This window comes from Sitodiplosis mosellana, unplaced genomic scaffold (assembly GCF_009176505.1).
Source record: "Sitodiplosis mosellana isolate CC-2019 unplaced genomic scaffold, AAFC_SMos_1.0 Smas_scaffold_6226, whole genome shotgun sequence".
Taxonomy (NCBI): Eukaryota; Metazoa; Arthropoda; class Insecta; order Diptera; family Cecidomyiidae; genus Sitodiplosis; species Sitodiplosis mosellana.
The window spans coordinates 13,532,234-13,604,322 of NW_022601467.1; the positions used below are offsets into that span (position 1 = coordinate 13,532,234).

The following is a 72,089-nucleotide window of genomic DNA, read 5'->3' on the forward strand; positions in this document are numbered from 1 at the left end:
CTCTCTCTCTCTCTCTCTCTCTCTTCATCTCTCTATGTACTTGCTAGAAAATATGTGCGCTTTGTTTTCCATATCCAAAACCACACTAACGTTGTATTGCAGCACTTTGCAAACACATTTTGTTAGTCGTTACATATTACAACCATCGACAATCCAGTTGGCTTCTACTGCTCGCTTATTCTCTGACGTTTTGTGTACGCTCTTCTTTTACTATGTGCACGTCCACACATATGATGTCATGTACCCGTGAATCAAATGAAAAGCAGACTGTGCTTTTTTTATTTGTTTACTTTTCTGCTTCTCTTTCTGCCCTCGCTTCAACTGTATTATTTTCACGTTGGTTGGGATTTTTTTTTGTGTTTGTGTGTGTGTTGTGTTCGTCGTTGTAGTCGTCAAGTTTCGCCTGATGACTGAAGAAACAGAGGGCAAAAAAGTGGCACAACGACGATAAAAAATCTTACTTTTTCGCTTTGTACAGGGTGAGTAGATGGTTTCTGGATTAAGATTCGCGGAGAAGCTTTCGTATGCCAATCCATATGACATATGACTAGAAAATGTTCAGAGCCAATTCATCAGTTGAAAGTTTTGAAATTTGTCATAGGGTCAGGTGGGGCGAATCGGTCCACCAGCCTTTTCTTGTTACGGGCAATACTTACACTATTAAACCTATATGTCATTTGAAAGAGCATCGAAATTGTGACATTTGGTAATATGGTTTTGACATGTTTCAGTCAAGTACAGAGAGCCCACAGGCATACACGTGTTTTGTGCTAGTGCAGAAATAATTTTTTGTGTCTACAGAATTTAAGTTTTGACCATTATAATTTAATATTTTTTGAAAATTGGTGAGTGTATTTTGTAGCTTAAGACGAGCTCTTTCAAATGGAAATAAGTTATTTTGAATATTTTTAATATTTGTGGTTGAATCGAGCTCCGAACACAAAAGTAGGTGGTGGGGCGATTCGGTCCACAAACACAATGGGCAATTAGCGTGTTTTTGGGGACCTCAATGGGGTCGGAAGGGGTGGTTGACTGAGTATTTTTGTAGCACCATCAATTACCTTTCCAACGGTACCACGGGTTTGACAATACGTGGACTACTTCTTAGATAAATAAAAATCGGCGCAAAGTCATTTTTTCGAATTTTGGGCCAAAATTCGCCTGTAGACCGATGAAAATAAGTAGTGTCACTTTAGGCGAAATAACTTCGTTTCTAGCGGTCCAAATTCCATGAAATTTTGACACAACATCAGCGAAGGATCGACAAATCTAACATCAATACTTTTCTGATGAAAAACTTATGAAAAAGCACTATAAATGGGGGTGGACCGATTCGCCCCACCATTTTTTGCAGAGCCCGAAATGGAAGCATCCGCCCGAAAAGAGGTCAAATCAAAAAATGTTCTTCTATAAAAGTTAGGTATTGAATCTAGCTACAAGATAAAACCAAACTTTCATGATTTTTTTTAAATTTTTTACGGAAATATTAATTTAGGAGAAAAAGTGGCCCGATTCGCCCCACCTGATCCTATACAATCGATATCATATGGTATCGATAATACCTCATTTTGAAAATATTACATTGTGAATCTATGTTGAAAGTGCCCCGAAACGGTACCATTTACCCAGTCCAATGGACTGAATGAAAAAAGCGCCATACACAACTCCGCCGCTGCTGTTTGTAGACATTCCATCGCATACATATGCCATATTCCACTGTTTGGCTCGACTGCATAGTATATGCGACCTTTTATATAAACATTCTCACCCTCCCTCTGCCTCTCCATCTTTCCGTCTCTATCTCTTTCGCTAAATTTTCCGTTACATAATAATGCCCATTTTATTGTAAACAAAGTGGCAGCGCTGAATTTTGAAGCATTATACATAGCGCAAAATTGAATAGACACTGAGGCAATTAGGTCTTTACGTTTCCATACCGAAAAACATCGTCGAAATTTGTGAAACGGCAAAAAGAGACTCTCTCTCTCTTCTGTGAACGAGAGAGAATCGAACAACCATTTATAGTGCTTTTACAAAATGGTATAAGAAATTGTTCGAGCAGATGCGGAGAAGGGGATTCTGAGGGAGGTATGGTCGCCCCCATTTCAACTGGACATTTGCACACTATCTCGGCATCAGAAGAGCCAGGCGAAAGAGAGAATGAGACAGAGAGAAACATATAGACTGAAAATCAATCCTGTGCCACAATCGTCATGTGCGATTGTGTGTTGAGAATGGCTCTTGGAAAATTGTTCAGAAAAATACGATTGAAGCATTTTGTTGTTAATGTGGGACGACGGAGGAACGAATGTGTGTCGTTTTCGCCGTCGTCGTCGTCGTCCTCGTCCTCGTCATCATCATCGTCGCTTTGCGGCCCAACACATGAACATTTTTGTGGTCCTATAAATATGATGCTTGGCGCGCTCACTCTATCTCATTCTCGCTTCCCGATTCTCGCCGTTTGATAATATGCGCAATATCGGCATGTGCGACGTAATATTTGTATATATGTGAATGTTTTGGTGGATAGATGGATAGATAGATGTGTGCGTGTTTATATATACGGTATATAAACATTTTAAGAGGAAAATGTGGACATATAGCTTTATAGTAGCTTTGGCGTTGTGCTCTCTATTCTGATTTCATTTGAAATGTCAAACTTATGAAACGGTAGGTAGCAAATTTCAAACACACGATAACGACCGTATGTATTACAATGCATAAGCACATTCACCAGCACGAGCGAGACGTTCACGTACAACGAACGAAGACTGGAACGAAAGAAGATGGAAAAAACCCAACAGTTGTGGAGTAAAAAGAAAATTTTATCAACGCGCAAAAATTTGCAGCTTTCCGATTTCACTGTGTGTCTTTTTCGTTAGTCATGTTTGTTTTGTTTGCAAGAAAACAAAACAAAAAACCCGAATATCCAGACAAACTCTATATAATTTGTGGATAATTTCGTCAGTGGTTGTTAGTGGTCTTGTCAACCGTCCGCATTTGTGCCAAAGATGCTCCAAAACGAACGAACATATCCAACTCGTACGGAATACAAACATGGGCTGCTCTATCAAGCTATCACGATAACGGAATAAAACGTCAATGCTTTACGAATAATGTTCAATTTGTATATCGGTTTTCATTTATTGCCAGGGAAAAAAACAGTTGTTCAATGAGACAAATGCGTTAGTTGTTAATAAGCTATAAGTGTAAAACGGCATCTAAATTCTTAGGCATAGCATTTCTTCACACAAATATAACCTTCTTCATAGAAAAATATAACCTTATCACATAAATAAATGGTTGAATTCACACGATGACAAAACCTGAATTTTGTAGAAAAAAAAAGGCACTTTGATTGCCATTAATCAACCGCGACGATATACATAATTTCAACGAAGTAAAAGAACAATTGCATCAGTTTTGATTACATCAGCATTGCTTTGGGAAATGAATGCTGCTGCTCTCGTTTAGCAAATAATAATGCCATCATCATCTTTGGCGATGGTATTCATAACTTATTTGTCATGCGAAATCCACACATTTTCAAAATGAAACTAACTAACTAACATGCTAAGTGCTTAAATTGAAAGAGAATAGAAACATAGAATAATAGTCGATATTAAATATTGGCAAATAAATGCATCATAAAAACTAACGACTTTTAATTCGCAATTGATAATATAATGCACAGTGAGCATGAACACTCGATTCGTTTTGATTGCGTTCGTTTTTGTTCTTTCATTCACAAAAATAATACACGAGTTTTGATTCTATTCTGGCTACCTCTCCGCTATTTGTCGTTGAATTGCGGGAGCATATACTCTGCGAACTATTTGTCCAGAAATCACATTGTTCTCATACGTTGTTTTTTTTTATAAAAAGAGAAAAAGAAAACATTTACATTAATTTAACATTGGCATAAAAATTACACTTAGGTCGAGAAAAAAAATACTTATCGTTTACACAATTCAATACATAATATTAGAAATCTAAATATTGTTTCGTTTCTTAAATCACAATAGGTAAAATTTGCTTATCAAAAACACCATTACTGCGTGTGTACTATTTTGCCTGCTTGCAGCACTTACAACCATGTTTGTTCCTAGGATTTATTTGTTTGTTCTTTTTTTTTTTAAATAATTTTAATTTTTTTTGTTGCAATTGAGCATTAGAACATTGTTTTTGTTTGCTTAAATTCATATACAAAATCGAAAAAAAATAAGCTCATAGATTTGTTTTGTTGTTTGTTTGTTTTCTCTATAAAATGACGTTCACTCGAAGACAAAATGTTTTTTGTTTGTTTCATAATTCAGTAGATTGTTGGGATTTTGGGTTGAGTTAACTATTTGAATCTCCACTCGAATAGGATGCTTTTGAGTAATCCATCAGAGATCGTCCCGGTGTATCTAAATTATTGCTATTTTCGATGTTTGATTCTTTCACCTCTTTCTCGTCTTTTGTGATGTTCAACACATCGTTCATTCGATGATAATGTGGTTTAAATGAGCTGCCTGGCCTACTGGAATAGTCTAGATGATCGTATTCATCTGAAAGCAAGCAAAAAAAGAGAAGATTATTTCCAATTGAAGTGAACAAGATTTATTCAATTATTATTTTACCTGGATTATAGCCATCTTTCTGTTTGATTTCATCGTAAACATGATCTTCGAAGTTTTCATCAATGCTATGGTATACATTTGGATTGGTCATGTCTGCATTTAAATTTTTCTGAAGCATATCGGTGTTGTATTCAACTGAATAAGCACCAGCTGGAAAAAAAAATAACAAGACAAGGTGGTGAATCATCACATTTACAAAGAAACATTGATCTATTTCAAGAAACTCCTTGAAATCCCAATATCCAAGGGAATCAACTTAATTTGAGAGAAAAATAAATATGTGTACCTCGGCCATTTAGATTTGATGGTTTATGGCTAGCTCGAAGATTATTCAAAAGTGTTGAGCTGTCCGTGTTGCTAGATGTCGATGGTTGGAATGCATAAACCGGATTGTCGAAATGGTGTCGATCTGGTTGTGATGGTGGATCGGCGATATATTGAACGTGTGCAATTTCTGTTTTCAAATTTCGCACCCGTCGACGGAAATACAGTGATATGAAAATGATGACGCCTACCAATGACAATGCAACAATAATACCCCATGCGATACCAGCACTACTTTGACCTGTAAAAATGGGCAGAGTTCAATCAGTTTGGGTTCTAGAGATGGTCAATGGGACCATCGATATGATATCAATTACCATTATGAAGTTCTTGATATTGTCCTTTGGGCGTTAAGCAATCCGTTCCACTGAATCCAACACGACACACGCATCCATGAGCCGCGTGGCAAACAAACTGTGGCGATGCACACGAACAAAAATCCATACAGTGTTTTCCAAAGAAACCTTGAATAGAAAGAAAAAAGAAATCCGTCAAAAAAAAATCATCAAATGACCGGAGGCATTGTCATTGTCATACCTTCTGGACAAACATCTTCACAATGAGCACCCATCCAGCCATCGTTGCAAATGCAGTATCCATCGTTTTTGCGACATCTTGCAAAGTTTTTACATTTGCAAATTTGATTACAATTTTGACCGAAGTAACTGTGGGAAGAAAAAAAAAACAATTTGAAAATAATTGTACATTTTGTTCGTGACAAATGTAGTTGTTTGAATACTAACCCGTCGGGACAAGGCACATTGCATGACGTTCCCGTCCATCCTGGAGCACATTGACATTGACCAGTGATATGATGACATTCAGCGCCATTCTCGCACATGCACTTCAATGAACAACGGGGACCATATGTGGTATCGGCACAAGGATGCTCACACGTCAGTCCTATATAGCCCGGTTGACACACATATTCTCCGGTTATATGATCGCATGTTTTATTACCATAAACAACATCTGGACATCTTTCTTTGCAACCTGAATTGCGAGGAAAATAAACAGAATGCATTCGTTTAAAAAATCAGTCGAAAGGCTTTGAATGAAGTAGGATGCATGAATAATCAATAAAGTGGGAAAAAAAATCTCACCCAATCCATATGTGCCTGGACTGCAAGGCTCTGAACAATCTTCGCCTCGCCATCCTTTGTTGCAAATACATTTTCCCGTTTGAGCATCGCACGATGAATTATTATAACATCGACACACATTTTCACAATCATCTCCATAGAGCCCTGGTGGACATTTTGTTTCACACGTAACACCTGCAATCAGTTCAATTAAGTTTTCTTTTGTTCCCTTTTTCGAATGATCTTTTCCACTCAAAATCAACCAAAACCCCGTTCGCTAAAGGATTTATTTTCTACTATTAATCATATCAATACATTTTAGTTGAATGAAATTCAATACGGATGTGTTTATTGGTGTTTGTGTTTGTGTTTGTGATCGTGTGTGTGTGTTTATGTGCACGAGATAAGTAATACGAGTGAATTGTGTTTGTAAAACGCTAAAGGACACTGTGCACTGAGTGTTGAATTTCGAAGGCTTACCTTCCACATCAGTGTCGTTTCCTTCTTTAATTTGTCAGTATGTATTAAAGAGAGATTTTTTTTTGATTAGGCGTCAAAGGAAATTATGTTAGATATTGCATATTTATTTTGGTTAACACAATTTGTTTCTAAATCGATTGCTTGATTTGTACCAACCTGACCATGCATTTTTGCATACACATCGTCCATCAACGGCATCGCATGTTATCGAATTATTGAAATTGCAATCACATTTTTGGGAACAATTGAAGCCAAATGTACCAAAGCTGCACTTCTTTTCGCAAAATTCACCGGTCCATCCAGCACTGCATGTGCATTGGCCGGTTTGAGGATTGCAAGCGCCCGAATTCTGGCAATTACAATGCTCTTTACAGTCTTTTCCAAATGTTCCTTCATCACATGGCCGATCGCAATGATGACCTAATGTAGAAAAACAATATGACGAATTTTTGATTAGTGAAAAAAAAATTCAACAAAAATGAAATCAACGACGTGAAATCCCACCTTTCCATCCAACAGCACAGAAGCATTGACCGGTTTCTGGACTGCATTTGCCATTGGTACAGTTACATTTTTGTAAACAATCTCCATAGAAACCTTCATCACACTGTTTTTCACATGTTTTGCCTGATAAGAAGAGACATTTTTTTTTAATCAATACTAAATCTCAGACGTGTGCCAACAACCCACACGTTAGAAAACAAACCTTGGTAGCCAGCAGCACAAACACATTCGCCAGTTATCGTATTGCATTGAGCGCCGTTACAATCGCATTGTTGTGCACAATTTTCGCCCCAAGTTAGGAATGGACAAGGTCGATTACACAAATTGCTGCTCCAGCCGGCATTGCAATCGCACTTGCCCGTGTATGGATGGCAGCTTTTGGTTGTATTTCTGTCACATTCACAGGTGGATTCACAATTCTCGCCAAACATATGATCGGGACAAACACGATCCTCGCAATATGTGCCCTTCCAACCCTTTGTACACGAACAACTTCCATCTGATGGATTACATTTGGCACCGTTTTTACCTATTTGAAATATGAATAAACATTTTAATCATCACTTTCTGCTCATGCATCACACTAATGTAATCGAACGTACATTTGCATTCTTCGGTACAATTCAATCCGTATGTATGACTAGGGCAACTTTCAAAGCATTTTGGTCCGATGTATCCAGGCGCACACTCACATTCACCGCCGATATGGTGGCATCGGGCATTGTTGTAGCATTCGCATTGCTGTTCACAATTTTTGCCTGTTAAATATGAGAAAATTGGGCGGACGTTCAATGTCTATGGTGAAAATGACGAAGTCTTCTTAAAATAACTTACCAAAGAATCCAGCTGGGCAACGATTTGCACACACATCGCCGGTCCAACCGGGTGGACATTCACATTGACCGGTTTGTGGATTACATGAGCCTCCATTTTGACATTTGCACTTTGATTTACAATCTTCACCATGTGTTCCCTCTGGGCAACGATCGGCGCACAGTGGACCAGTAAACCCAGGAGCACAAGTGCATTCACCAGAAATGTGATGACACCTTGCACCATTACTACATCGACATGGTTCCGAGCAATTTAAGCCGTATCGATCGCTTGAACATTCCGATTCGCATCGATCGCCTCTGTAGCCTTTTGTACATTTGCACAACCCGTTAAATTGATCACAAACGCTGTCGTGTTCACAATTGCATTGGTGTGAGCAATTTCGTCCCCAATAACCTTCCGGGCATTCTGAAATTGGACAAAAATGAAGAAGGTTCGATTCGTTTCTTTTTTGTTTGAGATGAATTGAACACCGATCAAAAACTTACGTATATCACATGCCGGTCCGAAGAAACCCGAATTGCACTTGCATCGATCGGGTCCAATACAAACACCATGTTTGCATTCAGTACAAATCGGCTTACACGCATTTCCATCTTTATTTTCAGTATAGCCATCTATATTTGAGAGAATTAAACGTTTTTATAAGTAATTTCTCCCGGATTAATATGTGGGCTGGGTGATAAAAATGAGCGATAGAATAACAAAGCATAATCATCATAAGGTATCAATTACCGCAACATTCAAAGACGACCCGTTCCTTCTTCAGAGTTACTGTCTTGTTGACCGTTTTAAATTTGATTTTGTAGGCTGTACATCGTGGTGGAACGGCGAGACACCAATTGTTCACTTGCTCTTGATATGGTTGCTTTTCCGTTACTACAACCTCAACAGGAAACCTATCATACACACAACAACGATAAAATTACTTGGACTGGTGGATTCAATTTCATGGCACAGTCATAACTACATTACGCAATGTTTGTCATCACTTACTCTTCGATGCGTTTGCAAACATTCGGTCCACTTAATTCGACTTCTTTATGCTCTGTGATTAGTTGAGTGGAAACTTGTTGAAATAAAGTCAACAAAAATCCCAACAACACATACAAAATACTGGCTTTCACAATTATTCGCATTTTGATTGAAATACTTTGAAATTTGAATCGAAGAAAAAATATTAATCAAAAAAAAAAATCGAAACGCACGCACAATACACGGCAGTCAATAAATAATGGATAACTTGCAATTTGTTAACATTTAAAATGCACTTGACGCAGAATGTATGCACAGCAAACAAAAATTACCAATCTAGTGTTTGCTAATTTATGGTATCATTAAAAGCACTAAGTTTTTCCGATAATGTTGTTAATGCGATGCATTGATGTGCCACTTTACGAGCGAATAAAATGTTTTAAAAACAAAACGATTTAAAACAAATACAAAACAACAAAAAACTATAATAGTAACAACCGCGATAAAAAAAAAGAAATTGTTTGTTACGACTGCAAAAGCAAATTGGTCACTAAACTATAAACTTCTTTCGCCTTCTGTTTATTCGCGGTCGATTGTTCATGTTTTCATCAGTTCGGTGTAACAAGCTATCGAGTGAAATAAATTATTTTCCACTGACATTATTGATATATAAATATTCAATTTGGACGAATAATCCGTTCATTGCATTGCATCGCGCACAATTCTTGGTGGCCACACGATTGCATTTATGCCATAGTCCGTGCACGGTGCGCTTTTATCTGCAATAATAAAATTGAAACAATAATAAATTAATCTGTATCCAAACAATTTTAGCGTTGTAGATAAAAATCGGCTGTTCAATATAATTATTTTGTATTATTCATTGGAATGCTATGTCAATTGGTTCTATTCATTAATACTGTATCATCTGCAATGATTTTAATTTGAACGGATGGCTTTTGATTCTTTTTCTTCTTCTTTTTCGATTTAGATGAATCCAATTTTATTTTCAATTCTATTGACAGACCTTCTCCAGATGATTTTTGTTGTCGAAGCAACATCAAATGCTAAATGATTTGAACTTAAGTGCAGTGAGGATGCTGACGCACAAAAACTAGCTACACTTTGAACAAGAGGCACGGTTTTGAGTTTCTCTGCGGAAAGCTTATCAGCTTACTACAGAACTACAAAGATTCACTTATTATTAGAAGGAGATGCAAGCGGACAACAATAACAATGAGCATAGAGGAAAATCAGTGCACGATTGCCTCAAAATGAAATAAAAAGTGATTGCAAACTCCGTTTATGTTTGGATAAACATAACAATAATATGATGAGATAAAAAAAAGAGTATATAGAGTGAGCCCGACAAGCATAACAGTGATGAAAGAATGACTATCACAACAGAAATATGTTATAGTGTGATCCACGGTGCGACAACGCTTATGTGATGGCTGGTCTCTCTCTCTCTCTCTCTCTCTCATTTTGTGTGTATGTGTCTGTGCTCTTTAGCTCAAATCCATTCCGAAATGCGGGCAATTACACTTAATGACTCAAACGAATATATATATATTCCTTTTGAGTTCAGTAGCATCAACGCGACAAAATATCGTGCATTAAATTGCTCTTTGTTACGTACTAGCCACGAATGCGTTCAACATATTTAAAATAAACGATTTTGTTCCGTTTCGCATCTCCAAAATAAAAAAAAACACACATACACACACTAAATAAAAATGTCGTTGCCGTCCCCTCGCTTTTTATTGCTCTATAAAATCTGTTGACAAATTCCAAATCAAACTTCACACTCATTTGACTCGTTTATTACTATTAATTTCGACCGAGAGTGAGAGCGAGAGATGGGAGAAGACGAAGAGAATGCATTACACACGAAATTGGTTTATTTTTATAACCAAATTAATTTTGAATACACTTACTAATCTTTAATAGAAACCGTTGGCACCGAAAATGTGAGGTTAAGATCTGAAGCATACAGATTTATCATTGAATTCACCAGAGAATTATCAATGAAAGAAAAGAGATGCGGAATAGAAGAGATTTTTTTCAATATTGAGAAGCAATGGGAAGTCTTTGTTCAAGAGGATAAAAAAAATAAGATTTTTTAAACGCATCAAGCTGAAATCAGCTTATTCCAACCGTAATGAATTTGAGACTGAGTTCGAAATTCAGAGTTCAACATATCTTTCAACATGATCAGTAGTAGAACTGAATAGAAAGAATACCAGCCGAATGTTCTAAATTGATATTTTTCCGCTGTGAGAAGCATGTATTCATTGAAGAAAATGGGGAATTTTAACTCATTGAAAACTTAGCATTCATTAGGTATTCATATCGACTTTTTAACAATTCAACAAAGACTGTTCAATATTGAACGACGAATAGTAGACACAATTCAAAGTCGACATTTTTTCAACATATGTTCCGGTCATTGAGCAATACGTCAGAATAATATGTTATTACGACATTTTTTTTACAAAAACAAAATTCGTCGAGAAAAAGAAAAGGAAACTCTAATTGTTCATTTTTACGATAAAGAAGTCAGAATTTTTTTTTTTTTGTCAATTGAGGATGTAAATTAAACCGAAAGAAACATTTTTTGTTGATAGTAAAAAATTTGTGAATGGGTAAAATAGGAGAAATACGGCAGATTACGTATTTATCACCATATGGTTGTTGAATGAAAACAAGTAAATGTTTGTATTAGTAAGTGTGAGTCATGGCTGTGGCCAATGTGTTGGAGAGGAAGCCGATAACAAATGTGGCGTGTGCTCTTGATTTTCTGATAGTTTCTACGAATTGAAATAATTTGCAATTATTCATCATTGTTGAGACTCGCAAAAACAAATGTTCAAATCTACGGCACAAATGATACACATGCTAACGACGACGACAACACCAACGAAGAAAAGATAAGTAAGACGAAAGATGTTGGGTACATCACACAAAGAGAGAAAAAAGTGATTGGCTGGCGTCGGCGACGATAGAATATAATAAGAATTGTGGTGAAAATAAAACCAACACCATTTTTTGTTCACGCCAAAAATGCCAATTAGTAAGGATTAATACAATGCGTCTATGCGTGTGTGTGTGTGTGTGTGTGTGGGAGGAGGGCATCGGTAATCGAAAACCGCATCGGCATAAAAATAAACATTCGATGGCTCCAAAAAGAATGTTGTAAATTATAAATCTTCTTGTCTCGACATAGAAATGAAAAAAAAGCCTGATTAACACACATCTGCCAAAGGAAAGTCGATGTCACGTTCGTTTCTATGCAAATCATTGTTCAGACAACGAAATGTTTCCGTTTGAATGTGTCACTATTGTTATTTCTTATTTTTGTGTTGTGATTTGAAACAAATTTGTTACAGAGTAAAACACCGCTACACGGAAATTATACAAAAAGAATATCAACCCAATTGCGCTTTAAAGCGATACACTTGTTCGCCCATTTAAGCTTTGACGAGCAACACACTTGCTTTTATTGCATGTGTATGCAACGGTGACTCGGTCTCTTTATTTAAAATTAATGTCATTTGCAAAACAACACAAAACATAAATTTGTACTGCAATTTTCGTATTTTACATATACCAACGTGATCAAATCTAAGGGGAAAAAATAACTAGCGTATAAAATAAACGTAAAAGCTGAAAATTTACCAATTCAAATGGAAAATGTTGTAAGAAGCTGAAGAAATAAATGGCAAAAAAAACTAACCGAAACACACGTATTTACTTCGTGGTTGCCTAAAACTGTGGCAAAGATTTTTATCTACTCTCACTACGATGCGCATGGTTCGTAATGAGTGTGAAACTATTTTACAATTGTTAAGCCATTTTGCATGTGCACATCGTTCAAATGAATGGATTAGTATATGAAAATATCATATATGCTTGAAATTATCAACGTATATTGCTTGGAATGCATAAATTCGCTTGACTATCCACCGTCAAAAGCAACAACGAAATTGGAATTACTCGATATTTACCTATAAACAACCATTTATCAACAAGACAACAATTCTCTGGAATCACATAAACGACACAAATACCAATGAACGCGTACGTTGACCAAAGCACATAAAGAAAAAACGGTATAAATATAATCACAGTGCTAAGTATGTCCTAGTTTAGATAAACGACCTAAATGCATCGATATCGGTGACAACATGCCGATCGATACATTATGCGACTCATCTGACTCGGCACATATAAGGGGTGTTTCGAATGATTGGAATTGAAAGTGTTATCCTGAAGTAAATCAAATTCATTTATTTCTGTGCTTTTTTTCGCTTTCATTTTTATTAAAGAAAAAGACGTATACCTTATCTTAACAGAAACTTGCTATTGAAAACAATTTTAGTGATATATACATAAATAAATGATGAAATGCATTGCGATACCCATCATTTCAGCAGAAATTCATTATTTCTTTGTTCTTTGTTGTCTATAGCAAATACTGTTATCAGATTATGTGCGATAAGTTTTTCATTAGATTGTACAAATAATTTTAGTGTTTGAGTCAAAATTTTAGGGTATTTCCTGAAAATCAGTGGAATTTTTTGTTTGTTTAAATTTCATATATTTTTCACCAATTTGTCTATTTCAGCAACAATTGTTGTGTGTCTGAATTGGATATGCATTCTTATTTTAATAAAAATTTGCAGCACGTGCACTTGTCGTGCAAAGAGTCGATGAATAGACTGAAATGAATCAGCTGATGATACTAATTGAATGGGTTGCGTTATCACAATGAATATTCATTGCATATTGTTAAATATGTTTTCATTGAAGCAAGTATTTTCCAAAGCCAATACACGGAGAATCGGCAGTTAGTTAGACACAGAGAGCATCACGAACAAAGGCAAAGTAAAGTAAAGTTAAAAAAAACCATTTATTAAATTGGTGAGGTGGTAATTTCAATTCATGTAAACACACAATCATCGTGGCACACAGCACAGTCGACTGCTTTGCTATCATTCTTGGAAATGAGTTGAAACATTTGATTTCAGTGTCATTTTCTTTGTTTGCCGATGCAATCGGAATGGTTCGTATTCAAGTCAGGTGAATGAAATAGACACAGGATATTTAACAAAAAACAAAAACATAAAAAAAGAGAGAAAAATAATGATAATAATTTGAGTATGTCGATGGAAGGGGTGGAGAATTTACTGGCTCAAGGTCGTTTTAGTGTGACTGGTCAGAATCTATTTGTTTTTTCAAACATAGTTGTCCACATCGGTTACGCACATACACATTGTACCTTTTCCCTTTAGCTATGTATATTATGTTTTTTGGTTTCATTTTCTGTGAACTTGGTTTATCGGATGCTTTATCATTTGAATGGGTGGAGAGTGCAGAAAAACGAAGAGCAAAAGGTGGGGAGAAAGAGAGCGAGCGAACAGAATTGATGACAGAGCAACATTGATTTTGATGCGTATAAAGAGACGTTGGAACAACGGCCGCTGGATTAAATTGTTGATCTCTTTTAATGCTATCATTTTTTTTCCGCGCTGTATTTTCAACAAACTCTTTCGAATGATTCACTCGTCATTATACGTCGTATAAAGCGATATAATGATTTGAACGGCTGAACGGCTGAACGGCTGAACGGCGGTCATACTTCCTACAGTGCTTATTCACATTATTTGCGCTGCATTCATCTGTGAATTTTTCTTCCTGTTTGTTCAACTGAAGAGAGAGAGAGAGAAAAAGAAGAAAAAAAAGTGCGCTACAATAAGAACGATGACAACACATCAGTATCACACACGCAAACACCCCATATAAAGCAGTGAAAATTTTGCGCTATTGTGTGTGACATGGCATGTTAAGCCGTTCGCCATAGCATTAAACTTTGTTCTAGCTAAGCCTTGGCTAAATAACAACACCAACACCACTGAAACGAAATCATTTAACGCGATATTGTGTGTACTCATTTCACCGCTCTCGTTCGCTGCGGCGTGCGCGCGATCGTGCGATCGCGCACATCAACACTTAAATCAGATTCTTTGTTCTAATTGAGGCGAATTTATCTAAAGAGCGGAATATTTCAATGAATTTGCTTGAACTTTATGTATGCATATATTATAGTTTAGATAAAAACGCAACAAAGCATAAACAAATTGAAATGTTTCGCTTATTCGTTAGTTTCATTCAATGTGAAATTTTACATTATATTTACTACTCTCTGTGTTGGTAATTACTTTGCTGTCGAAATATGATTGCTCCAAATGGTATGATCGTATGAATGTGCCGCAATTTATTTTTGAACAAAACAAAGAAGAAGAAGAAAGAAACAGTTACAAACAGCAAAATCGAAACGGTTCATATCTCTGTTTATTTTCAGTTTGTCATCGTTTTCGGGCTTGTTTTGAACGCTTCGATTGGCGAAATATCACACGTAGCGATTTGATTACATTCAGCAAATACATACGACGCATAAAGCGTGATAAACATTTGTGTATTTCATTATGCATCCTGTTCCAATCATTTGGATCGTCAAATGCTGATAACAGCGAAAAAGTATCAATTTATGGAATGGATTGTCCACACACGCAGTGTGCCCAGTATACGGTTTGGTTTTTCTGCTGGAAAACATATTTCATGTAAATAAAAAAATTATCGCAAAATAAACAGAAAACTTCATAAATATTCACTGATATTGGTCGCTGCATGGTTGTCGTCGCTGCGGGCTTTTTTTTGGGGGGGGAAACGCAAACTAATTATATTCAATCGCATTCTATCGACGAAGGAATGAAAATGCAAACACAATTATTACGTATGTGAGTGTGTGTATTTATATGAGCGAGAGAGAAGCCCAAGTAAAAGTCATTATTGAAAATGGTTTCTTTGTCGTCGCTCCGGCTTTTCGAACCTCGTTTATTTATCACCCATGCAGCTATTATTGGTTAAATCAATGTTCATCCGTTGGGTGCAACGATCAAGGAGTCGGCCATTTAATAACAAATGTTGATCAGCAGCAGACGACGACGATGAAGATGACGATGACGATGACGGCCAATAACATTTCCATACACCGAGAATGACCGAGCGAGCAAACGACTTTCAGTGTTTGCTGCTGCTGATGGCGTGAAATTCGAATTAACAACAATACAACAACAACGAAAATGGAAGAATGTGGAAGAGGCCCATATATATATATATATATACGAGCAACAAAGTCGATTGAAGAATAAACAATTGAGCAAACAAAATTGATATAAGCAGCAATAGCATATGGGTAAATATATAAAAAAAAATTATTTTGTGGTAAACAGAAGCAAAACAAGTAGATTTTTGCGATTTTTTTTTACTCTGAAAATTACACGCAAACCATTCGCACTGTATCACACTGTGTGTGAGTTTCAACGCAACCAGTATATTTGTCCATCTTTCAATCTTTTTATCGATAATTCTGCGCGCTGAAGTTGTTGTTGTTTTTGCTTATTTTTTTCCCTTCTTTTGATTATTTCCATACATAATTTTTTTTTCGAAATCGTGCTTTCACTGTACAATCTTGTGCTGCTGTTACTGCTGCTGCTGCACACCTCATTCAAATTCTTTCATAATTTTTAGCACACACGGTTTCGCTATAGCGAATGAATTAACCTCTTTTTGATTTGACAAAAGAAGAGAAAAAAAACATCAACTTTCATTCAACAGCTTCTATCTTATCTTGAAACTGACTCATATCGGAAATCACCGGATTTGATTTGTAGCATGCAATATATTTAACAGCGTTGTAATCCGAAAATCGTTATCAATTTCTTTTTTGGCAATTTATAATCATCGCAGCCAATAGCAAAAAGAAAATGTTAGCCATTTGCGCACACTCGCTCGAGTAAACAATCAATTATTGAACCAATTGTTGTTTCAATTTGCGTCAAAGAAGAATTAAACGAACAAAAGAACACACTCCGATCTTAATGTTTTATTTCTGGAGTCTATCGTTGTCTCTGAAACACAAGAAATAATTATGATAATGCTGGCAGCAACAGCACCAATCAACCATATGAAGAAAATATTTCCAAATGTTCGTTTTTATGCGCATTAAAACCGTAATCGGCCAAAATATTCTCTATACAGTTTAAGTCACCGCAATAGGTTTGTTTGTATCATCACTGTGTGGCAACACACCATTGAAGTGACCACTTGAGATTTCTCTTTCCGAATGAATCGTGAGCTATTATTAACAAAAATAAAACCAATATGTTTGACTTTTCGGCTTACCAATCGAACTGAAAATTCCAAAATTTCAAATGACACAGTGAACTAGCATTGATCTCATTCAATAAAATGATCTCATTTAAATTATTGTCGATATTTCACAAAATTGCTGGCAATTTGCATCAATCAATTTAATAATTTTTTTGATTCTTTGCTACCGCGATCACTTTTGTAAAACAAACACACACGCACACCAATCACACACTCTTTGTTATTCGGTAGAAATTGATTTGGATAGTTTGAACACCGTAACAGCAAACAACACCAGAAAGAAAGAAAAAAGTCACAAGAATATATTGGCTATAAGTTTTCTTCACTTTGCACAATCATAACTTTGCAGCGATTTCAAAATTGTATTGATTCAATTTTTTTTTTGTCTTTTGGTATTTTCTCTCTGAGATCGAGTGGTTTGTGCGTTGCAATTTTTGTTATGAATTCGTCAACGTTGTTATTTTTGGATTATTTTTTGCCTGAAAACAGCCGAAGAGCAAGGGGAAAAAAACACAACAAAACGTATTGAATATGGTTACATTTTCATTCTACCTTTACCGAATGTAATCTTGTTTATAGAGAGAATACTCTCCGTTGAAATTCGTGAATGTGTATAAGTTGGTTATGTTTTAAGCTGTGAAGGCGTAACACACGTATTTCAACAGATAACTTAAAAACAACTGGTTGGATGTGGAATAAAAATTATAAATAAATGAAATGAAACATACATCGGCAGTCGTTCGTTCGTTCGCTCTCTCGCTCCCGCTCACTCACTCACTCACTCACATGTTTCGATCGCATGGATGCGACGAACAGCATTACGTGTGTATATGCAGTGTATGTGTGCCATACTAAGTAGTGGCTACGCTCAACAACATTCAATAACAACAAAGACAGACTCGGTGTGTTGTGGCATGAATAGACAGGCACGCACACTAATTCTCTACAGAAAAATCGTCGTCGTTCAATAATTACTTAAAAACAACAACAACAACAACAACAGCAGCAACAGCGTTCATGTTCAGCTACATAGCCAACGTCATATATGTTAGCGCTGGTTCTCTTTTTGTCTGTTTTGTTGCGCTCTTCTTCTGTACGAGTGTCTAAGAATATTTGTACCGTGATTATGTGAAACAGAAGAGACAAAGCTCGAGAGAAAGAAAAGGAGAAAGAGAAAGAGATGGTACCAATACGACTGTATATAATACGTCATTTGGATATATTCGATGCTTTGTGTCGGCCCGTATTCATGCTCATTCTAGTTGCTTCTGGTGGTGGTTTTGGAATCACACACCACTACTATCATCGCCCCGTATGAATGTCAACCGAAATGTGAGATTCCGACCTGAAAATCACTTACACTCGCAATGTGTGTGCAACACGATTATTGCACTCAGTCCATTATGTGTACATACGAATGCATTTCATTTAGTCTAATGCTGGTTAACTACCTTCGACTTTGATGCCGATTAGAATTTGTACGTACTTCTCTGTGTTTGTACGTGCTCAAGTATGTTCTACGTTCGCCTGAACTCTGAATATTGCACTATGAATGCCAATTAAAACCAGAGCCACCATTGTGTGCCATTGTCTATCGTTTTCGAAGGTAAATCACTCATCATTTCAAAGAGACACTGAAAAGATTTGCTAAATAATAGTTTTAAAACAATAGTTTCTCTTACTTTGAATAGATGTCACTGATTTTTTCTGAGTTTCCTATAAATACTGTTTTTTAATTGCGAAAAATGAACAGTGACTTTTCACTTACCTTGAATTCGTCAAAATTTACTTACCTCAAATGTTCGTTGATCTTTCTACGCTTCATTAAAAAAATAATATCATTATTCAGGAGGAGTGTCAAAAAGATGGTAAAAATCTCACCGTGAAATTGATTTGAAAATTTCAATTTCAACTCGAAAGCAAAAAAAAAATCGACTTTGAAAATCGAAAACAATTTTTTATTTGCATATATGTCTGGTATGAAAACGATTTAGAATATATAAATTATTATCATTAGATTCGTATTTTATGTGTGTCGCCAACACACAAGAGACGCCTTATCGATTCAATGACACGGTAAATAATTGATGAACGTTTGATGTGAGAAAACCCATTGATGCGAATAAACGTTGAAAGTTGTTGTCTTCCCGACAATTTACGCTATACGTTTCTTATTAAAAATGAAATCGGTTGCAACTAAATGTTGTTGGAAAAGTCGCCACTTGTAGCGGTGTATGATGTCATTTTGTGTGTTGGAACAGAAAATTGTCACAAAAATAGTTGAAATTGAACGTGAACTTGAACCAAGCCATATAGATCATTGTTTATAAACAATATCCTTTTAAAGTCGATTTCTTTAGCAGACATTCGCTATATCTGATTTGATGAAAATGGTATGAAACTTTAAATGGGAAATTGTCGCATGTGTTTTAGCCGATCGGTTCGAACACAACCGAAACGTGTTGAATCGAAAACATGTCAATTGAAAATACCATATCTATGATGGTAGACCAATTAATACTACAGTTCATTGCAATGGTAATGTTCTCATACAAATTTTATTGTTTTATTCATCTTCACTTGATTATAGTCCTGGTAATTACAATAAAACAATGGAACATAAACAAAAACTAATTTATCATATGAATCGAAGGCATGGAACATATTGCATATCATTCGCTTAAAATACTAGAAAATCAACGCCTCTTTCAAGCAGCAACAATTATTCTGATCTAAATTTTCACTTTATGTCTAAATTTTTGCTAAAACTTTATTGTTTCATGAATCCATTTGAGCAACAAAAAAGAAACGCTTCAATGAAATTCAATGAAGTGGAGAGAGAAAAAAGCGCACGCGAAACATCGTCATAAGCGACAATATTACGTGTTCGAATTGCTATGGAAAGAAAATTATATGAAAATGTTCATGAAAAATGCAAGGTATATATTGATTGGGTGTTGTACGGACTAATTTGAAAAAGAAATTTTTTTTGTTTCGTTGTGTCCATTAGTTTAAACATGTCGATAGCATGCATCCAGGTTTTACATTGAAATGAATTACATATTAACCAGTTGCCATTTAATTGTTGGGTGGAGGAAGAACGGTATTCATACCACTGAATCGCCGCTTATCGATTCGTAGAATTTTTTTCGAGCTCCGACTTCATGTGTTCAAAATGAATTCAAAAAAAGCGTCTAACGATTCTTTGCGGCGATTTCGTTATTGCAGAGAGATACAGCGCAGCAGGTAAATGAAAAATCTTTTTTTTATTTAATAAATTTTCAACATGCAATGAATAAAGAGCATCACTTAAGTTTATCCTATTAAATTTGGAATGTTGTATTAAAATAATCTCTTTTCGATCCACCACGCACACTGTTTGAAAAAAAAAACAGGACGTGAGCAGAGAAAATCGATAGAAGGTGACACTCTACAGCTGTATCGTCATCATTCCAATGTCTAAATACAAGTTTTGAATTAGAATATACGTGTTTTTCTTTCTTTTCTTTTCATTTCCATTTATGATGTGAGATTTTTGGAAATTCTTCTTCCATCGATTTCGAAACACACTCGAAAGATATTAAAAATGTTTTCAACTGATTAAAACTCTTGATACTTTTGATCTAACTATTTTTTCTTAAAGAATTATTGTTCACTTATCTCTGAAAAAAACTTTTCACTTGATTATTATTGATTTATTTGGTTAATTTTTCTTTCGTCATTGCTGCAAATTGAACGTATTTTGTTTCATCACAATTTTGCACCGTCGATTTTGTCGTATTTCCAAATGTTTTATCGTAACGGTTTTATATCACCAAATACACTCGATCGATTCTCGATGCTATTTTTCAATTAGAATGGAGAACGAGTTTGCAGATAGAGAGAAAAACACATCGTTGGACACTGAAACCGTACCAAAAATGGTAGCGGTAGTTTTGATTAGCGTGCATTATTTGGAAGATCGTATATACACTGAATTTTCCACAACTGATGATACGTGTGGTATTTTGCTTGCTTCTTCTTCTCGGTTGTCACGCGTTACATCACCAAAGCGATATAGGGATAGAAAGGCAGATTTCGCGCGATACGAGCAAGAAGAAATTGAAAGAAATTACTATTTGTAACAAGAAAAAAAAAAATACTATGAATCCAATTGATTGTTGGCTTTAATGACAAATGAATGTTTTTTTACAGCACTTTACGTATTATTAGCGATTATGTTCACCAATTCTTGTTTCGTTTCTTTACATATTTCAGGATACGATTGAGATCTTCGCCCGGCCGCACTACGTCGACATAATCGCCGAGTTCATCGCTGGAAAATAGAAGAAATTTGGTTAGAAATTACCTCAACCCAAGCAAACACCTAGGGGAATATCACGCAAAAAATTCTATTGAATTTCTATTGATTTCTAAAAATTAATTTCAATTATATTAAATTATGCGAGATATCTGAGATTTTTTTCATTTTGGTCGATTTTTGCAGATATTTTAATGCTGAAAGTGGGTTTTGGCGGATCCTCAGGATCGTTCAGAACTGCTCCCGATTCTGGAAGTGGGTTTTGGAGGATCTTCAGGATGGACCAGACTTGGTTTGACAATGCCCTGGCCCATCCTGAGGATCCACTTCCAGAACCGGGAGCAGTACTAAACGATCCTGAGGATCCACCAAAACCCACTTCCAGAATTTTTGAAGCGGTAATGACGTCAGCACATGGTGAATATGAGTGAATAATACAGATTTTGCGAAATATTTGAAATAGCTTAGATTTCATTAGATTTTAATGAAATAAATGAGATAGAAATAAGTTTTGCGAATAAAAATTGCGTGATATTCCCCTAGGCAAACACGGCTCAATATCAATTGCGGCATTGAGCTTTATTTCAATTGGACAATATTTACAAAAATCTGTTTTCGTATGACAAACTTTTTGCATTTAGTTTTTGATATTGTTTTAGTGAAGGTGCTTCGTTTAAAGATCGTGGTACCTCAGTTCAAGGCTATTGCCTGCTGCCGATACAGCCGATGACGACGACGATGAGGACGATGAAGCTGCCGTTGTCGAACCGGGAATTGTGCCCGGAATGTATCCTCCATGGCCGCCGTATGGCTTTGAAAATTTGTACTTAAGCAGTAGAGATCCCAATAGCAAGCTGTTCAACAATGATATTGCCTTAAGACCCAACAGGATTTTGAATGGCAACACAAATACTTTGAATAAAATCACAGGCAAAGCAAGGGCGGCCAACAAAACGAATCCGTATTTGATTAAGAGTGCTACGGTTAATCCGGTATTGTGATCACTGACGGTGATCTTTGTTTGGGAATGATCACCACGACGCGTACAAACTAAATCACTGGTTAACGGAGCATTTACAATGGACCATCTATCATTTTCAAAAGAGAAAAATAAAGAAACAATGCCAAAATGAAAATGTTGTTTAATTTTTCCGGCCCCATAAATTCACATTGAAACACACAGATACACGATATTCCAAAAGCCGAATGAAACTTACTCATTCTGTGATTCGCTGGGTATTTGATCGTAATATTCCAGTTTTTCATTTGTGTTTGTATTGCGCTTATTGCGTGAGTCAGACAGAACTTCGTCTTGGTTGAGTTTATTTTGCATATCTTGTTGCACATTATTTTTCATTGCATCATAAACTGATGTAAGCACCAATTCCTTATTCTTATAATCCTTGAAAACATGCGCACCAACGATGATACTCGACGAAATAAACGCGGCTATCACAATTTTTAGTATCTCTTTCCCCATTTTGAATTTAGAAAAAACCAAACTATCACTGAACTTTATTCGCTCTAAAAGCGATCAATATCCAGGCAATAAAATGCTGTTGCGTATTAGTTAGCAACGTACAAATGGACGGCCACTATTTGAATCAATAGTGCGTAGTCGTTGAAATGATCCGAAGAAAAATGATTGAGAACGCTTCTTGAATTTCACACATCGAATCTGGTTGACGATCAATGAACAAATAGTTCCAGTTGATGGTTCAATCCGCTTATATAGTTGGAATTTTCCGGTGTCGACAATGCGTCGTTAGGCACAGTGTCCATCATTGTCACTATTACAAGAATATTTCATCTCATGAAAACGATCTATTTTCTTTTTCGGCGGTTGTGGTGCGTACGCTGTCATTTCTTTTGTTACCATTCCGAACAATATTTAGGCTCTCGCTTCTTTCAGCATCCATCGTTCACACCACAACTCACCTCGTTTTGTTCCATCTTTATTCTGTTCTGTTTTCAACGGTGTTTTATTGCTAAACACTCAATTGCGCCAACATTGTGTTAATTAAAATCAATTCCGATGCAATGTAGAACGTATCGAACTTATCATTGTTTATATTATTGAATAATACAAACCTTGTTTTTTCTTCTTCTTCTTCTTCTTCTTCTTCTTCTTCTTCTTTTTCATTTCCATCTCGGGAAATCAGAATACAAAAACTATGTTCCAATAACACACAAATTTCTCAAAACGGGATAGTTAAAACATTTCGTGAACCAATGTAAATTGAACTGATGTAATGTCGTTTCTAGAACAGTTATCATTTTTATAAATATCGCCTCATTTTCATAATATTATCGGAATAATGGAACATTGCATAAAAACTAATTTTCAAGTATGCTGGAGAGCCTAAATCTATTATTTTATTCAACGACGTACATCGTTTGATCGAATTTCAATTGAAAACATGACTATTTTCTTCAGTAAGATATCAAGTAAAAGTGCTCGCATTAGTTTCATTTCGACGAGCCGCATCTTTTTTTTCCTTTCAAATAAACATTTTTTTCGGCTGATCCATGCTGTTTATGTTGCGTACTTTTGGTATAACCATCGCTGGTTTATTCACTTTTTTTACGATTTGACGCATATTTATTTAATAACACATACGAAGTTTTATTAGTTATGGCCAATGATCCATGTATTTTCATCTCGTACAACGCTGTTCCCCAATGTGTAGTTCAATGAATTCCAGTCCAGCGTTTACACTTTTTCTTTCTCATCAAAAAAAAAAATCTCGTGATGTGAATATTTTCACTGGAATTAGCCGAAAAATCTGACCACCAAATAAATGTACACATCCAATGGATGAAGAAAAAAACATGAACGAAAGTTCAATGAATAAATATTACGATATTGGAGGCATGTTTTTTTTCTCTATCTAAATAGTCGTTCGAAGAGGCAGTTCAGAAATCGGCGCTGAAGTTTTCTCTATAACAAAAATAGGCTTCGTATTTTTCGGCTGTATCAATAAGAAATGGGTTTCATGTATTTTTTTTTTACTAAAGACGTAGGCTCGAATTCCCAGAAACGCCGAGCAGATTCCTTTTGAACTAATTACTATTGAAATTTTAAGACGCTTAACAACGGCTTTATCGTTGACTCATCGCCGGTTGCTATGTGACGATCACCAGTTGGTTAAAACAGCAATTGCATTTCGAATTAGAAACGAAATAAAGACATTACTAATTAATTTAGAGAACTTCATTTCGACGAGAAAAATGAAAAAATTCATTTGTTTATTTGATCACAACATTTTTACGAATTGGCAAAAGATGAGTGAAAAAAACTCATATCAACTCAGAGTACACAGTGTTTTTACAACTTTGAGACAAACGAGCTAGAATTTCTTTTGCCTCGCGTCAGTTATTTCGCTCTTATTATTTTTATATACTAATTTTCAATGTCTTCGACACTAAATTAAAAACACAAGCACAAAAGAAACAGCAAAGTGTTATTTACTGTGGAAAAAAAGAGCGTGAAAAATTTGATAATCTTTTTAAATTATTTTTTACAATTATTTCATAGCCTGTCGATTATGTAATTTTCACAAACTTTATCGATGAATCATGATTGAAGATTATGTAATGCAGAAAATGCAGAAGAAAAACCATCGACTCATCTATTTGGTGATGATGCTAATCGTTGTCAATGAGATGAAAAAAAAATTAACGATGAAATTGGGCGATTCGTTTCTCGTTTTATAGATCCAAAAGAATGGAATTAAATTAGAATAAAATGAGATGATGGAAGAGGCTCTTTATTCTCCCAAATTACATTCCATACGCACCAAAGAAAATGAGATCAAAGTGCGTTACTATGTGCTGATCTATTTTCTTCTTCTTCATCTAACGGATCAAAAACGATCTATTAACCGATTTCAAAGTTTGTAGTGTTTTGTTGGTTTTTCCTTTTCTCAATCTCAATATGAACGAAAATCGAACGAACCAACAAATTGAAAATGTTCCACTAATTCCAATTTATCCACTTCTATGCATACACGGCCTACGTTGTTTGTATAGTGCGTCGGAAAAATGCGATTGCTTTTGTTGTTATTGGGCGCACGAGTCCATGCATTGAATCGAGTAGTGCTTAAAGCAATTAGCCCACAAAAAAATGCGAACAATGTGAATTACATTATGAAATCGAGATTTTAGACAGAAAATGCGGTGTTCAAATAAGGCCGCAACAATGACAACAGCAATGCAATTATTGTTTTGAAAAGAAAAAAAACGTTCATTCCGTGACGAGTAAAATGTTGCTTCAATTTTCCTTTTACCTCTTCTAGCCTCCTTTTACCACTACCGAGAACGTTCTAGCCTCACTTACACAATCTTAGAATCAGATAAAATAAAGTCTTAAAACAAGATAAAAAAAAATTCATCAAATTATTTCGTGTTTTTTTTCCTCTCTCGTACGTACAATATTTATTCTGACAGGATTCGTTCAATGAAACACAAATTTTTCATGGTTCATACAATCAATATGTTTGTAAATGATGCTAAACTACCATTTTAATGATAATTTCAATTTTCGTTTTAATAGACAGTTTTATGTTGATAATTGAAGTGAATCGAGTAAATTTTAATAGCGGTTGAACATTCGTGCACCACCACCACCACCGCCGCCTCCGCCACCACTATTATTAGCCCCTGAGCGATTGCCGAAATTGTTAAATCCACCATCGTTCATGCTTTTTTGTGGTCGTCTGGAGAAATCGTCGCCGAAATCGCGGTTATTTCCAAAATTGTTCGAATTGTTAATGTTGCGATCGTTGTTCAAAAAATTCGAACCGCCCATGTTAAAGCCACGATCGGATGGTCGATCAAAACCGCCACCCATATCGGATTCCATGAAGTTTCGTTTACGCATAAACATATCGCCTCCATCGCCGCGTGGCATTGAATCTTGCATTTGGTTAAGCGGATTCATATTCATGGGGCCGTTGTTGTTCAGTCGATTATTCGAAGGCGAGCGATTCATAATCTTTTTTCGTTTCAGCGGCATGCCACCTTGATCGTTAAGATTGCCAGGCGGCAAACGTTTGTTAAGCAGTTTGTTCAGTATGGGCTTGTCGCCCAATTGTGGTTTCTCAACGCTATTCCCTGGCGTTGGTTTCGTTTCTTTAGCCTCCGTTTCGGCGATTGGTTTTTTAGCTGCTGGTGGATTTTCAGTTTCGTCTTCGCTTAGTAATAGCTCTTCATCCAGAATTGATGCGGCTGGTCGTCGTTTTTGTACCATTTTACCAGCCTCATTCAAATTGAATTCGCCCAACAGAGTTTTGGCTGTTTTTGAATGTTGCTGTAGAACTTGTTCACCCGGTGTACGCTCAACCGGTACCTTATCTATTTGTTGATCTGTGAGGAATAAATACAAATTTATTAGATTGAGCATTAGAATGGGGTAGGGTGGGTCTTGTGGTAACAAGCGCTATTCTTTTTTCTTTTTGTTTTCGAAACGCCAAATTAAAACCAATTACAGAATAATGCAATCGCCATTATGTGTGCAGTCGGCTTTTGTTTCCCATACATAATGAAATTGCAAGTCATTATGGAAATCATCAATCGATCTCTTTGTGTGCACAACGAGTAATGGAATGGTTCTATTATTCGTCGTTCGCATCAACTGAAAATAAGATCGAAATGAAGCTTATTTCGAAAGTATTTGTTGGCCAATGTTTTCTTCTCTTTTTGTCGTTGTTCCTATCCTGTCCATCGAATTATCGCATTTGCATTGAATGAGCTAACCCATGATGCATGTGGCCATTGCTCGAAACAAGAACGCGGATGAATTGGGAATTAAACCAAAAAAAATCTAGACGAATACTATTTTGTGTGTGTGTGTGTGTGTGTGATTTTGAAAACACTTACCGGCCGAAACATAGAGTGGAATAACAACAGATACGTTTGCTTGTGGCCGTAGGAATAGCTTGTGAACGTTTTTGTAGCCTCCTGGATGAATGTCACCAAATTGCCGAAGCAAATCGATGATATTTTCGGCAATTTGATCGTTTGGCATGCTGTGTTTGCCGACCTGAATGTTCTGTGTGATGCCTTGATTGACATGCTTGTAGAACACTTTGCGCATTGCTTTATCAATTTCATCCGATAAATTCTCTTTGGACAGATTCACCGGAATCGCAAGGCGTCCCTTTTTTAACATTTTCGAGCCAAGAAAACCGTTGACGTGGGCCGCAATTGGTGAATCAACCAAAAACTTATCATACAAATATGATAGTTTGCGCCTCAGCTCGAATGTTGCATATTCATTGTACAGTTGATTGACTGGTATGACCGTGATGCGATACTTTGTCACATTTTTCTCACGCAATAAGTTTTCATAATGTTGGATAGTTGGCTCGAAGTCAAGACGACGACCACGCTTCAAGTCCTTAACAAACAATGCAACTTCCGAATCTTCGTTGTGCAATGTATGTTTGAGCAATCTATTTGAATGTGAATTGATTCGAAGAAGAAGAAGAAGAAGAAAAATAATAATCAACATCGAATGGTATGTATAAAAAAATAGGCATATTTAAATGAATAAATTGGCAAATTGGATAAAATGGAATCACTTCATTCTTATCGAATTTGTGCATCGATCCGTTCAAAAGTCACGTTGAATGGGATCGTGTGCCGATAGCTGTACCAGCATTAGACATTTGATTGTATCAACACAAGTAAGGTTATGATAAAGCATTTGCCATGTGCGGCAAAGTTCAAAGGCCTTATGTGCTTTTTCACCTGCTTTTTTTTTGTTGCTAACTAATTTAGATAAATAACAAATTTAACGCTCAACACACTACTTACATTCTGGAAAGATGAACTGGAACGTGAGGTACTTTGTGGCTGGCGATCATGAGCGAGTATGTGTAGTCGCTTTCCAGCAAACGTTTGCTCTCTTCAACTTCTTTTTCAGTGGCCAATTTCAATGCAGCAACGAGCGTTTCAATTTTCTCCTTTGTAAACATTGTGTCGAATAATTCACCGGGAAATTGTGGTTTCTCTTGGTAAACACGCAACATCCACCGGTTGCTGTATAATTTCGGGCCGGATTGTTGTTGATTAGCTGGATCCTTTGCTTTGCGCTTACGATTCGCAACCGCATTTCCACTATTATCGCCCATTTTCATAAACAAACCAATTCAAAAAAAATGTTTACCACAGATTTTTAGACAGCTTTCAAATGGGTTCCGATCAAAGGTGATGGTCCGTTTGTTGTTTTATTTTTCCTCTCGCTTAATTTCCTCCAGTTGTTTCTATCGATTTTATAGCAAGTCAAAGTACGGTCAAATGCTGTCGCACATTGTTTGCTCGTCAATGGCGACCATATATAGCTTCAGATCCGACAGTTTCAATTGGGGAGGCGCTTTCTCTTTTCCACGCACTTTGACAGCTCACACAAACAACCAAATCAACATATGCAAACGAAAACGATTGAAAAATGATGAAAATTGTTGGAATATAATTGAAATTTAATTTAAAAATATCGTCGAATTTTTGCCAATGATTATCATTTAGTTTTAATTTTAAAACGTTTTTCTTTTGTTTGGCTTTTAGTTGTAACATTTGAAAATATTGTAGTATACGTTTAAATCCTCCCCGATTTAGCGTATGGAAACAACGTCGTACCAATTTAGCTGTCAGAAATCATGTGTTCTGCCGTCTTTTCATGCAATCTGTACGACCGACCAAAGATATTAATGTTTTCGTTAAATTCCATTGCATCACGGTTTAATTTATGCCAACAAAGCAATTCCCTGCATAAACCAAACACCAAGTGTCCGAGTAAAATTATTTTCAGATTTTCGCAAACATTTCTATTGATTGGAAAAAGCAAAAAAAAAATCGCCTCTCAATTGAAGATTCCAATCTGGTGGTTCGTTTGCAGTTTGGTTACGAGCACCTGTCGCTGTCATCATCGTTTCTCTCTCTCTCTACCACTAGGGCATATACGATTTCAATGATTTTTCCATTTAGTTTTGACAGATAAAAGACGCCATGTATTCAATGTTGTGCGCGCAAGCAAAAGCAAAAACATACACCATGTCGAAGCTACACAGTACACAGTGCACACATACACAATAATCAGCACATCTGCTGCTATACGTGACGCATCCATGAAGTATATCATACTAAGAAAGAACAAAACCAACGAAAAAAAAATAACGTCAATTGCTTCAGCTTGAGTTTGTCAGTGAATATTGAGTAACCATTTCTCTCGTTTCGACTTTTCAAGTGCGTGGAAAATAGAATCATTTTTTTTTGTTCTTCTCAAGAAGCAAGGCAAAAATAAAATTCATAGTCGCCGAAGAAAATAGAGAGAAAAAAGTTGATAGCACGTTTGGTTTTTGCATTGTTTTTTTTTCATTTCAGTTTCAACCAAGCGTTAGTTCGTTCTAATAAAAAAAATTTTGAGTTTTAAATGAAAGTGAATTGAATTCAATTGTGAACGAACAAAATTACAGGCAAAATGTGTACAACACAGCCAATCAGAATGATTCATGTAAATCGGAAATGATTTTTTTCTCTGCTTTGGATTATTTAGTCCATACGTCGTAGTAAAAAGAAATCAAAAATTGCTTAACAGAAGAAAAACGAAAAGAATTTTAGCTAAACATGATGTGCGGGAAGGAAGCGCTACGTATATTACGAAAAAAAAAGAATTTAGTGGACTGATTTGTCATCTTGGATCTGAATTCGAAAAAAAGAAAGAGAGAACAAGAAAACAAAAACGGTGGCTCCATTTCGTTATTGTTCTTCAGTTTTGTTTATTATAGTTGCGTATGTAAATGTTTTTTTTTTCGTTCAACAATTATTTTGGATTCGAGACCAACGCGAATTATCACCTAGAGAACAAAAAAAAATTAACCAACAACAGCAACAGTAAAATCATCAACAACGAAATTGTAGCAGTAGCAGAGTAATAGTGGCCACAACAACGACAACGACAAACTACTTGCACCAAGGAGATCCACAAAATCAATGAATTGCCTCAATGGAATAGATATTTCGGCGAAAGCGAATAGGGAACACAAGAAGAAAAAAAACATACATAAATAGCAAATCAAGACGCTGCTAAAAGCCTGAATCAATCTTAAGCAAAAAAAAAAAATTAACGTAAAAACAAATAAACAACCAAACAGTTCACACACAAATTTTGTGTGTTGAGTTGTGTGTGTGGACGCTGGTGTGTGTGTGTGTGTGTGTGTGTGAGCGTGTATTTGTGCTGCAAGTTTTCTCTCATTCTCTTGACTGAAATTGAAGAGATACAAGAGAGCAACACACACAATACAACGGTTGCAACGGCGAGAGAATTCGTTACTGGGATTTTGAACGACGGCCATGCCAAAGAAGTTCATCCGAAAGCCCATCGGTATGGTTATTCGAAACAGAAAAGCAATCAAGGATGGTGTGATCACGGTAAGTGAGCCCAATGCAATTTCTCTCTCTCTCTCTTTAGATATAGTATGTCCATGTATACGAAATGCAATGCAAAAAATTCAAGGGTTCTATCCTTATCATACAATTTATGGGAAGTCAGACAATAGCCAAATAGACCAACAGGAAGCACGCGTCTCATTCATGTAGAGAGAAAAAAAAATCATTTTATTTTCTTTTGTCATATTATCATAGCCATATTCGTTTGTTGTCATCGAGAGCGCGATTCTCACCATTAAATCAAATGCCATTTTGTAGTACACATACCTTTTATTATTGGCGATTTGTCTATGCAACAATAAGTTTTCGACCAAACAACTTGTGTGTGCCTTTATTTATACATGAATTCTTATTTTTCGTCTTCTTTCTGTGTGCCTATAGATTGCTTGCAACATTGCAAAAAAAGAAACGCCATATTTTTCGTTTTCATTTCGTGCATTTTTATTTAATTCTGAATTATTCAATGAAGTAGCATTAATGCTTTTCGATGTGTGTGTGTGTGTGTGTGTGTGTATGCATCAAATAGGGAAAATAAGCAGCAAACTCTCTCTCTCTCTATTTGTGCATATATCGTAAATCCATGTGTATAGTTTTTGCTTTGGCGAAGCGTTCGTTTGTCTTTATTTCGTCACAAAACACTACGCTGAAAATTTATACGACCTTCTGAAAGACAGCGTACATATGACAGCAGAAATAATAATGAACCAGTTGTAGTATACCACACGGCGCTACACTACATACCCATGTACATATCTATGTTATCTCGGTTCCTTTCTTTCTCCCTCCATCTGTCAGTCTCTCTTATTCTCTACACCCGTGCAGAATCCTTTTGTGAGTTACAAAGTACTTCGCTGTAATACTTAGATGCAAATTAGGTACAACATTTAAATCATCTTTGTCGAAACTTTGAGGCAATTTTCTTTCTTCGAAATGGCCTTTTTGGATGAGAGATAAATATAGAGAACATTCCGTGTAGCCGTGCCCTTTTTTATGCTTGTGGGTCAATTGATGATGATTATTTAGCTGTGCATTCATTAGCGCTTGTTGTTCCTGAATCAGGATACTAGCTTTAGCTGAACTGTGTGACGTATCTTGAACAGCAACTGGGGTAAACTATGTACTTGAACTAAATGAGAAGCATTGATTGTGCAGTTTCCGTCGTTGTTTCAGCGATGTTTCCAGTGATTGCGATATCGCTCTCAGCATCTCATAGGATAACTGAACGAGATAATTCAGCTGGCTGAGATGACGCAGCGACGCAGCGACGCAGCGACGCAGCGACGCAGCGACGCAGCGACGCAGCGACGCAGCGACGCATCGCCTAAGTCTATCGCCCGAGTCTTTGTGATACACACACACAATTCGATGCCGCGCGTCACTAAATGGGACTGAGTGTATAAGGATACCGCTGGGCGCATTGTGTGTATGTGTATCGCACAGACTCGGGTGATGCGTCGCTGCGTCATCTCAGCCAGCTGAATTATCTCGTTCAGTTATCCTATGAGATACTGAGAGCGATATCGCAATCACTGGATGTTTCTCTATCTCTATCTAACTCACACATTTGCGAACGATCGAGCGCAGATATAATTAATTAGTGTGTCTGTACCACTGCAATTGTTCAACTTCTTCTGGCCATAATTCTATTGTGTAGTTCCTTTATTTTTCTTTTGCTTTGTTTTTGGTTTCTCCGCAATTGTACCAAGCAAATATCTGTGTTTAACCGGTTTATATACTTGCTAAAAATAACAAATATTTCGCGTAATTAGTGTGTTGGATTCGTTTTGAAGCGAAATAAAGTTTCACTATAAACACCGGTCAACCGAATTGTTGTCAAAAACAAAATCCAAAACTATTCTGTGGCAACAATTTTGAGGTGATCGTTAAAATTCTGACGTAAATTATTATGGAACAATAAATGGTCTACGACATTCATTTCTCTTTTCATATGATTTGGCTTGATGTATCATCAACATGTGCCTTGGTGATAACGACGGCAAACCCGTGTATCGAACGACACAGATTTTTCATTCTCGACGCATCGAGGAAAAACGAATTACTCTGCTAAACGCATACGCGCAACTGTGGTAGCCTTGTTTCTCTTTTTTTTCGAACATCATGCGATTATAGAAAATGATAAAAGAAAATAGATTTCTTTCTGGTGCTGTGTGTATTGTGTATGAAAACCAAACAGCTTGGATAGACCGTATTCGGTGGTGTCTTGTGTCATCTTCGACATTGTCGTCGTCGCCGTTGTCGCTCGAATGTGACCTAGTAGAAGTTATTATACTGAAAGAAAAAGAAAATACGATTCGATTCATACGACACATAAAATCCTATTGGCAGACTGATTGTCAGTCAAAGTTTCCATCGAATAAGAACGACGACAACTCAACCTTAACGAATGTATAATAGATGAAAATGAGAACGAAAAAAAAAAACACGACAATGCGGATTGGATTTTCCCACATTGTCTGACATTCCAAAGGCCGGAGAGAAAAACCCTTTGAAAATCGACAAAACCCAACCGATGAACAGCTCAATAAAACGCGGCAAATCCTATTTCAATTGAAGTTAGGATCTTTGTTAATGTTTGATACATTCGTAGTCAGTGACTCATTGGTAGGTAATAAATCGGAGGATTTAACATGTATTTTATATTGAATAATTATGCTTTCAACAGATACTTTATTGAGAATTACTCGTATGTATCCATTTCAGAAGCAATGCTTCCATCATCAATCGTCAACTCACTGATGACTCCAAACATTTGTACCATATTTCGAATATGATATTTCGATGCGTTGTAGAAAACATGCGCGACTCTTACCCACTAATAACTACATCAAATTTCATTGAATGAAGAAAAAAAACTCATCATCTCTTCTCCACACAACTCAAAGTCATTCGATGCTCAAAAAGTCACTTTGAAATATATACGATGTGCCGAAAAAATGTATAGATCACGTACACACCCATACAAAGCGATTAATTTTTCAGTGAGCTCATGCTTTGATATTTCGTTGAGTGGATATTTAATGCGTATGATATCTTTTTCTTTTTCGACTTTTCTCAAGTCGATACTGATTTGTCGAATCAACGTTCATTGACTTTTAGTGAAAATAAAATGGCAATTATGGTTGAACAGTTTTCTCTCTATTTCCCATTCAATATAATATTCACATGGATTGAAGCGTCGCACCCAAAGTTATCCAATATAAAATATACAATTAATTCGAAAATGAAAGCAATCGAATGGAAGAGCCATTCATCGAAATGTGACCTCGCGCCACAGTTTCCGTGTACAGTGGAAATTCAATTAATCCTCGATAAATCGTTTTCATTCTCGTCATTAATTACATACAATCGAACAAACAAAAAAGTTTGCTGGATTTTCGATACAGTCTCGAATAAGTAAAAAAAAAAGAAAACATATTTGTTGCGATTTGTCAATCCGTTTTGGGTATTTGTTCAACGTTCAGATGACAAATATCGTTTTATTCAATCTACGACGATGAGGGATAAAATGATGATTTTTATTTTTGCACGTAGTCGAAAAATAAATAACTTGAATATTTCCCAATTGGAATAGCACAGCCTTGTGTGATGGCTGTGTGAAACACTGAAACAGTGCTTAGTTCGCAGCGTAACGAACACAAGCACACAAATAATACATTCTAAATGAATAACAACTGTAATTTGGTGGCAAGGGTTTGGTCTTTTGTTATCTCCGTTCATTTGTTTTTTCTTGCTTCTCCTCTATGACGATTTAGTTTCTGTGGTATGTAAAAATGTAAACAAAATTCGATTTTTTTTACGAAAATTTACAAACGCAACGCGGTGTGCATATGAATGACACGTATTTTTTTCTCGGTCTCACTCAATTTCAATAGGTAATGTCTTGTCGTTCTTTTTTTTTTGGAAGAGATAAAGACGTGATTGCTCATATCATCCAAACGTTTTTTCAACACTTTAGCCGTCGTCTTGTCAATCATGGACCTAATTTTAAAAATCGTTTGGACTGAGTAAGGTGGCATTTTTAAGAGCTACGCAATTTGATAAGATAATTAGTGCCGTGTGTGACAACAAAGAAACCATTTTATCGAGAAAACACAGAAAATAAAAACGATTTTTTATCTTATCGTTCATTTCATAGAATCTAAGCTGACGCTCGAATATACGGTCGATTTCACAATGTTCGCTGATAAATATGTAAAAGTTGAATAAATACCATATAAACTAAGAGCGTAGTGTTAAAAAAAAACAGAAGAATTATTGGAGCCGATAATAAATGAGTCATCTAGTTATATATTGTATCAAGTGGATAGAATGAATCAATTTGACATCGTCAATTAAACTGATTCCATATCATATCAACGGTGCTTTTGTAGTAGCGCACGCCAGCGCTAGCAAGCTCAACAATGTGAATGTCGTTTATAATGTTACAGTGATTGAAGTTTCATCACGTTTGTTTTTTCTTCTTCCATTTTTTCAATGTAGGCGCTGTATCGCGCCGTCAATGTGCTGTTATGTCAAGAATAGCAAATTCCATGAGTGAATTGTTCGGCTGATACAAATCACATTTAATCAATATGTTCAATGCAAATGCATACCGTTTTTCTTCTTTTGGAACCAGTCAAAATTAGCGGTACTTAATGTACAGCCTACCGAGAAATTATCATTTACGAGATGGGCGCATAAAATAAAAAAAAAAACTGTTTCGTTTTTCTCCGATGTTTAATTGAAAAAACTTGGATTTCGCATAGTGAAGGTTTTAATGAAAGCATGGGCAATGTTATTGTTTCCAATTATTTTAATCACCGTGAATTCCATCCCACGGTTCATGATCAGTTTGATGAACTGGGGAAAAAAATATGAATGTTGCATTCAGCCACACGTCAGATGTTTGTCTCAAAGCGAGAATAATACGAACAAATCAAATAAAAACAAAATGCAGCAGATAAATGGAAAGCGATTTGTTATTCATCCCATAATCTTATTGTCTCAGCTGTTTTCGATATGATATTGATTCAATTTTATTCGCTTCTCAGTTCGTTGTGATCTGATATATCGAAGACGTGTGACAGTATTGAAAACAATTGATTCATGTGTTAGTTTGCTTATTGTGAAACATGTGCTTGACGATTGACGCGCCTATTCATTGTCGAGAAATAATATTGATCACAATCAGATGATATCCCCTTGTTATTCATGCTATTTTCTTTCATTTTATTTTTCTCTCACCGTTTTTCTCTCTCTCAGTCGAAATGCATTTTGTTCGTTAGCTAATGTGTTTTATTTAATTTATTGTTGAAGTAATTTTCTACGCTGATATCATTGTCATACATCATCACATTTAGTTTTTTTTTCTTTTCAAATAGTAATCTAATTAATTGTGGTTTTGTGGTAATTGTTTTTGGAATAAATTTATTTTGTTCGGTTTCATTAAAAAAAAACATGATTTATCTGTAACTGTCAAAATTCCATCAAATCCATGTCGGATATCTCATTTCTTTCTTTTTCACACATCAAACAAATGCCATTGATTATATCGATGGATAAAACCATATCATACAGAAAAAATATATTTGAAAAAAGAAAACATAGCGAAAAATTAGTTGTGATATCAGCACTATCTTCGTTCCAGAGGTAATGAAACATCATCAAATATGAACAATGGGTTGAGAACGCAAATATGTAATAGAATTCCTTTAGCTTTTTGCTATAAAAATTTAATTTAACAACAACTACAACTACTGCTACTACAACAAAAACAACAACAACAAATAATACAAATGACAGACACTATAATACATTTATTTCTTTTCTGTATCTCTTTTTGTCTTTTATTGTATGATTTTTCAGTTCGATGAATAGAAACTTTAGCGTTTGTGTCTGGATGTGATGTTTGCGTGTATCAATACATCATACGAATAAAAGCACATTGTTCACGTATTTGCCCATAAATTTCAATTTAGAATACATAAAACAAAGCAAAGTATACAAGAGACCAAAAGCTCAAGCTCCAAGCATTAAAAACGCTGAACACACAAATTGACTGACCCAATTTGATAGTTCGCGCTCGCTTAACGAAAGAGAAGGAAAAAAAAACGCCGCCGCCGACAACAACAACAACAACAACAACAACAACAACAACGAACAAAAGCGAAAAACCAAACGAACACAGAAAGAAAAAAGTAACCAAATAACAAAATAAAATAAAATCGAAAGAAAGAAGAAAAAAAACGCAAGAATTAGTAATGCGATGACGCCGACATCACCAAACCCAACAAACCGACGCACAGTAGCATAAAAATCCATGCATACATAGATTGGCGCATTCTAAAGTGAAATATAGTCAACAGCCGTGGCGTCAATAATACCAAAGCGTATACACACACGCGACACACAGCCCCGATGTTAATCGAATTTACAGAAGCTGTGAATGGGTCATAAATAAGGCGCGTTAGCAAGATAGATAGAGAGAGCCAAGGAAAGACAGATAGAAGTGTTTCAAACACGCCGCACATCGATTTTTGCCTAGATTCAACGGTATTTTCCGCATATTCTTCTATACATCGCCCAGACTGGTCGTGACTTAGACAATCGCCCGATTGTTGACAATTTTTTCCGCTTTGGCTGTGAAAATGAAAATGCGGCGCACGTACTCATTCATCCATTGCTCAAATTAGTGATTTTCGTGTAGGCGTTTTAATTTCTACACCCCGTCGATCGTGGAAAAGCGAAACGAAATCAAATTACTGGACACTTGATTCCAAGAAAATTTATCACTACGTTCAATGTGCACAGAAGCACACGTACACAAAAACCGAACAAACTTAGTGCTCTTTAATCTAGTTGATATACATCGTTGCTGCTGCTGCTGCTGCTGCTCATAATTGATGACATCTATTCAGTTGAATGCACACACCGTTGTTGAATAATTAATTTAAATGAATGTATAGACCAGATGAATATGCGGAAAACAATGCTTGACATCAGTACAGCTAGCAATTGTTCATCTGAAGATACCGATTCAACACAAACACGATCCGGCCTTGTATCGCCATCACCACAGCCGCCATCATTTCGAAACAGTAGCACATTCGATGATTTGGCCACAAACAGTCTAACCAAACATTCGATCGCATCGAATGCATCAACTCAAATCAATATAAACATAAACCAAATTAATAATAATGATAACCATCATCATCAATTGAATGCGCCACTCTCATCGTTCCGTAAATGCCAAAGTTTCATTCATCTAACAAAAGCTACGGATAAATTACAGACGTCACTCATTGATTGCACTGAGCAAAGTGTACGTCTTCGAAAAACTGCGTCTACTCCGAGCGCCATTTACATGGCGATCAAACAGGAGCACCATTTATTATTGGTGCGCAGGATCTTCAATCGTTGCAAGGTTATTTTGATTTTGTATGATCTTTTGTGCTTTGTTTGTGCGTACGTACGTACGTGTGCTGTGGAGCCGCCCAACAACCAAGCGGCTGAGAGAGCACACACACATAACCGACCAATTCTAGATTGGCATCAGTTTTTATCGGTGTTCGTCCGTTATGATTTTATTCTGTTCGTTTTTTTTTTCTTTCTCGTTTCGTTGTTGATATTAATCATTTTGAGTTTATTCATTTCGTTGTACAACTAAATTGATGAAGCTCCCCACCCCTCTAAAGAAAACATCATCATAAATTATTCATCGCATACGCTGCTGTTTATTATCTCTAAATGTGTCGACCAAAACATTAAAATATCTTATTTGTTTCGTTGTTTTTTTCTTCTTTCGTTGACATCGTTCTGGAAGTTTAATGATGCATGTGGCATGCATCATTTCGCATAAATTGCACTATATTTGAACAATCAGAAGAAAATGAATCATCAATCGAACCAAATCAATTCTCATTCAGACTAAAACTGACAAATCAATGTATTTACAAATATTCCACCGCAATGGCACACACACACTACCTGTTTTTAATAGAAATTGTGTAGGATCGCGTCTCTCTCTCTATATATATGTCATCGTCTTTCACACGCAGCCTTCAAGCTGTGCGTGTGTGCATTGTGCACACGTGAAATACAATCGCATTGACAGTCAATAAGTACAAATGGCTTCGTAATATGTTGTTCGTTGCATGCGTCCCGTCTGTTATGAAAGCGTACTATTCTATTCACCATGAATAAGGACAAATATGTGTTGTTGGTGTGTTTTTTTTTCGTTCAGTTTTTGAATCGACGAGTATTTCAATAGTTCATTAACCACGACATGGTTAATAGACTTCTAATTAGGGGATTTTTGAATCGATTTTTTTTCCGCTGTCGCTCTCAGAAAGAGAATGAGAAACATTCTCTACACACATTGTGTTTTTGCATGTGGAATATAAATGGAAATTACGTGTCGGTTATTATATCATTTGATGCGGCAATAAAAACCATTTCGAGCTCATTTTTCGCAGTAAATATCAGAATATGACCTGTGTATATGTTTGTGTGTGTGTGTAGTGTATTGTAACAACACGTTCTGTTATCGGCAAATGATTAGATCGATGAATATGCACAAAAAAAAAACGAAATTGCCAATGCGACACAGGAGCAATATAATTCGGAAGCGGGCACTCGTTTTCGTTGAATTTAAATTTTAATTTGTATATGCAATAGTTTATATATTAGTATATTCGATACATAAAGTAGTATACTATATTCGATACATAGAAAATTTTCCATGTGGAAGTAACTCCACTCCAATTGATATTAGGGACGATGTGTGTGAAATTCGATTTGCCAAATAAAAGAAGAAGAAAGCGGCAAACAAACATTTTTCTCGATTATTGTGTGTGTGTGTGTCGGCAATAAAGCCTTGATACAAATGTTGATAAGGTCAAGTTTGTATTGCAGCATAATCTAAACGCTGCATATTTATGCCCAGCCATGGGAGAGATACACAAAAAGAAGCCGAAGAGAGTGATTCAATTGTGCGACAGAAGATGACGAGAGAATATATAACAACGAATGTGTTGTACTATACATGACGAGGACGACGACGACGATGGATCATAAAAATCGCTAAATTGACTCAAAGTCTTTAATATCACACGACAAATACGTGTCATTACATGCTTCCACGTTTTTGCTGCCGTCTCTCTAACTCTCCCACATTTGATTTGATTGCAACGCAAGTCAGACAGAAACTGGCACACTCTAGAAGACATTCTGTATTTTTATTTGATATTCTTTATTCCATTATTATTTCACTCTCTATCCATAGCGCACACGATTTTCAATGGCCATAGAATCAATCACAAATGAAGCAAATCTCACAATACATTATTATATCATATGATTGGACATTGCATCAGATTACATTAATTGGGGCATTTTTCTTTTGCTGCCACTCTCTTATATTTCGTGTGACATTTTAACACTAATTAAATCAATTTATGTTTTCTAGTGTTATTTGTTTTCAATGTTTGCATCTTTTGTGACAATTTTCTTTGCATTTTATTTTTTCTCGTTACTTTTGTTATTCGATTGCAATTCGATAGCTTGTTTCTTTTTCTAAATGCCAAACGAGATGAAGAAAAATATCAACATGTGTACTAATAATCAATTTCACTTGAATTTCAGAGTGCCGGGATCGGGGAGCCAAGCGTCTATCATGCGTTAGTTGTGATATTTCTAGAGTTTTTTGCATGGGGGCTGCTCACCATGCCTGTGATAAGCGTAAGTCATTTACGAAATTCAACCATTTTATCGGATTGAATCGTGTTTGTTCACCCGTTCGTTCGTTCGTTCCCTTCCTAGGTCTTAAATCACACATTTCCGGATCATACATTTTTAATGAATGGTCTAGTGATGGGCATCAAAGGAATTCTATCGTTTCTTAGTGCGCCATTGATAGGTGCACTATCGGATGTATGGGGACGGAAGTTCTTTCTTCTGATTACCGTATTTTTCACATGTGCACCGATTCCATTGATGACAATCAATACTTGGTGAGTAGCTATTTTTCTTCTTTTTGCTCGGACACAGTGTTTGCCAAAGATATGAATCATACGTTACACGCTTTCTTATCCGAATTCAGGTGGTTCTTTGCGATGATCTCAATTAGTGGAGTATTTGCGGTGACATTTTCAGTGGTGTTTGCATATGTTGCCGATGTCACTACTACTGAAGATCGATCAAGAGCCTATGGCTTGGTATCAGCCACATTTGCTGCTAGTCTGGTATGTATTCACCGAGAGTATAATTTTATATCGATGATTTCATTTGTTAGTTCTGTTTTTCGATTCGTTTGCATTTACGATGAATGATTTAGATGTTCATTTCTATTTCCATTGATATTCTCTTTTTATAGGTCATATCTCCGGCACTTGGAGAGTATTTGCGTGAAGTTTATAGCGATACATTAATTGTAGCCTTAGCCACAGCGATTGCTGTTTTAGATGTATTTTTCATATTAGTAGCCGTTCCCGAAAGTTTGCCCGAAAAAGTTCGACCGAGTTCATGGGGAGCGCCGATCAGTTGGGAACAGGCTGATCCGTTTGCAGTGAGTTGTCTCTTCATCATTTAACGATTCATCCATCTCAGATGTCTACCACTATTTATATTGTATACATTTTCCATTCGCTTTCATAACAGGCATTGCGAAAGGCTGGCTTGGATCATACGATCCTAATGCAATGTGTTGCAGTATTTTTATCGTATTTACCCGAAGCTGGTCAATATTCCTGTATATTTGTCTACTTGAAACTGAAGATGGGTTTCAGTTCGGGCCAAGTTTCAATATTCATCGCCGTGATCGGTATTCTAAGTATAGTTGCCCAATTAGTCTTAGGTTGTTTGATGCGGGTGTTTGGAGCTAAGCGAACCATCATATTAGGTTTATTCTTTGAAATGATGCAAATGTTGTGGTATGGCTTTGGTAGTCAAACATGGTGAGATATTCGTGCGAATTCCAATTGGAGTTTTTATTTTATTCATTTCCATTATTTACACTTATAAATTTCAGGATGATGTGGGCAGCAGGTATATTAGCTTCGTTGGGATCGATAACGTATCCTGCAATCAGTGCGTTTGTATCAATTCATTCAGACATGGACACTCAAGGTAATATAGACCACAAAAAAAAAACATAAATAATAATCCAATTGGATCGAAATGAGAATTGATGAATGTGCTTTTGTGCAGGTGTGATGCAAGGAATGGTGACTGGTATGAGAGGTTTGTGCAACGGTTTGGGTCCAGCCATGTTCGGTGTGATATTTTATATATTCCATGTTGACCTAAATGACGAACATATGAAATTGCATCATAACATCGACGCATCGGCCGTTATACGAAATGAAACGATAAATCCAATGGAGGAATATACGACGCTGGCGCCAGGACCGCCATTTGTATTCGGTGCATTTATGGTGGCATTAGCTATAGTTGTAGCGATTTTCATACCAAATGAACAAAATGACCCGATGCGACGACCATCCGGTGAGAAGAAGAAAAAACGTAATTCATCCAGTTTTTTTTAATTTTATTCCCGTAGATTTATGTTTATATCTTCTTTTTTTTGTTGTTGTTTAGTTTTGTTACTTTAGTTTCATTTCATTTTCTGTATTATACGTTCGATTAAAATGCGACTAAAGCCAAATTTAAGTGATTTTCTTTGTTTGGATTTCGTTCATTTGATTGGTTCAGCTTTGTTTTGGTCTTTTCAATTCAATTTTTGATTGTGACATTTGCGTTGGTTCCGTTTTTTTTCCCCTTTAATTTTCTTTATTTTCTTGTTTCGCTTAATTTTCCCCATCTGATTTATTTCAATCCCAATTAATAGTGATTCTTATCTTAATAATAAAATGGAAATCGACAAACGTTAAATTAATTGACAATTGATTTTTTTATAGCACCATTATTAGAACCAAATATACGCTAGAGGACTGCATGGGCAAACCATGTTTACAACTACCGTTTTTACAAAATGGCAAAACCACCAAATACTTCTGTCTGTTCAAAAACAAATCAAAGCTAACTCAAAATGTAGCAAAAATGATGTGGGAAAATTCTGTTGCAAACCAAAAAAAAAACAAGTCACCAAACCAATCTTCACATATTCCAAAACTAAAAATCAACAAATCATAAACCACCTCCCCCCAGTAGTAGTAATGATTTTGCTTGCTTGCTTGCACAACCGCGTGCCAAAATAACGGTACAATTTCCATGTACTGCGCATCTGCAGACCTCTATAAAATCGCTGTAAATAAATCTTTGTGACTTATTTCTCACTTATACCAAATTTGGTTACAGCGAACGTCTTGATTCCAATTAACCAGTGTCCCTTTTTTTTCTCTCTTTCTCTTTCTATCTCTATCCATTTTTCCCGGGGTGTCACATCTTGCCTTATTCATTCGATTTACGTTTGGCGGCGCAATTTAGGTGTATCGCTAGACATTCACTATGAGTACGAGTACGAAGGAGGACGGAAAGTGGCTGGACCTCTATCGCCATTAATGCAACAAGATTCAGCACAGCTATAGTCAACAACAACAACAAATACAAATGATTAGCAAATAAATTAATTAATAGCTTAGAATTGTCATAATCATTTACAAAAAAAAAACCAAAACAACTGAAGAATGGTAATACAAACAACAAGACATATTCATACAAATTGTAGCTACAAAGCGAATCACATCTGCAACATCAACATACATAACAAAAAGTAAACGACAACAGATGACCGATATGATTAAGAAGAAGAAAGAAACTAATAATGAACCACCTTGTGTTTGAACACTCTGTCTCACTACAAAAAGAAAAAAAGAAAATTTTAAAAGAAGAAGTAGAAGAAATTGAAATGAACAAAAGAAAATTATGATTACAAGAATTATTTTATTTCGCATAACTCACAATTGTAATAAGTTGAGTGAATCCATCGATCACGAACCTCTCAAAAAAAAAATTCATTCGACATATAAGATTTTTTCTGATCAAGACAAATCAACAGAGAGTTAATTTCCGGATATACTCATCTAGAATTACACATTGTAAAATTACTAACGGCGACACACTCACCAACAATTGAGCTACGGAAATTCTGTCTTACGAGGGAGCCTACCGTTTAGAAAAGAAAATTGGAAACATTATAAACAAACAAAGTATTTTATATTTAAATAATAAAAAAAAAATTATGAAATGTTTTTCTTCGCACGGGTTTAAACCATTTGTTTTGGTCGATGGTTCGATTGAGATTGAGCTCGCTGACAAAAAAAATCATCGATTGATGTGCAAAATATACAAACACACAAATCAAATATCCACACATCGATTTAATTTAAGATTAATATTTCGTACTATGAAATCGCAAAACTGCACTCTCATCGTTTCGTTCACTTTCCATTTTTTTAGGAATATGAGTTACCTCTTAACTTAACATTTTACATCACAAATTTAATGTGAAAGGAGCGAGAGAGAATCTACTTTTATGTGTATGTGTATCTGTGTGTATGAGATGAAGAGAGAGAGAGAGAGAGAGAGAGAGAGAGAGAGAGAGAGAGAGAGAGAAAATAGATAGGAAGCATCCGTTAGAACACAGAATTTTGTATTCGCAAAACAAATGGAGATGTTTGGAACAATCATCACAAAGTCTGTTTCGAGTCGCAGTTGTATACTGAACGCTTGCACTGTGGATGGCTTGCACTGTGGAAACTATATCAAATCTTATGTATTCCGATAATTTTCATTGTGTTTTCAGAATGTCTCTTTCGAAAAACAATGTACAAGCCGAAGCGTTCGTGTTGTATGATAGCTGCACCGCACACCGGGCATACATCGGTGCATTCACACTTCAATGAAACGTGTTTTCATCAAAAGAATGTTCCGCATTACACAATTCAAATGCGGCCGTTTTGTTTTTCATTCTGCTTTTTATACTACTATGGCTGACTTGGTTCATACACCAATTTAAGAGTGACTCACAGCTCATGAACAACGAAAACATTTCGACCCTTATACACGCAAACCCCAACTGAAGTGCCATATTAACCAAATGCTTCGATGTATGTGCCCTCACATTCAAAACAAAGACTGTGTACTTTTGCAAAGCTACATTGCTCAGGTCCCCAGCTATAGATATCATACTCGGTTGACTATATTTGGTTTTTTCTTGTTGTTGTACTCGTTTGAATGAACACATTTTCGATCAATGAGCTTGATTATATCCATTGAAATAGTCAATATCATTTACATTGCCCATATCCGTTTTGGAAACGACACAAAAAACGGTTTTCCTTAGAAAAAAAAACGACACAAACTCGCAGAAGCTAAAATGGAAGAGAGCACCATAAATTGTTTCAATTTCGTGTAATTTGTATGTTGTCGAAAAATTTGAGAATGTGTGACATTGCAATGCCACTGTCATTTCGAACAGACAGTGTGTACGAATCTACACAGCTACCGTGTTTAGCTCAAGCAAACAAAATGTTTTCCAACTACACCAGTATGATAACTACAGCACGTATTGGATTATCTGGTGCTGCTGACTCATTGCCATTGTCACGGTCGGTCACGTTAGCATTACAATTTTTTTCTTCTTCTAATCAATTCCGGTTTTTCTCTTCTTCCTCTCACATGCCTATGCCCATAAAACAGTCGTTCAAATTGACGTTCGTCTCGCAATGACTCAAATGACGCGTGAAATTGTTCAGTCAACATCATAAATTGAATATTTGGCAATTTTCTTTGTCGATTTTGGCATTATTTCAACTTGTTTTATTTATGAACCGAATTAAGACGCAATCAAAGCTAAATTCGAAAGCGAATACAATTAATTCGGTTTGCAGAAGAAGAAAAAGAAAATTATATTGTTCCAATGAATTTTTAGTTTATAGGACTGATTCGGCTAGTATTATCACACCTTAAAATACAAACAAATGTGCGACATCTGATGCATTGCTGTTTAAATGTACAGCTTCAGTTTCGGGTTGTAAACACAAAAAATCCTCTTTTTTTTGCTTAATTCCTTGTATTCGTGTTATTATGCAAAATTTATTTAAAGAAGAAACAAAATGAATGGAAAATTGAATATAAAAACTCTGATGACAAAAAAAAAGAAATAAATTATTGCACTAATGTACAATTATGTATGTATATATTTTAACGAGCCAAAAATTATATTAAAGTAGAAATTATATTGAGTACTGAGATGAATCGAGAGTGAAAATATGGTTTTTTTGTGATGTCATTTGTGCGTCTCACTTCTCAGAGAGAGAGACACAGTGTCTTAGTTCATTTTCAAGAGAAAAACAAAATGATTGCATACCTGCCATAGTGACACAGTGATGGCATGACAAAGGGCACATATTTTCACTCAGAAAATGGTTGAAGAAATGAACGTTATATTTTTTTAAAAATTAAATGTGACCATAATTGAAATGGAAAAGAAATAAAAATTGAAAAGAATGACTCTATTTTGAAGTGAAGCAGAAAAATAATAATTATAATTTGGAAAGAGAAAGAGAGGATGAAAATAAAATGTAAAATAAATTAACTTTATTATGAAATGATATGAAAATTTAAAATAAATTTATGATATGGAATTTTCCTTTTGTGCTATGCAAAATTTAAGAATATTGATGATAAAAACAAACAAAAATGAATACAAACAATTCTTAATCCTTCTAATTTTTAATGACTTTGAATTTATAGAGGCGATTTGTTTGATGAGGTGAGTGTGAAAAAGAGATAGGAAATAAAAGTTTGAACCAACAAAAAAACAATCCTCTTGTAAATATTTATGGTATAAAATTACTTTTGTCACACACACACACACTAATCAAATGGAGGCATAGGTATAAAAGAAAATGATGCATGCATCAGCAGTGAAGCTACTTTAGTTTTTCCACATAATCTTAAATCTATATATATTACAAAGAGAAGAAAAAAAACAATTAATATTGTTGATTTTATTAAATTCTAAATGGAATATACGAAAATCGAATCATAGACCAATTTATTTGATGGCAAGCCAATTCAGTATCTAATGTTTCACGTCTTTCTTTCGTATTTTTTTTTTTAAATGTTCTGTCTTGCATTACATTCACACAACAAAATTCAAATGTGAGATGAATCATTTCCATGAACAGTAGAAGAATAAATTGTGAACGAAAATTAAATCAGGAATATGAAACAGGACAATTGGAGCGTAAAAATCCAATGAACGAATCGAACGGAAGAAAATCTAAAAAAAAGAGAGAGTGTGTGCTCTTCAATCGGTTTCAGTTGATATTCACAAATCGCGGCCTTTATAGTTATGGCCTGTATCAAAATCAATTGTCTTGATTATTGTGGGGAAAAAAATGACACGTATGAATGTTCAAATGTTGGCCATCACTTACTTCGGGCCAATTTCTTCTTCAGAAACGTGTGACGATCCATTTCTCAGCTTCAGAAATGCAAGCTAATCTATTCAGGCATAAAATTTAAATTATAATTATCACAATCATACGCACCAAATGTATGGAATAATCGAGCTTTGTACTAGCAAATCGAGCATTCGAAGTTCACCGAAAATGATCGCCTTCAACGATTAAGCACATGATGACAAAAATAATTGTCTCCAATTTGCTTTCACTCCGTTAGTGATTTCATATTTGTGATTTGTTATATTGTGATATGATTAAAGGGAGAGAAAAAAAAAATTGATGGAAAATATTTAATTTAATGGACGCAAAAAAAGCTTCTTGAGATTCGATTCCGAAACACACACTCACACACAGAGTTAGATGATTAAAAAATATTTACTAAATTGAATGAATAAAAGTAACAAAAAAAAACACACACAGAGACACAATTAAAAACATTTCTGGAAAATTACCAATAACAAAGCGATGCAAATTCAAATAAATTAATTTGTGAAAATATCAGTTTCCTTTCATTTGTTTTCGATGTGGATAATGATCGTTTTTGGGGTATTTCTTTTCCCATTTCATCGGTGCAGAAAGTGAAGTTAGTCACTAAGTATTCGGAAGGCAGACAAGGCAAGACAAGGCAAGACAATGGTAAAAAATGAGTTGTGCCGCAGTCATTCGATTAGTGGTTTGTGAAATTCCTGCATTTGTTCTAATTTTTTGAGCTTGGAATTTCATTGGACGACATAAAATATTCGTTATTTTTTATTCTCCTGGTTAAAGCATTTTTTGTTCCAACTTTGTCTCTTTTTCTTGAACAACAAGTAGAACATTCGTTCAAGCATGGATTTTAACATACAAATCGTATACAAAATTCAATCATTCGACTAAAATTAACATTTTCGGATAAGAAATGGCATAGCATTGACGCGACAACCGAGAGAACAGAGAGACGTAGAGAGGCGAATGAAATGAAAAAAAAAATGCCGCACAAAAATTACGTGCTGAGCCTTATTCAGAGAGTCTGTCTGCGTCCGTTCCAAATATCGCTTTTAGACCGAAATCTCAATTTCAGTAGAACAGTGCACAAGCACATTGTACTGAGCACAATGTGACATTGATACGTATTCCTTTGCGCAAATACGCGTTTATTGAATTGATATCTCTCGCGTATTGCGACCGAGTGAGATACGAAGCAATGCGATGCAAGTTTTAAAAATGAGCCGTTTCGATTCGTATATTGCGCGACATAAAAGGTATGCAATGTGCACCAGCCTACCTTTGGATCCAATTAACAAGAATTCTTCGGTGTCTTTGGCAGCTATACACATATATATATATATATATAAACCTGAGAAGAATATGGAATTCTCAAGTTCTACCCATTGCTAAGAACCTAATGTTAAAAACCTATTTAAAAAAAACACTTAACATTGCTTCTGATTCTCGTCTTCTTTATTATTTTTTTTTTCATTTTGCTTTTCTGTGTCCAGTGTGTTTTCAGTTTAAAAGGCTGTATGTATTTTGCGGTCGAGTTTCCGTTGGCGGTCTTACTTCTTAAAAACAAATTTATTAGATTTCAAAAGATTGAATTAAGTATCGATTAATTGCTTTTCATTCCGTTTCGCCAATGATATTTTTTTTCTTTTTGCCATGGTTGCAGAAATATATTACATATATTGTGTTTTTTCTTCTTGCATTTCAAAGCAGTTGCTAAATTATTTTACCTTAATTAACTCGCTGTTTGCCATTTTCAGTTGAGTTGCTTATTGAGAATAATACAATTTTTCAACAAGGAACGAATGACGCTTCGATTTTATGTAAATTATAAACTATCCAGAGCAAAAATAGTATTAAGTTGTCAATTGGCTATTGCATTGGTGAGACTACGGGTGATGTAAAAAAAAAAGAGTCGTAACATCTTATTTGCAGTTGCACTGTGCACGGTAGCTGACAGTCGAGCGAGCAAAACAGAGCACAGAATGCGAAAAAAAAAACAAACAACCAACGAACGAACCAAATCAACAGAATATTTTGTACAAACTGAGCAAAAATAATAAAATTGTTACCGCGTCTTTTTCTCGGTTGTACGCCAGAATTGACAGAAACATAGACACATTTCGAATCATGTTGTTGTCGAGGTCCGAACAGGTATCACAAGTGAAGAGCAAACACACCGGGCAAAAATAACAACACAAGCCATTAATTATACGATGCAATGATCGTAATTTAACTGTGCGACACACACACACAGAGAGAGAGAGAGAGAGAGAGAGAGAGAGAGAGAGAGAGAGAGAGAGTAGACCAAAAGGCCAGAGCACTAGTTACCAGATTCCAAATGTTCATTTATGAGTTGGTATTGCTTTTGGAAAATTATAGAATGATGTGTTTGTGTAACTGATATAAGAATTGAAACAAACATTTATAATTATGATTCTTGTGGGAGAATAGAGAAAAATGACCATATTAACCGGTGGTAACTCACTTGGCGTGACTCTCTCTCTCTCTTTCACGCCATTTTTCATTTTCATTCGTTAAACTTTAGGCGAAAATCACATGCTGCGTGGAAAATGTTAATTTACACACACACACATACACATGCAGCGCAGCGTTTCCTGTCTCGAATTCAAGCACTCAATTTTCTATTTCCTCGCCGTTCGATCGTGGATGGATTTATGCGTCGTTTTGTGGCAAGCGCATGATCCATGCACACAGAGATAGAGAGAACGAGCTAATGATTAATAAATGATGCGATGCCCATTGATCGAGCTAAATTATCATTTGCGATGACTTTGACAGTGACAGATTGATTCGGTTGGCTGATATGAAATATTAAGTGATTTTCAATTGTAATGCTGAAATATTTTTCGGATATGCAAGCTTATTGATTAAAATGATTGAAAGTGTACGGTTTTCACCGTATTCCCTCACAAATATTCATAATCCTCCACGGTATGGGAGAAACGAAACACAGATTTATATATAGAATGTGTATGCTGAAGATTTCAATCGATAAAAATAAAAAGATTCCAATTGTCATTCTCCTTTTCACTGTACGCGCGTTATTTGCTTATTACCGACCAAACGAAATATGAGACGAGTTCTTTTTTGCATAAAATGGTGAGAGATCATGGGCATACTAGGCGAGTAAGAGAAATAAGAGAGAGAGAAAAAAAAAAGATGGCGAAGAACAACCCGGCGATCTCGCGTCTAAAATGAGTACGTGCAATTCGACTGCTCACGGGAATTTGGTTGGACAGAACGACACCGAGCACACATTGAATACCATTTATGCTCGATGTTAAACCGACCGATTTCTTGTGCTCCATACCATGTAATACATCATCTTTGTAGATCGCTGCAGTTCGTATTACATGCGTTATTATATGCGAATGGTGTTTGTTTAAGGTTGATTTGATTGTATTATTGGTTTTGGGTTCTCAATTCGATCTTTTTTCTCTCTTTATCCCGTCGGATAGCTTGAAAAATGTGGCAACGAAAATCCGTTTAACACGTATGGAGAATTAATCGGCAATTCCACACGAAATCAGAGAAGATTAGCAATGTGAGGTCGCCGAATTGGCTGAAAATTGGCTTGGAGTCTTGTTTTCGATAGAAAATGAGAAAACCAAAATCTTAGGGCTGTAAGTGACTCACATTTCGGAGTTCAACCAGTGTAAATTTTGCGAAAAATTGAAAAAATCGAAAAAAGGGTTTGCGCCAACTAAAATCTAACTAAGAAGTAGTTGACACATTGAACTCTTCCTTGTTCTCGATTCGATCTGGCTTCAGAATCGGGAAACAGAATATCGTCTGGATCTAGAATGGTTATGTGTATGTAAAAAAAAGAGAATGAACAAAGTAATTGTACCGATTTCATGACCCAATTTGATGTGTGTAGGGAAAAAGTGTAAAATCAGCGTATTTTTCTGGCGACAAACTGTGGTTAAAAATAAATCAATGTTGTTTTTTTCTTATTCGAATGAAAATTTTATTTTTCGTATTTTAATCTGTTTATGACTCATCTTTCTGCATGAAGCTGATTATTGAAGAACACTTTGTATGAAGATCTTAAACCGGTTTAACACACAAAAAATTAAGTACATTTACTTCAGTTTATTTGAAGATGCTTCATTTTACACAAAAAACACACTTTTTATGACAAAACATAATTTTTGAACTCATTTTTTGTGTTTCTTCCATAAATTGCGGCCACAAACGAATCAAAACCTTCACCTATGAACGTTTCCGGTTAGAACTAAAAACCGCGATGACTACCAATAAAGCGATGCTTCCTCATTGCTAGTGAGCAATCGATAGAAAAAAAACGTGCTAATTATTCCCACAATTACCTTGATCAATCGACGCAAAAGCAATTTGCTTCCATTTGAAGTATTCTTCTAATTCGCAAAATTAGACGGCAGAAAACACGGCACTGATAATAAAAATTAACAAAGTGATAGAAAATCGTAGTGAACCCATTTTGACTGGTGGCAGTTGACCGCTCAACTGATGTGAATTGAGGATTTTGGATGGTTTTTGAACCTTGACGCAAATTCTGTATCGCGCACGCCATGAGCCTTTATAAGTATGACTGGTTGTGACAGTGACCATAGTGCACACACTTAGCACACTGAGCTGCAGAACTGAACCAGTCCAATTAGTCGATGATTACTTTGAATGACATGGAGAATATTAGTTATCATAGTGGTTTTTTCGGTAGATGAATCAGCTAAAATTGCTGAGAAAAAAATTGTTTTCTTTTTTTAACTGAATTTATTTAACTAATTACATGGTTGATGGAACATAGACGAATTCGAGTTTAGTATTAAAGTTTAAGCAGAATAAATGAAAAAAAAAAAACAAATACAATACACACTGTTATAATTATGTCACATTTCTTGTGTAACATGTTTGAAACGAAAAAATGATATTTCAAAAATAATTCAACTAATTTTTAAAATGATAAATATTCTAAATTTCAATTGGTTCTAAAAGTAAATTTTGGCCAAAAATTGGAGAGTCATAATCCAGAACAATCTTTGGATGACTATTTGCCCGCACATAATATTGTATGCACCGCCTAAGATCTTCATTTGATGGGTGGGCGTCAAATAGTTTGCATGATAAAACATCTTTTGAAAATCTCCAGCAGTTGGGTTCCAATAGATTCAAGTATTTAACGCCGACTTCACTTGCTTTATTTGACTGGCCTTGGATATAAAGGTCCCCCAATTCGCGCGCGAATTCGTTTATACAATTACAATGGTGAATACCATCGTCTATCTTAGAGTTTACATGCATCCTTCGTACCAATAATTCACAATTTTCGAGTTCTGTTTGGATATTTGCAACTGCTAAATCTGTGATGACTCTATCGCGACCATCTCGTACGTCATGTAGAACCGAGGATGACAGTTGTAACATAGGATCCAATACAGTTTCACTTGCAATAAAAACTAGGGGCATGATTATAGCCAAAGTAACCTTTTGAGTAAAAAAAATGATTGAGAATGTATTCTATATTCGCTTTTGTTTGTTTTACATTTCAATCTAGATTTCAATTTGAAAATTGAATTACACTAATCTAGTCATTCACTTGTCACGAATTTTTTTTTTCACTAAAAATAAACAAATACCTTCATTTTTTTGATGTTTTGTGATGGCTTTTCATAGACTCGCAAGAAGAATAAATTAAATTCTAACTTTTCTTTCAAACGTTGAGGTAGTGCATTCGTAAACTAAACTGCTTTACATACAATTCATTTCTTAAGTAGTAATGAAACTTTGAGCTGTGTTTTTTTTTCACATGAAACATCAAAAATATAAAATAAATAATCATTGAAATCATGTTTTGTAAATACAATTGTTTATTCATACATACTGTTGTGTACAAAAAGTTCATATAATTTATTTAAGGTTATCGGCATTGGCATTGGCATTTCAATAGAGATGGATGATTGTGTGTGCGAGATCGCATCTCAAGCAGTAAGCGTTTGACATAGAGTATAACACATAAAGATGATCATCGTTGCTGTGACTGTTTGTAAATAGAGTCTATAGTATGAAGATTTGACCCCGTATGTTTTTCACAATCTCAATGAATTTGTATGAGCGGTTCAGAGCAGAAAATCGAATGTCAAGTCGCGGTAAACTAATGTAAGATATTCAAGCATTGGCAAATTTTCTTTCATTTCACCAATTCTAATTCTTTTTTCTGGATTAAATTCAACCCGTAGCCCGGAAAGATTTTTGAGACAATACAGTTTAGTAAAATCGATATCATCTATGCCGTTATTTGATATATCTAGAGTCTTCAACTTGCTCAATGATTTGAAATGAGATATATTAGCTATATCCAATAAATTATTATGTTTTACGTCTAAATGTTCTAGCTTATTCTTCGGATGAATTTCAATGAATGATATTTGATTGTTTCTTGCAACGATTGATTTTACATTTTTTCGAATAAAAATGCTTTTTAAACTACAATTAGACACAAATACGTGTCCCATATGTGGAAAATCGATGCTCGTTAAGTTATGATTTCCAACGATATACAGTTGTTCTATCTCTTTTAACATACGAAATGATCGTTGAATGTTTCTCAAATCGTTATTAGATAAATGTAAACATTGGATACGTGAATTATGATAAAATAAATCGCCATGAATTGTTTGAAGCTGATTATTTCGTAGATTTAGAAGGAATAAGTTAATTAGAGGCTTAAATGTATCCTTATGCAACGTTTTGAGTTGATTGAATGACAAATCCAACAATCGCAGTCCTGTTAAACCATCAAATGCATCATACGTAATTTGCGTGATGGTATTGTGGGAAATATATAAATAAGTTAAACTTTGACACTTGAGTAAAATGCAGCTCGGTAGCACTCTCAAAACACTGTCACGAATATAGATTTCAAATAAATTTTTCCATTTACAAATATTCATGCCAATATTTTGGTCAATCGATGACAGATCCTTTAATACAACCGTATCTACGCTTTGTGATTTTTCCACTAAATTTGACAGCAATGTTATATTAGGCCCTCTAATAAATTCCATATAACCGTATGAATACGATGTTAATAAAGTCATTATTGGAAACAGCAACAAATTCCTAAAAATATTAATATGAATAAAAACTTCAATAAAACTTCCACAAGAGAAATATATGATAATTTAATTTACATTTTGAATTTTTTAATCGAATTTTTCAAGATATTTATATTGAATCCAGTTGATTGAGATAAGGATAAGATTATTTCGAAAACATTCAATTAGACCTCAAGTCCATTCAATTAGACCTCAAGTCTCTAACTAAATGATTTTTTTTTGAAACTGGATATATCCAAGCATGTCATAAAAGAGAAACCGAATGTCTGTGTTAGTGTGTTAGAAAAAAAATAACACAAATAATTTCATACACGGCAGAAGTGAATGCATATCAAAGTGACGAAGTGCAAGAAAAAGGAACATAAGGATTATCGCAAACATTTACACATTCAAGGTTCACATACGTACTCACCTTTGAACCTCATAAACACATACACAAATATATATACGTATTTACGAGGTGAATATTCCAAGAAAGGCACTTTCAGAACAACCTAACATCTCTGTTTGGTATTATCTTTTACATTGAATTGGGTACCGTGGCTACACATCGTAAATGATGAAAAACAGAAATGAGAATTCAAACGGCCTGACACTAGATCTCTAGCTAGATCTAAACTAACCCAATTCTGTGAATATGTGTTGTTTTTTTTTCTTCTCTGGACTCTTGCACTTGAGTAGAGAAAAATTTGAATTGAATCCGACATATCCTTCCCTCAGCTCCCTCTTCGCTACTTCGTCACACTCACACACAAAAACACCGAGTAAAACGAACATCCACACAACACTCCAAAATTATAACAGATTTTCTGATTTAAATTTAAATTTGCAGTTGACTGATTCAAACAGCAGAAATTAATTTAAAAAGTCTGTTTGCACTTAACTCGGTGTGTTTTTTTATCCATTCTTTCGTTCATTTATTTCAATTTCAGTCTTGATAAATCCGAATGGATTCAATGCAACGCATTCTCTTCGCGTTCACTTGTTTATTCTTTCACGCTCCGCGAAAATAAAACGGTAAGAAAAGTCGGTTTCAGACCAAATTTATAGGTAAACCGATGAGCAAAAAGTCATATTTTAATGTAATTTGGCAAAAAAAAATTGCAGTTTTCTCAGTCAAAAACATCGTAGGAGGCCATTTTCGACCATTTTCCCCATTAAAACGCTGGAAAATGACATATGATTCACCTGCCGAGGCCAAATACACGAACTGAATGGAGTTTTCACACGAAATTTTATTTTCTTATCTGAAGCGGCGCGACATGGGCTATCTTTTAACGCAATAAAATCGACAAAAAAGTTGACACCATTTTGAGTGATATTTCTTTTTTTATACTTTGAACCCATTTTTGGGAGCCCCAATGGGGTCAAAATGGGTAGGTGACTGGATTTTGTAGCCTATATCTATTCCCTTTCCAACGGTACCATAGGTTTGGCAATGTGTCAACTACTTCTTAGTTAGATTTTAGTTGGCGCAAACCCTTTTTTTCGATTTTTTCAATTTTTCGCAAAATTTACACTAGTTGAATCCAGAAATGTGAGCCACTTACAGCCCTAAGATTTTGGTTTTCTCATTTTCTATCGAAAACAAGACTCCAAGCCAATTTTCAGCCAATTCGGCGACATCACATTACAACTCTTCTCCGATTTCGTGCGGAATTGCCGATATCTGGTTTGGGTTCGGAACAACATGGGATCACTTTGCCGTTTTGATCCAAGCAACATTTTGTTTTCATGCATTTCCAACATACATTGGTGAACAATTTCGTACAGAACTTACCGTATCGGCTTGGTCTTGGCAACAACCAAGCATTCATGCAATTCGTATCAGTTTTGTCTTATTCTCGGATAAAGTTTGATCGATTGCAAGCAACGCACAAAAAAGTGTAAAATTTAAACGAAAAATCCAAAACAAACTTCGCAGTCGAGATATCATATGTGTGATTAATAAATACAATGAAAATGCATTCTTTTCTGTTGGATGAATGCCAGCAAGCATGAAGTGAAAAAAGGAATCGACCGAAGAAAGAGAGAAAGAGAGAGAGAGAGAGAGAGTGAATGACCAAATTCAGCATGATGTATATTTCAATTAATTTGACACTTGTGCATCGTAAGAATAAGCCAAGATCAAAAAAAAAGTTGCCATACCCATGGATCCAAGAACCCAACACAAGTTGGTAACAACAGATCTCGTGCTGTCGCACACAATAGATCCGATGAATCTACGAAATGATTGTCATCGATAAATCAAATTACGCGTGTGATAAACATCGCGTCATGTGATATCGTTGCATTTTATCACGCATCAACGAACGTCAACAGCAGCACAGTCCATCGGCGATGAAACCAACACAAAGCCAAATGAATTGGCAGAAGAATTGAGCACAGAATGAAGAAACGAACGAGAAAAAAAAAACAGCAGAAATCAATGCTAAAACACAAAAACGATGCGCTGCGTCGCTTCTTATTCTCTTTTCTCGAACTGTTCGCATTGCCATCGCACATTGCCCGTTCCACATTGAGTGTATGTGCTTTGTTTATTCGGTCTCTCTTGTTCCAGGACAAAACATACACACACGACGGCTATCGGCTAATGTAATTTCAAAATACGAAATGTCAAGAAGAAATGGCACAACAATTAATCATTTAATTATGGTAAATGGCATTGCCGTTGCAATTCCGTTGAGACCATGTGTGTGTGCGCGCGAGCGCGTTTCAAGAAAATATTCACATTTGCACAGATTGACATGAATAAGAAACTAACCAACATACATCAATGCATCAAATCAAGTGGCGTATAACTTACCATAGATTTTTTGATTTGTCAATTCAAACCAATCCTTTAGCTATTGATCTTAATTTATGTGTATTGCTTTGGGCCTCGGCGTGCGCAAGATGCCATTCCATGCCTGCATAAGCTTGCCGCCGTCATTGCGTTCGCCAACATTCAGCACACAAACTCATCTTACGAAATAAATGAAATAAAATCAAATAAATGTGGAAAAATCGATTTTTAATACTTTTTGATTATTTTGTTTTTTGACGCTCTTTTTCTTCATCTTTGTCATTTTTATTGAAATAATTTTGCGCATTTAAAATCTGTTGTTGTTGTTGTTTTTTTTATATAAATATTCGCTTATTTACAAGAATTTTAAATTCAATTTTCTCGCAGTCTATTTATACTAATAAGTACCTACTCAGGTGTCTATTCCCCTTTCTGCTTATGATATTTGATTTAAATCGTGTTTTTTTTTCTTTTTCATCTTTCAAATTGTCTTTTAAACCTGTATTATTCGATTGTTTTCTCGTTTGGATACATCTAAATTTGTTCTAAGTTAACTGTGTCATTTGTTGTTTTGCTTTTTGTCTCGCTCTTTTGCTCTTTTTTCGGAGGTAAAGTTATCGTTTAAAATTCAAATTTCAATCGAGTCCATAGGAAATGATGTTTGATTGTCTAAAAAAAAATTTATTTACCGGGAGTTTCGAGACAAATTCTTCATTCAAAAAATATGATGAAAAGTGTTAAATGTTTTTGTTTTATTTCACCATAGATTTTTGTTCCTCTCTTTGTTTTGCATTTCATTCCAAAATCAAATTCACGACAACAGAAAAATGAACATGGAATCAACAAAGACTTTGCTTAAATTCAAAATTGGCATTTGTTTGTTTTATTTGGGACAAAATATTTCCTAATATAATGGAATGTGCTTCATTTTTTTGCATGGATTTTTTTTGTTGTCTTCTATATATAAGTCTTTGTATGAGTGTGACTAATGATTTGAAATTGATTTTGGTATTTAGAAGCGGTTGGCTCTTTCGTTTACCAATAATAATCGCTTCGCGAGCGATTGTAATGCCAAGCTACAATCTGTCAAGCTCTAACCAAGATCAAATAAATCATTGTCATAACGATGGAATGACAGCAAATGATTTATATATAAATCTATGGAATTAAGAGGAAAAAAAAGATCGGCTTTATTTCGACAATAAATTGCATATTGATTGTTCGTGTATGTACGACTGTACTACGTTCAATTAATTCATTTTCATTTAATTGGGTTAATAAATTAAATAGATTCTCTGTTTTGTCGCATGGCATTTAATTTGGAATTCTTCTTTTTGTTTTGCCGTCGTCAGCATATTTATATTATTCGTTGTGTTGTTTATTGACGCCATTTATTTCGATCGCATCAAAGGAGCAGCATAAAATGATGAACGTGTGTATTGTATGGCTTTTTTTTTCTTCTTCTTCTATATAAAATACATCTTTTTCTCCGACATTTCGAAAATATATATATTTGATTTCTGTATGCTTTTTTTCCCTCATTTTCATTAAACGGTTGTGTTTTCAGTTCATATTTTTTTTTGTTCAGTTTGTTTCTAAGCTCGATTTTTATCTAAAAATGTTCGATGTTTTGCCATTTGATGTGTTCGATTCGTATTGAATTGGATGATCATTTTGTTTCTTATTTTCGTGTTTGTGTGTGAACCGTTTTTTTTTTCTTCGGAAAATAATTGTATTTTATTGGATTTTACAAGATCATTGATCTTGATCGTTTTATGTTCCATGCTACGCTAACTTGTTGAACATTATCACATTTTTACTTCTTTTTTTTCTTCGTTTATTTTTTAACGCTTTAACTTATTGGTGTCTATTTGCTTATTTTATAAATTATCTAAAGTAAGTAAGCTCGTCGATTAAATTCATTAGAATTGAACGAAGAATTCGAGTACATATATTGTTTTTATCGTCGTAGTCATCGTTGTTGTCATTGTTTTGTTTGTTTTTGTTTCCAATCTAAAAGAGTTTTTGTGTGTTTGTTTATGTATGAAAAGAATCTATGTGTAAACGTGTGTTGGGGGGGGGGGGGGGACTGTGTTACAGAAATATTGCATCGCACCATTGTCATCTTGGGGGAGTCACTGGCACTTATACGTAATCCGATGGTACACTTGATTCGTTGATTGCAGCCAATCGTGGTGGTCGTCGTCCATTTGAATTTGTATCGGAGCAATCCCAATTTGGCATGGGAGCGGAGAGATGTGTCATTCCTATGGTATTACCTACCACTTCGTAGCAGGCGATAGAGCCGACATTATTTCCCGTCGTCGATAGATCACTATAAAAAAAAGTAAACACGTCAATTATGCATTAGATCTAGTAATAAAAACGGAACCGAGTTAGAGATGGGTTTTCATCAAATATGAACTTTCTTTTATTGTTCTTCACCAATTTTTATATGTTTTTTTTTTTCTCAAAGCAATTGCTCTCACTCACCTATAGTATGCTGAACTAGGCGCCGATGAAACGATTGGCATATCATGTTCGCCTTCGAATTGACTATAAGCGGTATTTTGGTATGATGGATTGCCGGAACGAATGGATTCACGATCTAGTTCAGCGTATAATGCCTCATCGGTTGGTTCGGGACTGTATGCATCGTCCATCATGTGGGTATAGTGATTTTCGACCGGTGAACCAGATGAAGCGCCCATCTGATCGATTGGACTGGACGATGGTCGTCGTGTACTCAACCACGTCCAAACACCGGAATTACTGTTCACATGTGAACCCGGCCGTATGTTATCTACTGTTTGCTTAATTGTTATATTTCGTGCTGCGTCCGCTGACATATTGGAACGATTAACGCGGCTCCACCAGGGCAATTTGCGTGAACCTGCTCAATTTTCCCAATTACACCGAGCCACACGAAAAGATGAAGAAGAAGAAAAAGAAGAAAAAAAACAAACAAAACAAAATGAGACATTTTTCTCTTTCTCTCCGACAGAAACAGAATCAAAGCAATTCATTGTGTTGCAGTAAAATGCAAAATTATACGCAACTTCGCCATCTCTCGATTATGTATTATTGGAAACGATGTGTAGAACCGTGAAATGCGGATCAATTAAAAATTTAAATTATCTTCCATATTTTATTTAAGCTGTCGTTTTTTTCTTCAATGCTGCATGCAATGAACACCACTTATTCGAATGGTTATGGGAATTATTTTCGAAACGAACCATTGACAATTCGTTCATCAGATGGACGTTTGTTCCAGTTAGTTCGTTTTCTCAATTTTTTTTTGTATTCTGTGGCTTTTGCGCCGAGACAAATTTTGCTTTTTACCAACTATGAAAATCGCTTTTTTTCCACGCGCGTAAAATAGATGCAAAGTCGAACAAATCCGTCACAAATTTCTTTCACATTCTTCAAAACTTACCGTTTGTGTTTGGGCTGTTTATTCTGGAAAGAAACAAAAAGAAACCAGAGATTAGAAACCGTAAACAATCATTAGTCAGCAATAACATGTTTTTTTTTGTTAAACTCTTCTGTTGGATTTATTCGTAAAATTGGCCACTTATTTCATCGATATGTGAAGGCTTGTTAAAAGAGCGCACGCAATAACAACGAAGCAAAAAGGGGATTTTTGAAAATTTGCCAACTTGTAAATACCATAATATTGCAACGGATCGAGTAATGTTTCTGTTTGTTTTTGTTTTTTTGTTTTGCGAGGAGAATATTCGAAATTTTTTGACGAAATTTGAATGTCATTGAATGTCAGTAGATAAATTACAAAAATTTATTCGGACAGTTATGGCTATTTAAATGTTTGCAATCACCGTGCAAACAGTCGCCGTTCATATCGACAACGCATTTATGTCCCCCGAAACAAGAAAATCTAATTTGAATTAAAATCCAATTGATCGTTGAATGCAAAAGAAAACAAACAAACGGAGAAAAAAGAATCAATGACCAAACGGGCTCGCGCGCGTCTTGATGAATATTTTACATTCGGCAAAAAAAAGAAGGAGAGAAAAAAAAGCATCGGATGCACCAGCCACTTGCAAGTTGCAACCTTGCCAAACGGCAATTGAGGTAGAACGATTTACAAATAAATTCACAACCATAACAATAAATTTAGTTTTTCTTGGTGTGCTCTGGTCCTTTTACTTGCGTTTGTTATTCTTATTCTTATATTATTCTCGTGCTTTTTTTTCTACCATCCAATTTGTCCGGCTGTTTGTTGTTGGGTTTGTTCCTCTCAGTTGCATCACATGCGAGATTTGCATTATTACCCCGGTTCATTGGTCCTTTGGTTTTTTTTTGCATGCAATGAGTAAATGCGCACGCGTGTGCAGAACAAACAGAAAAAATAAGAAGAAGAAGAAGCATTCCAAGAATGTCACAAAACGCATACAAAAATCTTATTAAAAATGTCATTTCATTGTCATTTTAATAGCCGTTACGAGATTTTCGCTGGCTTTTAGTTTTAATTTTGTTTTTTCCTCTCATTACTTCGCCGGTATGTTTCTCTTCTCTCTTTTTTTTCGTCAACTTTCTTAGCTTCGATCTTCGCAGCTATCTACATTTACATAATTATTGTCACTGTTCGATTTCTCTTCTTTCGATGCAGCAAACGAAAAAAAAATTAATGTGCAAAGAAAGGAAAAAAAAAATTAGCAGAAAAAAATAAATAAATGAACGCAATGCAAATGAATGAAAAACCGGGAGAAAATAAAAACCATTAAATTATTAGCGTTTCAAACTCCCACAGTCGATCGATGCAAACAATGGCCAGGATTACACACGAGAGAAGAATCAATTTTTTGCACTCTCTTCGGAGCGACAGCAAAAAAAAAAGAATTCGTTTCGTTCATTCGAATCGTTGATGCGATGGGGAAAACTGTTTTGAAATCAATGGTAATGTATAGTAACGGCTTGATGGACGAGAAAGAGCTGAATAGATAAATTCTTCTCTATCTCTCTCTTTGTTCAACTCATTGGCTCATAGGCATTTGCAATGATAACGGACTCAAGTGTGTGCGGTTCCAAATTTAGTGCGAGACTTAAGAACAGTTTTCGCATCGATGGCGCATATAATATTGTGCGTTCGACGTTTCCATTTGAATAACTTGCAAACGAACGGTCACTCGGTGCCATTAATATTTTCAATGTGTTTGTTCATTTCTTCTTTCAACACCGAACCAAATTCCACCGAATTCTCTCTCTCGCTCGCTCGCTCGCTCACACTCTTGCCAATATCAAACCACGTCGAGAGCTCAATGTGTCCCATTGCATCTCTTCCCGCTTTATTTGCGCACCGCTTCATATGGGTATTATATTTAATTTGCCATTGTTGTGTTAATAAGTTAGATAAATCCTTCATCGGCTTATCTTAACGGCAATTTTAATTGATGCACTTGCGTATGAGAAGAACAAGCAGCATTAAAAACAACAGGTTCTTCGGCCAATACAACTTAAATGCACTTGTGAGGGCCCACATACATCCATATGGAGTGTGTATGAATGTGTTGGCAATGAATTTGGATAGGGAGAGAGAGAGAGAGTGAGGCAACGAGCAAAAATAAGCAACACCAACATAAAACACCCGAGATGATTAGGTCAAATGAAGCTATTCTTGCCTCATTTTATCGGTTTGAATGTGTAAAATGGTTTGCATCGAATCAGACGTCCAAGTGCGTGAGCAAATGCATGACTTATGAATAAGATGAAACAAACATACACAGCAATGGGAAAGCAAAACACTAAAGGAAGAGAAAAAAAAAACTGAAAGAAAATACTTGTGCTGACTGAACAAAAGGAAGAAGAAAAAAACATTGAGATTCTTGGTGTTTCTGCCAGCTCAAATCAGTCAACAGAAAAATTAAAGAACTGGAGAAAAGTGAGAAGACACTTCGTTGCATCATCATCATCATTATCATCATCATCAGCATCGTTGGTGTGTGCGATGGCAGCCAGTGAGACGGACACAGAGAGACAGAGTCAATCAGTTGCTCGTTGTGAATATCCATGCTGTGTGTGCGTGTGTGCCGCTGTCGCCATAAAGTATTGTATGCACATCGAAAATGACTTTTATTTATATGACATTTTATTTCCTAAGTTGCTATTAAAGAAATATTTATAGTGTTGCGATGAATCGCATTGCTTCGCGAACTGGCTAAAATGTTGGCGCGATGCAACGTTTCCACCTCTTTTTCATTGCAGCTTCTTCTCCCGTTGCCTCGTCATCGTTTTCATTTCGTTCGGTTTCGGTGCGTTCTCGGAAATATTTGTAGTTTTGTTTACTTTTAGTGGATTGGTACATTTAGCACGCATTTTTGTTTTGTTCTGTTCTTGCGTCATTTGAACATGTACTGAAAAAGGCTTCATAATAATTACAATTGATGCACAACACTATCTAAATAAGAATTGTGTGCGCATCTTTAGATCTGCTGCTTAGAGGTGCTGTTAATTCCATATTAAAAGCCATGAAAAATAGACATTCTCGCCGCTGAATCATCTGACCATTTAGCATGAGTTTACTGTTTTGTTCACCGGATGAATCATACTACATTGATTGTCCACGACCACCAGAATAAACAAACCGTCCGGTAGATCCAATTTCAATTTGTTTCTCTTTTTTTGCTCGTATCATTTGTAAATTTCGATGACAATGCAGCCGTAATTTGCACATTTTTTCGTTGAATTCAATACTTTCGCAAAATGATGCCAAACATAAACAGAAGCGAGCTACCGACATTCCTTCTGTGTTTATCACACTTTAATACCATTCAAATTCATTTACAATTGGATTTTCCATCGAAACGGCGTATATTTCATCGAATTTTGGCACGGCTCTTGGCCGTAAACAATCTCATTTAAATTACATAATTTGATGATGATGACGATTGACTTGTCGATCGTGAATCACTCGTAGCCGAATTGATTAGGCTCGCAACTTTTTCTACTGTGACATCATAATTTAGCGCTCATAAACAAGATTATATTGCTCTCACAAGCTCGCGGTTGCAGTAATCGCAGTGATCGTGAAAGAGAGGCGAGTTGTAATTGAAGTTGCCACGGGGCAATGCGTTCATAAAACGATTGAGAGCTGCATCAATGATAAGGATTCAATCGGCACATCGAGTATGTATGCAATAAAGCGAATGCAGCGCTACAATTTGTTAAAAGACAATCATTCTATTTTGAAAAGGATATAATCAAAATTCTTTACTTCGCCTTGGTACGATCGAACTTAGAATTTGCGAGCGTTATACTACTGTGTCCAAAAAGTAAGGTGACATTGCATTTAAAATTTAGCGCGCTAGGGAATTTGAAAAAATCCTTTTATTTTTAGGTTGGTAGGACTGTCTTTGACATCCCTGCCAAATTACACGTCAAAATATTCATTAGTGTTTGAGATACGCTTCGTTTTGTGGACTGCTAAAAGTGAATTTCTCGTTTTTTGCGATGTCGAAATTTGTTGATCAAAGAATTTGCATTAAATTTTGTTTGCGGAATCAATTTTCTGCTGCGGATTCGTTGAGGATGGTGCAGAAAGCCTTTGGTGATGAGGCTATGTCGAAAAAAAAATGTTTACAAGTGGTATAGTGAGTTCCAAGCAGGCCGTGAATGTGTCGAAGACGAAGAGCGTGTCGGGCGACCATCAACCTCAACCGACGAAGCTCACGTCCAAAAAATTAAAGATTTGGTGTTGGAAAACCGTCGATTAACGATTAGAGACCTTGCTGATGATATTGGCATATCGAGAGGCTCAGTCAATACCATTTTGAAGGATGTTTTGGGCCTCAAACGTGTCAAATCTCGACTGGTACCGAAATCATTGAATTTTTTGGAAAAAAGGTGTCGAGTTGACGTGTGTGAAACAATGCTTTCTGACTACATTGACAAGACGAAATGCATGATCACTGGAGACGAGACTTGGATCTATGCTTATGACCCGGAAACAACCGACCAATCGAGCGAATATCGTGCCAAAGGTGAGCCGAGACCAAAAAAACCGCGCCAAAGTCGCTCAAAAATCAAGGTCATGTTGACTGTTTTCTTCGATTATCGGGGTGTTGTGCATTATGAGTTCCTTCCCCCGGGTCAAACAGTCAACAAGGAATATTATTTGAGTGTTATGCGTCGTTTGCGTAACGCTATCCGCCAAAAGAGGCCGGAATTGTGGAAAGACAACTCTTGGTTTTTGCACCATGATAATGCATCGTCTCACAATGCGATCATTCTTCGTGAACATTTCGCCAAAAACTCGACTCATATCGTTCCACAACCACCGTATTCACCTGATTTGGCACCGTGCGACTTCTGGCTGTTCAACAAGCTCAAAAGACCGCTCCGGGGACACCGTTTTGAGACGATAGAGCAGATTGAAGCCGCAGCGAAGACGGAGCTGAGGGCCATCCCTGAAGTCGACTTTTTCAACTGTTTCGAAGATTGGAAAATCCGTTGGCATAAGTGCATTGTATCGGGAGGGGATTACTTTGAAGGCGATGAAATTGATTTGGAAGAATAAATAAAGAATTTTCAAAATAAATGCAATGTCACCTTACTTTTTGGACACAGTAGTATGGTCGCCACACGAGAGCTGCGTCTAAGGCAAACTACATGCTACTAGCGCCACACTGAAATACATTTGATTTGCATTGTACACGTAAGCGGTGGGAGTTCGAACTATCTTATTACAACAACAAATTACACAGGTGGGCGCATCTCTCGTCGCCACATTATATCACTCACAAAAAGTTCGTGGAACGTACACAAAAACAAATTGTCATGCTCCTAAACGGTGATCTTCGGAGACAGCGAGAAGAAAATAATTACATATGTACTCTCTCCGTACGGAGAGAACACCGACAGATGTATTGCCCTAGATCTTCAAACTTTAGTACGTAGGAGAGTCAACGCGTCGGTGCACTTCGTCCACTCAATCATTAGTGGAAAGTACAATGCACCGACCCTGCGCTCCAAACAACACTGAAACAGAGGAATACCCGTGTGAAAAAATAGTAACTGAGCAGTCAGTTAACTAATTTGGGACAAAAATGACTTACTTTGATTGACATTTCAGTGCAAAGTGTAGTGTAAGTCTATCATAGTTAACTGAAATCCTTTGAAGTTACAAGTCAATCTAAGTTGCTTCATTTGGGACCAAGTGATTTTCTTAGAACAAAAATATAAATTCAATCAACTAAAGTCAACTGAAGTTATAGTCAGTCAGTCATTTCTTTTTCACACGGGTAAGAACGACCCGGAATCCGGAATGAGTTTATACGCCTTAAAGTGTGTCGTACAGATCACTCAACTGCTTCACCATTTAACAATGCATGCCGCATATTCAATTGTGCGGCTATATTTGTTGACCCATCGTTACCGCACTTTCAATTCAAAGATAAACTGCTTAAACTACCTGATGCAGCATTTGGACATTGGACTCAATTAAAAACGAATCATTAAAGTGAATAAAAGATAGGAAACTAGTGAATTAGGGAATTTATACGAGTTATATTTAAATTGAATTTTTTATCTTGTTCAGAATATTTGTACAAATTTGAAATTTGAATTTATATATATATTCATTTTATTTATTTATTTGTATATCTACCTACCAATGACCTACCTAAGACTTTGTCTAAGACTAAAAGCGCTAAAAGACACGGGATCAATTTGTCTGAATTCAACTATTTTGAACGATTTTTCCATTGTTTCTTCTAATTCCATAAGTTTTTGCTAATTTTTTAGTTTTTTCTTCCACACATTTAGTATTACCAATGCATTCCTTACGGAGATTTTTGTTTTGTTTATTTATTGTTGTTTGTAAACACATCTGCCTATCTTTTTGCATTGTCTCTGGGTATTTCTTATGGACATATACTATGTACAGTGCAATGCGTTGATATAGACAGACTTGTTAACAAATAACGGTAAATAAACAAAACAACCTCCATAAGAAAATGTATTGGCAATGCTAAATGTATGGATCAAAAAAGTTTCAGTCTCTCTAATTTCTGCTAATTTTGCTATTTTTGAACGAAATATCACTATTTTTTTAATCGTGTCTGTCCCCTAACGCTAAATTTAAACTAAAACTAAAACAAAGAACCTAAAAAATTAACTAAAAAACCTTGAAACATAAAAATCTATCTACCTATTCTCTGCAAATGTACTAACCCAAATTGTATGAACCTAAGACAGCCAGCATTTGGCAGTGAATAAATTGAATTGAATTGAATTGAAGGCAATTGCACTCGAGCCAACAAAATCTATTACCGCTGATAAACTTCATCAAAACTTGTCTAATTAAATAAACTGAATTTCGAATAATTTCTTTCGCATAGCACATTGCAGCCGTGCAAAGCATGAGTCATTTTATTTTCTTTTCATTTCAGCTGATACTTTTTGTGTTGTGGAATTTTTCTCAAACGAACAAATTGACTGCGGTATACAATTTACATACAGTCGGACCATGTTAAGCCAAGTGGATTTTCTCATATGAACCGACGTAAAGATTAAAGACATTTGAAGAGACAGAGCGAAAAAAGTAGCCTTTCAATAGTTAGATATATGTGTTTGCGATGCAATTCCAACATAACAACTCCACACTTAATTGACTCATTGGGCAATAAGTTTGCGATGAAAATAAAACTTCAGCACAAAAGTTATGTGTATTCATTATGAATCAATTGAATGTCCCACTTATTCACTTCCTCGCACAGACTCTATCGCTAACTAACTGCCAGCTCAGCACAAACACATGCATACACACACACACACACACACACACCGATTGCCAACTGCAATCGTGCCAAATAATTGATTCATCAAAGTAAGCGAATCATATTATTGATAGCAACGTTTGAAATTATAAAGACCGTTGTAAATTAAAAATATTGTTGAATAAATAAATGAAAGAAATAAAGGAAAACACATCCACAACGAGTAATTGAAGATAACATCAAGAAAAGTATCTTTTAGAATTTCTTGTTGTTGATGTGTTTTCCTTTATTTTATTTTTTTCATTCAATTATCTTTTTTTTATTTATTTATTCAACCAATTTTACAATATTTTTATTTTACAACATTCTTACATCTTTACAATGATTGCAATGAATTTAAAGAAACCAAACATTATCATTAGGAAAATCAAACGAATAATAGTGGAATAATCTTGTATGTTATAAATCACATCTAGAAAAATATACGCCGCAATAAAGTCGCTGAATGTACCAAACCGATTGAGAATCGATGCGCCCGTGAACCAATGTCTTCCTTCTGGCCCTATTTGCTGTTCTTCTGCTTGTAGAATCATCCAATAGTCACCGATGAGACCAAATCGACGAAGTATGTGATGTGCCAATAGAAGAAAGCGTGTACAGCAAACGGTGAGGACCGCTTTGTACAAGACGAAGTCTCTGACCAATGCCACGACAAACATACACGACAATATTAAATGGAGAATCTGTCACCTTGACATGTGGTAATATAGCGGTTTACCCGATGTCGAGGGGAATTTAACCTCAAACTGGATGAATTTCTACATAAATATATGGCGGAGAGAGCGTGACAGATTCTCCATTTAATATGACAGTGTAAGTGCGATGTCAGCTTCATAACAGAACGTGTAATATCCCTTTGTTGGGTCGGTTAATGTGTGTCGGCTACCTGATCGAAAATACGGTCATACACTGATCGCAATATGCGTAGTAATGCATCCCATATAAGTATGGCCTCAACATATTTAAAACAAACCCGTAGGATTGCTATGATTGCTTTCATTTTCGCATAGCTCATATTGCCTATCCAAACGATCTAAAATAGTGAATACTAATTCTGAATTGTATTTTTTTTTTAGCAAGATTATGCTTTGTCTCGAGTGGATTTTGTTCAAGAAATTGTTTTGCACTTGCAATTGCAAAATGCTATTCTCATCGTAAGATGAGATTAATTCATTTCATCATCGAGCAAATGGTATGTGTCAGTGCCGTCTTAGCCTGGAAGCGAATGAAGCAGCCGCTTCAGGGCCCCGAGATTTCAGAGGCCCCGAGCTGCTGAAAAGGCTCTTGAAATATTATGAGAAAATCTTATCAGAAGAAAATTAAAAAAATACCCAAAAAATACAAAAATTCTCAAATTTATTTCCATCTTCGTGGTCTGTTTGCTGTCTATTAAACAGATGATGCGCGTGACGACGACGCCGTGGAAATGGCTTTGGCCCTATAGCGTCAATAAAATCATCAATTATTTCATCGAAGTCCAAATTATTCAAAATTTTACATTCAATCGATAAAAATGCGAATGCATTGAGTTTTTCTCCGCCCATAGTGCTAATTTGAATTCAATCGAAATTGGCGCAACATTCAAAATATTGAATTTTGTGCTATTGAGAAAAAAATTAGGGCCCCGGAAAAATTTTGCGTCAGGGCCCCCGAAAGTGCTAAGACGGCACTGGTATGTGTTATATGTACATTATTATGTAATGTTCAAATCTCAGGTCGTTAATTTTTTTTTAACCAAAATATTAAAAAAAAAATTGATATCAATGGGATTTGAACCCTGGGTAGTTGGATAGCTTACAACCTTTCTACTAAGATATTCTGCAGATATGATAATTACATACACTAAGAGATGACTGATCGCATGCCCAGTAGAGTCGTTTTCTCCTGTATGCGTTTACACGCACGTATATATATACAGGCTTTGTTATGCGCTAAATCCATCACGCTGAATAAATTCATACGATAGATTTATGCGATAAATGTGATGCGCTCGCTTTGCGGTGAACGAAGTCTGTTGCTCTTCACTTGTTCACGCATGAACGTTCATGCTTTGCAGTGAACGCATCGCTAAGCGGTAGTGAAGAGCAACAGACCTCGTTCACTGTAAAGCGAGCACATCACATTTATTGCATAAATCTATCGCATGAATTTATTCAGCGTGATGGATTTAGCGCATAACAAAGCCTGTATATATATAACCTGGACAAGAGAAATGGTAAATTTTAAATTAAAGAGAAAAGAACTCTGTATCAACTCATAGTCTTCATACAGTATTGCGATTGCTATTCGCACTTCCCGAAGCAAAAATAACATTAGCATATACAATAAAATTTAATGATTCGAATTCTTCATGTATTGAATAGTAAGAGTATATTTTCAAATTCATTGGTCTGTTTTTTTAGTCAACATTTGATTTTCCAAATAAGTTATATTCAGTAATCGGTATGAAAACCGCCTAGTCGCGTCAAGTAAAGCCGTTTTATGAGTATGCTGTTTACAACGGATCAAACAGAGACATTCGTTTGTGTATGATAATATCATGATTGATATTCAGAGACTAGATAACAGTTTTCTTTGTTTCGGGAAGTGCGAATATCAATCACAACATTGTATGAATACCACCAATTGTTACAGAATTCGCTACTCTTTTGATTGATACCTAACATTTTTTCTCTTCCAGATTTGAAAAACTAAAATTCTTGTGAAAAAAAATTCTTGTAATTGCTCATGTTACAAGTGCTCAACATGTCTGGCGCACGTAAATTCAGTTGCGGTGCGGCCATAGTAACATCTGCATGCACTTCATTACTTTGGCGTTAATGGCATTTCTACTAATTGTTAACAGTCTGTCCCGAATTTCCTAATAAGCCTAATATTTTCAAAACCATTAGCCAGAAAGTGTACATGAAAACCACAGTCCATCACTTGTGTTCAATCTTTGTTCATGGTGACAACACAGTAGTTGAGTAGGACATCAAAACAACATAGTTGAATAAAAAGTAAAACCGCCGATATTCAGTCAGAAAGAAAAAACCGAGACGAACATTTCATCAGTCAAGAGACATTTGCGTAAGATCAGTGAATATTCTCTAAAATGGATAAAAAAATTCGATATTTTATCCTTCTGTGGATAAGGCAGCATGTTTGGATCATGCGATTCGCATATGTGTTTTATATTTTGTGGGGATTAAATAAAGCGATTTCTCATAGAAAATGGGATGAGCTAACTTCAACTATATACTCAAGCATCACGATCACTTTCATGTGTTTTCAGTCCATTGAATTATGCCTTATGAAACTAGCATTCATCCCTTGCTGCCTTGAGTGTTTCAAAACAGAATCGAGCAATGGCCAAAACGTAAAATGTTCTTGCATATGCTGTAACCTGGACAACGACCATGATCTATTATCTATATCAAATGTGGGTCTTCAAATTAAAGTTTATCTGCAAAATTATGTTCGAAAAATTGGAGACGCGACGTTATTTGTTGAAATGATAAATATCAAAATTTTATCGAAATACAGTCATGGACTAAATTGAGCGTACGACTGCCAGAAAAATGTATCGCGGACTATTTCATGAACCTAATTTATTTTTTTCAATCAATTCTTTGCACTGTTTGTTGCGTAATTATGTGAACTAATAGTAACCGAGAGAATTTTGAATTTTTTTTTTGGATTTTGTGATTTTTATCGAAAAATGTAGATGAATGTCATTTTTGTGCTGGACAAAATTGAGCGTACGGTCCGTTTAATATTTGTTTAAATAGAGAAAATTCATGGAAATTGAAAAAGTGGGGATACAGTATGATGCACAAGCTCATGTTGCTTCGAAATGGTATATATGTTTTGCTCCACCGAACCGTTGTTTGGGAAATGGAGACGGTTAAACTTTTTTTTTATTTTTCACTTTTATCACCTTCAACACATATGAATATTTCTTGAACCAAGAATGATATTGAAGCATCTTAGCCGGCGTTTGAAAGCTTGAGGTTAGACCAACGAAATGCAATAATAACCAACCAAATATTTCAAGTACTTTAAAAGATACAGCCGTGAAAGTATGACAGCTGATGTCAAAATAGCGCCATTTATTTGACATTTGAGGTTATAACTCACAAATGGTAAATTATTTTGACATCTTGTCTCGATCAAATTTACTCTACTCA

At 35.6% G+C, this 72,089-nt stretch overlaps 5 protein-coding genes and 1 long non-coding RNA gene across 19 annotated transcripts in view; 2 read left to right on the forward strand and 4 right to left on the reverse strand.

The window, feature by feature from the left end:
* Positions 1-3,106: 3,106 nt before the first annotated feature.
* Positions 3,107-17,849, reverse strand: LOC129578041 (protein draper). Of its 4 annotated transcripts, none has more exons than XM_055466091.1 (16): positions 17,069-17,849; positions 8,843-9,600; positions 8,582-8,745; positions 8,335-8,463; positions 7,847-8,254; positions 7,615-7,770; positions 7,215-7,541; positions 7,013-7,135; positions 6,665-6,928; positions 6,050-6,223; positions 5,690-5,939; positions 5,484-5,611; positions 5,264-5,410; positions 4,909-5,187; positions 4,623-4,772; positions 3,107-4,550 (listed from the first exon to the last, which is right to left on the reverse strand). In XM_055466091.1, the coding sequence occupies exons 2-16, from the start codon at positions 8,983-8,985 to the stop codon at positions 4,342-4,344; spliced, it is 3,051 nt and encodes a 1,016-aa protein (XP_055322066.1). In that variant the 5' UTR covers positions 8,986-9,600; positions 17,069-17,849; the 3' UTR covers positions 3,107-4,341. The 4 variants fall into 4 exon arrangements, with proteins under 4 accessions (XP_055322066.1, XP_055322067.1, XP_055322064.1 ...); XM_055466092.1 differs by having other exon boundaries at positions 17,609-17,814; XM_055466089.1 differs by having other exon boundaries at positions 17,615-17,733.
* Positions 14,638-21,420, forward strand: LOC129578047 (uncharacterized). Its single transcript, XR_008689074.1, has 4 exons — positions 14,638-15,072; positions 15,186-16,079; positions 20,067-20,302; positions 21,314-21,420. It is a non-coding gene; the product is annotated as an uncharacterized LOC129578047 (long non-coding RNA).
* Positions 21,421-22,029: 609 nt separating this feature from the next.
* On the reverse strand, positions 22,030-23,277 carry LOC129579469 (uncharacterized). Its single transcript, XM_055469577.1, has 2 exons — positions 22,574-23,277; positions 22,030-22,444 (listed from the first exon to the last, which is right to left on the reverse strand). The coding sequence occupies exons 1-2, from the start codon at positions 22,834-22,836 to the stop codon at positions 22,030-22,032; spliced, it is 678 nt and encodes a 225-aa protein (XP_055325552.1). The 5' UTR covers positions 22,837-23,277.
* A 2,477-nt stretch (positions 23,278-25,754) lies between these two features.
* Positions 25,755-28,998, reverse strand: LOC129578049 (ribosomal L1 domain-containing protein CG13096-like). Its single transcript, XM_055466110.1, has 3 exons — positions 28,176-28,998; positions 27,237-27,811; positions 25,755-26,723 (listed from the first exon to the last, which is right to left on the reverse strand). The coding sequence occupies exons 1-3, from the start codon at positions 28,496-28,498 to the stop codon at positions 25,951-25,953; spliced, it is 1,671 nt and encodes a 556-aa protein (XP_055322085.1). The 5' UTR covers positions 28,499-28,998; the 3' UTR covers positions 25,755-25,950.
* Positions 28,999-29,357: 359 nt separating this feature from the next.
* LOC129579343 (hippocampus abundant transcript 1 protein) lies at positions 29,358-43,695 on the forward strand. 10 transcript variants are annotated; one of them, XR_008689232.1, is made up of 10 exons: positions 29,430-30,788; positions 40,452-40,547; positions 40,629-40,819; positions 40,909-41,050; positions 41,182-41,373; positions 41,466-41,761; positions 41,836-41,933; positions 42,015-42,329; positions 42,725-43,073; positions 43,254-43,469. XR_008689232.1 is itself a non-coding variant. In XM_055469370.1 (10 exons), the coding sequence occupies exons 2-10, from the start codon at positions 30,711-30,713 to the stop codon at positions 43,352-43,354; spliced, it is 1,491 nt and encodes a 496-aa protein (XP_055325345.1). In that variant the 5' UTR covers positions 29,493-29,603; positions 29,742-30,710; the 3' UTR covers positions 43,355-43,695. The 10 variants fall into 10 exon arrangements, 7 of the variants coding, with proteins under 7 accessions (XP_055325343.1, XP_055325345.1, XP_055325344.1 ...); XM_055469370.1 differs by lacking the exon at positions 42,725-43,073 and having other exon boundaries at positions 29,493-29,603; positions 29,742-30,788; positions 42,015-42,311; positions 43,254-43,695; XM_055469369.1 differs by lacking the exon at positions 42,725-43,073 and having other exon boundaries at positions 29,524-29,603; positions 29,742-30,788; positions 43,254-43,695.
* A 15,139-nt stretch (positions 43,696-58,834) lies between these two features.
* LOC129578032 (uncharacterized) overlaps positions 58,835-72,089 on the reverse strand; it is a 65,239-nt gene continuing 51,984 nt past the window's right edge. For both annotated transcript variants that reach the window (XM_055466072.1, XM_055466073.1), the window contains 3 exons: positions 60,564-60,586; positions 59,621-60,020; positions 58,835-59,462 (listed from right to left, as the gene is read on the reverse strand). In XM_055466072.1, the coding sequence (XP_055322047.1) occupies positions 59,273-59,462; positions 59,621-60,020; positions 60,564-60,586 (613 nt within the window). In that variant the 3' untranslated portion in view covers positions 58,835-59,272. The remainder of the gene's footprint in view (positions 59,463-59,620; positions 60,021-60,563; positions 60,587-72,089) is intronic.

Excerpts from the sequence above, each read along its gene's own strand:
- LOC129579469 (XM_055469577.1), bottom strand. The coding sequence starts at position 22,836 with ATGGGGAAAGAGATACTAAAAATTGTGATAGCCGCGTTTATTTCGTCG. Across the intron at positions 22,445-22,573 it reads CCCAGCGAATCACAGAATGA|ATGGTCCATTGTAAATGCTC; the intron begins GTAAGTTTCATT and ends TGAAAATGATAG.
- LOC129578049 (XM_055466110.1), bottom strand. The coding sequence starts at position 28,498 with ATGAAAATGGGCGATAATAGTGGAAATGCGGTTGCGAATCGTAAGCGC. Across the intron at positions 27,812-28,175 it reads CCAGTTCATCTTTCCAGAAT|ATTGCTCAAACATACATTGC; the intron begins GTAAGTAGTGTG and ends ACATTCAAATAG. Across the intron at positions 26,724-27,236 it reads TCCACTCTATGTTTCGGCCG|ATCAACAAATAGATAAGGTA; the intron begins GTAAGTGTTTTC and ends TATTCCTCACAG.
- LOC129579343 (XM_055469366.1), top strand. The coding sequence starts at position 37,777 with ATGAATATGCGGAAAACAATGCTTGACATCAGTACAGCTAGCAATTGT. Across the intron at positions 40,548-40,628 it reads TCACCATGCCTGTGATAAGC|GTCTTAAATCACACATTTCC; the intron begins GTAAGTCATTTA and ends TTCCCTTCCTAG. Across the intron at positions 41,762-41,835 it reads GGCTTTGGTAGTCAAACATG|GATGATGTGGGCAGCAGGTA; the intron begins GTGAGATATTCG and ends TATAAATTTCAG.
- LOC129578041 (XM_055466091.1), bottom strand. The coding sequence starts at position 8,985 with ATGCGAATAATTGTGAAAGCCAGTATTTTGTATGTGTTGTTGGGATTT. Across the intron at positions 8,464-8,581 it reads GGTCGTCTTTGAATGTTGCG|ATGGCTATACTGAAAATAAA; the intron begins GTAATTGATACC and ends TCTCAAATATAG. Across the intron at positions 6,929-7,012 it reads CTGTGCTGTTGGATGGAAAG|GTCATCATTGCGATCGGCCA; the intron begins GTGGGATTTCAC and ends TTTCTACATTAG.